Source organism: Rhinopithecus roxellana, chromosome 10, assembly GCF_007565055.1.
Source record: "Rhinopithecus roxellana isolate Shanxi Qingling chromosome 10, ASM756505v1, whole genome shotgun sequence".
Classification (NCBI taxonomy): domain Eukaryota; kingdom Metazoa; phylum Chordata; class Mammalia; order Primates; family Cercopithecidae; genus Rhinopithecus; species Rhinopithecus roxellana.
In genome coordinates this window covers 58,827,125-58,882,365 of record NC_044558.1, presented here as the reverse complement: position 1 = coordinate 58,882,365, position 55,241 = coordinate 58,827,125, and the positions used below count along the sequence as shown (strand labels likewise).

The 55,241-nt window shown below is 49.1% G+C and overlaps 3 protein-coding genes and 1 pseudogene across 3 annotated transcripts in view; 2 read left to right on the top strand and 2 right to left on the bottom strand.

Annotated features, from left to right (window-relative positions):
* The first annotated feature begins 5,528 nt into the window (after positions 1-5,528).
* On the top strand, positions 5,529-7,934 carry LOC104670675 (annotated as a pseudogene).
* Positions 7,935-25,556: 17,622 nt separating this feature from the next.
* LOC104670642 (keratin, type II cuticular Hb1) lies at positions 25,557-31,173 on the bottom strand. The gene is made up of 9 exons (XM_010373983.2): positions 30,742-31,173; positions 29,725-29,933; positions 28,861-28,921; positions 28,007-28,102; positions 27,630-27,794; positions 27,242-27,367; positions 26,749-26,969; positions 26,437-26,468; positions 25,557-26,137 (listed from the first exon to the last, which is right to left on the bottom strand). Exons 1-9 carry the CDS (start codon positions 31,108-31,110, stop codon positions 25,899-25,901), a joined length of 1,518 nt encoding a protein of 505 aa, XP_010372285.1. The 5' UTR covers positions 31,111-31,173; the 3' UTR covers positions 25,557-25,898.
* A 9,389-nt stretch (positions 31,174-40,562) lies between these two features.
* Positions 40,563-48,479, top strand: LOC104670643 (keratin, type II cuticular Hb6). Its single transcript, XM_030939411.1, has 9 exons — positions 40,563-41,615; positions 42,428-42,636; positions 43,440-43,500; positions 44,259-44,354; positions 44,567-44,731; positions 44,994-45,119; positions 45,392-45,612; positions 47,550-47,581; positions 47,720-48,479. The coding sequence occupies exons 1-9, from the start codon at positions 41,247-41,249 to the stop codon at positions 47,899-47,901; spliced, it is 1,461 nt and encodes a 486-aa protein (XP_030795271.1). The 5' UTR covers positions 40,563-41,246; the 3' UTR covers positions 47,902-48,479.
* A 5,485-nt stretch (positions 48,480-53,964) lies between these two features.
* Positions 53,965-55,241, bottom strand: part of LOC104670640 (keratin, type II cuticular Hb3) — a 6,922-nt gene continuing 5,645 nt past the window's right edge. The window contains exons 8-9 of the mRNA XM_010373981.1: positions 54,981-55,012; positions 53,965-54,482 (exon numbers count right to left, since the gene is read on the bottom strand). Of these exons, the coding sequence (XP_010372283.1) occupies positions 54,295-54,482; positions 54,981-55,012 (220 nt within the window). The 3' untranslated portion in view covers positions 53,965-54,294. The remainder of the gene's footprint in view (positions 54,483-54,980; positions 55,013-55,241) is intronic.

Here is a 55,241-nt window from a genome sequence, read left to right as displayed (position 1 = left end):
CACTTTGGTTTGGCCTGAAGAAGGTGAGGACTTGGAAGTGCTGAGATGAGAGAGGGAATGGTGTAAGCAAAGATACAAAGCAAGGGAGGCCAGAGGATGTGAAGGGAATAGTGCGTCATCTGCTTTGGCTGAAAAATAGGGGTTGGCAAGGGCAGGGGGAAGGAGGCTGGCTGAGGCCGCACGGTGGATATGGTAGATGGGCAGGGTGGGCTTAGAATATCAAGCGAAGTGCTGGAGGTTCTTGACCTGCAGAGGGTCATGCTCAGAGGTGTGTGAGTGAACGGGACATGGGGATAGTACACGGAGAGTGTATATGTGTAAAAGTGTGTGTGTGTGCACATGTGCGTGTGTGTTCTTCTGGTAACTTCGTTATGAAACATCTTGAACACCAGTGTGTCCATTTCAGAAATACATTTCTTCATTCTTTATGGTATAGTGATCAAAATTGTCTCTGGAATCAGACACACCTGGGCTCTGCCACTTACAATGTGAGTGAAAACTTGCACACAAACTCTCTGAGCCTCTGTTTCTTTTGTATCTAGAACTGAGGTAATAGAACTTGCCAGGGACGTGGCAAGGATCAGGTGAGGTATGTGTAAAGCACTAGCATGCTGCCTGCTGTATAGTAAGTGGCCTGTACATTCTAGTCACTGTTGGGTACTGTTGTTATTTCACTGCCCTGGTCACCATCCAGAGCCCCCCAGCCCCCTGCCCTGCTCTTTCAGGTCTGGGGGCTGTGGCTTCCTACACACTGATGCTCTCCTGGCTGGGGACCTCCACTCCCATGTCTCAGTTAGGCTCCTTGGGCCTGTCTGAAAGCTGATGGGAGAAGCTCTCTTGAGGAGTACCTCTGATAAAGAGGGAGCCTTTGCAAGAGACTGGAGAGCATGGCCCTGTGCTTCTGGTGGAGTTGAGGGAGACACTGTTGGGTGGGGGTGAGAAATCTTAAAGGCACATGGGAAGGAAGGGAGGTGGGTGGGCAGGCAGAGGGATCCAGATACTCGGAACCCTCAAACCAGATGCTTATACACATCCACCCATGCTGGGGTCTATCCCACAGACCCTGACCCAATGATAGATGAATAATGTGCACTGACGCAGATATTATGCTTGTCGGTTGGCTGAGAGTCCGGGTCGCTTACAGACTCCCTGGAGAGTGCTGTAAACAGTTGCGACCATGGCCTAGACTAGCCAGCGAGACTTGCATTTATTCAGTAAAGATTAATTGACAAAGGCTTGAGTCAACACCACTAGAGGGTGATTGACATTGTGGACCTCCCAAGTAGAAAGCCATTAAGCACCCTTGTAGATCAAAGGTTAGTCTTAGGACCACATGAGTAAATAAGCCAGTTAGATAAACTCCCCCACATTCCTTTGTATTTACTTTTAATCTATTTAATTTAAGGTAAAGGGACTAGACTGCCTTCAGCCAGATCGATGACTGAAGTTATGCCAACTCTCAGGCCTTCCAAGAGGCTTTGTTGCTATTATAACTAAAATTTTTCCCATCAGCCTGACTGAACCCCCACATACCTACTTCGTGGCTCCTGTGGCAAGAAGAGCTGGACAAAACTTTTTTGGTTGTGTGGTTGACTCTTCCATGTTTTGGTAGAGGTAGACACAATCTCCTACTGGCCATGCTAGGAGGCGGGTGTCACAGGCTGCCTTTAGGGCTCAACCCTGGGGCCCCGCCTGGGGAGAACCTGGAAGGCTCTTCCACTTGAAGGAGCCAGGACTCACTACCTGGAGTGAGGATGGCCTGTCCTTTTTCCCTGGTTGCAGTTCACCTGATGGCCCAAACTGAAAAACTGGGAGGTTGTGAGCTCAGCTAACCACCTGAAAGGAAGTGTCCCAACCTGGCATCCCCCCGGCTCCACAATTACCTCACAAAGTGTGGAGTTCACAGGTGTTGGTTGACTTTGACTCCTGGGCACTGTCAGCCCTCAGCTGTGGAAGAAATGCTGCCAACGTTTCAGAATTGCCTGAGTGTAGGATTTTCCAAAGTCCCGTATTGATGATGTTACCCCAGGAGGGAGGAGAAATGACTGTGAAATGTCCCATGCTCATAAAGGTGACAATATGGCCTCTCCACATGGGGAGGCAGACAGACCCAGGTGCCCAGGTTTGTAAAAGGTGCTAGCAGTGAGGGAGAGGTCAGAGTCCTTTTCTTCTTCCTCTGGCTTCTTGTCCACCAGCAGAGAGTCACCATGACTTGTAGACTATCTTGCCTAGGCTCCCGAGTGGAGTCTGCAAATCCAGGTCCTGTGCAACCACTCAGAGATATGGTTATGACCCAGCTCTCAGCTGCATCTTGCCCTGTGGGCCCTGGTCTGGTTGCTGCTGCATCACGGCCAGCGCCTGCTACCGTGGCCTCACCGGGGGCTTTGGCACTGGTTCCTGTGGACACAGATTCAGCTACGACTCTGGCAGCACATGTGGGCCCAGCACTGCCTGCATCACCATTGTGTTGGTCAATGAGAGCCTCCTCATGCCCCTCGACGTGGAAATTGCATAGTGCATAAAGCAGGAGGAGAAGAAGATCAAGTGCCTCAACAGCAGGTTTGCTGCCTTCCTCCACAAAGTGGGTGTCCTGGATCACACCCTTCCTGAACCCCCACCATGTGCACAGCCAGGACTGGGCACTGAGGAAAGAATCAGAGCCAGGCAAGTCTCTGCCTGCCTGAGTTCCCAGTCTGATGGAAGAGGCACACAGACAGACAGACAGACAGACAGACAGACAGACAGACACAGGAACCCAAGGCCCAGAAAGACTCTGACAGTTCAGATACAGAGAGCTTGTGGAAGAAAGATGCCAAATTTCAAAACTTCAACGAATTTAGTTTAAAGATCTTAGTTGGATTTTATATGCAATTTTAGAATTGGGTAGCCCTTAGAACTGATCAGAGGAACTCTGGCTGCACTGTGGTCCCACAATACTTATGGACATGGAAAACAAGTGAGGTACAGAAACAGCTGGATTGTTTACAGCTGGTGTTTGTGAACATTTGGCTGCCTGTGATTGACTGAAGCTTAGTTACCGTGATTGGCTGAGACTCAGCTATTTGTTACAAAGGATAATTCTGAAGTTAGGTTTGTAAGGGATAATTGGAAGGACAGCCGAGAAAGGAATAAGGCCAATAGAACCAAGTTCAGGCAAGCTGATTTACTGTCAGTCCTGCCAGGCTACCTCCTGACAAGAGCAGAGGAGGCAGTCCCACTTATAGGCTATTGCAAGGTTTTATAGGGCGCAGAACTGGGTTAGGGTGAAGGAAAAAGAAAACAGAGCAGGCGGTCCTTTGTGCCAGGTGTCTGACTGCTTCCTGTAGATGTTTTTCTTGCCAGTTCTGTTGTGTAAGGTAGACGTCTTGACCGCATCCTGGAACAGCTGGCTCTGATCAGACAGTTACAGGTGGGTTTGGGTTGGGGGGTTTTACTTTTGGCCTTTGGGGCTTAGGTCTGTGGGAGGGAGAAACAGTCCAGTTGGGTGGACCCTAACAAGGTTTCAGTTTGTTTGCCTACTAAGTCGGATTGCGGGTCATCATGTAAAAACTCAAAGGGAGACTTCTTCAGGTCAAATTTAGTTTAACAATTCTCCTACTTTTGGTCAGTCTCTCAATTTTCTAAAATAATATATATAGTTCCATGTAACCAGAAGTGTTGGCAATTGCACAGACTTCTCTCTGTTCAGCCTGTGGGTAATCTAGAGCAATTCTATTATCTAGTACAACTTTAGCGAGAATATTTGAAGTCTATTGTGCAATCATAGCCTTTGCAGTAGAATCTGCTAAGATTTAAGAGGTACATTTTAAATCATTCATGTTTACACCAAGCTATGGAAAAAGGGATCTAACATATCATGCTCATCCAGAAGGGTTAAAGTCTCCTGAGGATGTTCTCTTTAACCTATGATGTAGTTTAGAAAGAGCAGACCAGTGTTCTGTTTCTGACTGATTATGGAGCAACAAAGGTATCATTATAATTCCTAACCTAGGTTGGTCCATCATTTTCCATCCTTCAAGGCATGAGGGTTGCCCAAGCGTAAGGTTGGCTACAACTCCCCAAAAAGAGTATACCCCATGAGTGCACACAAGACCCTTTTTTCAGTTCTATTGTTCATGAATACATTACTACGAATGTATTCCTAATTCCAACTAGGAATGTTGGAATTAGCAGTTTCTGGCCAAGGATCTGAGGTAGAGTTATTATAGGTTAAAAGAGTGCTGGCCAGGCACGGTGGCTCACGCCTGTAATCTCAGCACTTTGGGAGGCTGAGGCGGGCGGATCATGAGGTCAGGAGTTTGAGACCAGCCTGACCAACATGGTGAAACCCTGTCTCTACTAAAAATACAAAAATTACCTAGATGTGGTGGCACGCACCTGTAATCCCAGGTACTCAGGAAGCTGAGGCAGGAGAATCGCTGGAATCTGGGAGGCAGAGGTTGCAGTGAGCTGAGGTTGTGCCACTGCACTCCAGCCTGGGCGACAGAGCAAGACTCCATCTCAGGAAAAAAAAAAGTGCTGTAGTACTCTGGCACATAAGTCAATTTGCAAGAAAATCTGTTTGGGCTTTTGGTACAAACTTGTCTTGTAATATACTCTTTAGTTTTGGTTCTTGAATCACATGACTGGGTTAAAGTAAAACAGGTCGTGAGAACTAATGAGTCTGGAAGTCTAATTCCATAATAGGGACCACTGCTGTAATACATCGTAGATTGATCCCTTATGAAATAGTTACTGGAAGGCCTATGCCCTAATAATAGAACCTCATTTATTTTCTACTCTCCTAAACTCTGACATAACTAAATGCTGCAAGGTTTTAATGCATTATGCCAAAGTATATTTTCCCCAGGTAAAGGAAGCTTTTCAAGATCTATCCACCGAGGACAATCAAACCCTTCACAACCTAGAACCCAGAGATCAGGTTATCTGGAGACTATATCTGAGAAAGACTGCCATGGAGCCCCATTGGAGGGGACCATACCAAGTTCTTCTTATCACCCACTCTTCAGCAAAACGTCAGGGCCTTGAACTTTGGGTTTACATCTCACAACTCAAAAGGGCCCATTCAGAGTCTTAGAACTGCACATCCATTGGAGACCTTAAGATAAAGCCAACAGGAGAAGTTTCTTCCCAGAAGCAGACAGTATTCTAGATGTGGACAGCTTTCCCAAGACCATGGATCAAGACTTCTCAGTCGCCATGCAACTATTACCTTCCTTAAATTTTTCCTTGCTTACACCTTCCTCATTCACTTGGCAGGATAATGTTGTAATTCGAATTTCACAATCAGTAGCTTCTGAGAGTAACTTTTTTTTTTTTTTTTTTTTTTTTTGAGACAGAATCTCTATTATCCAGGCTGGAGTGCAGTGGTGTGATCTTGGCTCACTGCAACCTCTGTCTCCCGGGTTCAAGCAATTCTCATGCCTCAGCCCCCCAAGTAGCTGGGATTACTGGCATGCACCACCACACTGGCTACTTTTTGTATTTTTTTGGTAGAGACGGGATTTCACCATGTTGGCCATGCTGGTCACAAACTCCTTACTTCAGATGATCTGCCTGCCTCAGCCTCCCAGAGTGATAAGATTATAGGAGCAGGCCACCATGCCCAACCTTCTGAGAGTAACTTGATGGAGTGTTGTATCTGTCATGTCAAACTCAAATCTTTACATGACCTACAAAGTCCACCTATTGGTCAACTTCAGCAACATCCCTAATGCAACTGTTTGTTCAAATTACAGCTATGTTCTCAACTTAAGTCACTGCCCCCACCTCCTGCAGGGGATCTCTATTCTCCAATCCCACATCTCAGACACTTCTGTGGCTGTCAAGCTGGACAACAGCCAGAACCTGAACATGGACTGCATCATTGCCGAGATCAAGGCACAGTATGACAACATTGTCACCCGCAGCTGGGCTGAGGCCGAGTCTTGGTACCACAGTTGCCTGCCAGATGTGGCACCTGCCTGCTAGATGTGGCAGTTGGGAGGGCAGAATGTGAGATACCTATTAGATAGATTTATTTTGTCTGGGGATTCTGATCCCTATGGATAGTAGGCCAATAGCTCTCATGTTGGAGTGGCGGGGCAGGACTGCCATGTGTGGTTGCACAGGCTGAGCCTGCAGCTGCACAGGCACAGCCTGCACAATCATCCCTAAAGGATGGGATATCCCACACTGAGTCTCATGAGCATCTCTGCTTCCCCCAGTTCGGGGAGGTGAAGGCCACAGTGATCAGGTACAGGGAGACTGTGGGCCACAGCAAGGCGGAGATCAAGGAGCTGAACCGCATGATCCAGAGGCTGATGGCCAAGGTGGAGAATGCCAAGTGCCAGGTATGGAGCATCTGTGCCCAAGGCCAGAGAGACTGATGGCCTAACCTTTGTCACCCAGCCTATGTGTGCCCTACCTGGATCTCAGCATTCATTCTCCAGTCCCTTTGTCCATGCAGAATCCCTGGTTGTGGTCAGTCAGGGAGTCCCAGGTGATGAAGGCAAGAGGCCCAGTTTCTGAGGTGCTCCCAGCTAAATGGCAGACTGGGCATATCCAGGTAATGGACAGAGAAACCATAACCTATCTTGTTCTCTTCTGGTCCCCCAGAACTCCAAGCTGGCGGTGACCCAGTCTGAGTAGCAGGGTGAGGTGGCCCTTAGCGACGACTGCTGCAAGCTGGCCAAGCTGGAGGGCACCCTGTAGAAGGTCAAGCAGGACATGGCCTGCCTGATCAGGGAGTACCAGGAGGTGATGAACTCCAAGCTGGGCCCCGATGTGAAGGCTGCCTCTTCTTGCCATCTTCTAGATGGTGAGGAGCAAAGGTGGGTGCAACCTGCACAGCTGGGCCCAGAGCTCATCTGCATAAACCCGCCCCACTTTTTAGCACCATCACTTACCCAGCCCTCACTACTACTTCTGTTTTCATCTTGGAACCCTTTTAGGACTTCTACCAGATTGAGCGCAGTCCAAGGAGTGGCGTCTTAGTTGAGGTCCACAGGCCGATTTCCAATAGGCTCCTTGCATGATCTATTAGGGACAATGGTTTGTCTGTAAATGTTCAAGAACTTGTTCTCTGAGATGAACAACGGCCTAATTTATAACACTTACTGATTTCAGAGTTGTATATACTTCTGTCATGGCTGATTTCAGGCTGTTGCTCTGACTTCATGTAGAATTGGCTAGAAATGTGCACAACAAGCTCTTGTGAGCTGGTGGGAACTGGTTCAAGATACCGTTGGTTGGGGCCAGGATGGAATGGTGCCTCACACTGAAAGACAAATAGGAAGATATTTGTCTCTTCTATTAGATGAAAAACCTGAGGCTTAGGGAGACTGTGGGGGTCGGGGAGTCAGCCTGGTACGGAGTTATTGGGACAGTTGGAGAATTCTTGTGTGTCCTGCTGCATTTTCACAGGCTCCCCTTCCCGGGGGGATCTGGGAGAGCCTGGCACTTGTGTTCTTTTGGAACAGGGTTGGGACGATGCTGGGACTTTGAGGGTGCTAGACCCAGGTCTTCCTTCCTCTCATCTTCTGGGAGAGGCTTGGGTGACCCCTTGCTTGACTGAGTTCAGAGCTGGTGACCACATGGCCTCTGGTGTCATTCTCAGGAATTAATGCCCAGTGCTAATGCTAACATTTTCTCTCCTGCACCAGGCTGTGTGATGGCATCCATGCTGTGAATATCTGTAATTCTGGCCCTGAAGGGAGACTCTGAGGTTTGCCAGTGGGAAGAATTTTTTAGCTCTGAGGGTGGAGATACCAAGGGAGAAGTGGTTCCATTCATTTACAGCTACACAGCTATAAAGAGGGAGCCAAACGACAAGTCTTGGGTGGAATCATTCTTTATGCCAGACTTGTCAGAGTGGCAGTCTTATTATCCTCACCATAGTGGAGGAGCCAGAATGCATCACCTCAAATTATATATCTTTAATATAAATATTTATCTTTTTTTTTTTTTTGAAACAGAGTCTCACTGTGTCACCCAGGCTAGAGTGCAGTGGTGTGATCATGGCTCACTGCAGCCTTGACCTCCTGGGCTCAAGCCATCCTCCCACCTCAGCCTCCTGAGTAGCTGGATCTATAGGTGTGTACAACCACACCTGGCTAATTTTTTTCTTTTTTTTCTCGTAGAGGTAGTGTATTAGTCCGTTCTCTTGCTGCTCTAAAGACATGCCTGAGAGTAGGTAATTTATAAAGGAAAAAGGTTTAATCAACTTATAGTTCATCATGGCTGGGGAGACCTCAGGAAACTTACAATCATGGCAGAAGGCGAAGGGGAAGCAAGGCAACTTCTTCACAAGGCAGCAGGAAGTAGAAGTGCCAGCAGGGGAGATGCCAGATGCTTATAAAACCATCAGATCTCATAAGAACTCACTCATCTTCATGAGAACCACGTGTGGGGTACTGCCCCAGTGATCCAATCACTTCTCACCAGGTGCCTCCCATGACACCTAGAGATTATAGAACTACAATTCAAGACGAGATTTGCTTGGGGACACAACAAAACCATATCAGATGGGGTTTCGTCATGTTGCCCAGGCTGGTCTTGAACTCCTGAGCTCAAGTGATCCACCTGCCTTGGCCTTCGAAAGTGTTGGGATTACAGGTGTGAGCCACTGTGCCTGGCCTGACATAAATATTTTATCAAGCTAAAAGCAATTAAGAAGATGCAGGGGAGCTCTCTGATTTCCCTGTGTTTGCCTGAAAGCAGAACAGAGAATTACAAAGACAAAGGTCTTTCTATCCTCTCCGCTTTTCTGCCTAAAGCCAAGATATAAATTCTCCTTACAAGCATTATGAGCTTAGAGGTGGCGCCAGAGGAATCTGGGTGGACTTTACTCCATTAGTTTACCCATAAATTTACCTTCTCACCTTTACTCATCTTTGGAAGCCTTAAACTGCTTTTCTTTGTCTTGTCATTTCTCTAAAATTGATTATTCCTTGTTGAAGATGAATATACAGTTGGCCCTCTGAATCTGTGGATTCAACCAACTGCAGGTTGAAAATATTTGGAAAAAAACTATACTGAACATGCACAGACTTTTTTTCTTTTCATGACTCTCTGAACAATACAATATAACAACTATTCATATAGCATTTACATTGTATTGGATATTACAAGTAATCTAGAGATGATTTAAAGTATATGGGATGATGTGTACAGGTTAAATGCAAATACTATGCCATTTTATATAAGGGACATGAACATCTTCAGATTTTGATATTTGCAGGCATCCTGGAACCAGTCCCCCATGAGGACTGATGAATGACTACATAAGCCACATAGCCTGTGTGTGCCCTACCTGGATCTCAGCATTCATTCTCCAGTCCCTTTGTCCATGTAGAGTCCCTGGTTGTTACTTTTCTCCTTCAATTATGTGTGCTGTTCATGTTGGTAAACTTGCTTGTTTTTCTCTTGTTAATCTGTCTGTTGTTGCAGGAGTCTGTCTCAACTACAAATTTATGTGGGTTGAAGAAAAATATAATTTCTCCCCTTTGGTAGGAAGCTCTTATTCTCTCACTGTCCAAACATACTTGTCCATGTTCAAGATGTCAGTCACTTTACTGGATTAAAACATTCATTTAATCTTCTTTAAATATATGTGGATTGAATGAGCTGTCATCAAATCCACATGTCGTAGATCCTGAGGTTGTCCTGATTTTTTTTTTCTTTTCTTTTGAGACAGGGTCTCAGCTGAGTATGGTGGCTCACCCTTATAATCCCAGAACTTTGGGAGGCCGAGGCAGGTGGATTGCTTGAGTCTAGGAGTTTAAGACCAGCCTGGGCAATATAGTAAGAGCTCACATTTATGGAAAGAAGGGATTGAGGCTGGGTGCAGTGGCTCACACCTGTAATCCCAGTACTTTGGGAGGCTGAGGCAGGTGGGTCACTTGAGGTCAGGAGTTTGAGACCAGCCTGGCCAACATGGTGAAACCCATCTCTACTAAAAATACAAAAAATTAGCCAGGCATGATGGTGCTTGCCTGTAATCCCAGCTACTTGGGAAGCTGGGGCATAAGAATTGTTTGAACCTGGGAGGTGGAGAGGTTGCAGTGAGCTGAGATCGTGCCACTGCACTCCAGCCTGGTTGACAGAGTGAGACTCCATCTCACACACACACACACACACACACACACACATAAAGGAAAGGAAGAAGGGATTGAGATTAAACCCCAAGACGGACTTACTCCTAGTCAGGGTGTCAGTCCCTGGCCCAGACTACAGGGAAGCAATGCCATCGTCACCCCTGGAGATGGAGGTGAGCAGAAGCCATCCTCCTGGCTACTCCCAACTGGTAGGAAGCCAGTGCTGATTGGAGGTGGGGCTTTTTGGGACCAGCTCCCATCCCTACCAAAGGGTTTAGCTTCTCATTGCTGTCCCTGTGTAGGTGTGAGCAGCTCCTTGGTGTGGTTGCATGTGGAGGCCTCTTGGCCAACTGCATCTGCGGTATCAGCTCCTGTGGGATGGGGCCTGTGTCAGCAGCTGCAGAAAGTGTTGGCAGAGCTTGAGGATGCACCCAGTGCAGCCTCTCACACTTGCAAGGGTCCCAGCTGGCCCTACTTGACCTTGTGCAGCCTGGTGGTGGGGCGCCACTGCTTGACCCACCCTGATCCATGTTCTCTGCTTCCCATTTCTTACTTCTTGTTGTGTGGGAATCCCTCTTCCTTGGCCCCTGCTGTCCCCAGGCTGAGAAAGGCTGTTGAGAGGAGTGGCACATAGCCCATGGGCATGTCCTGTTTGAGGATTCTGGCCCGACTGAACCCACGAAGAGAATAGCCTCTCACCAGCCATCTTCCAACCTTCCCCTTCCCTTGCTGTCTTCCTCTTCCCTTCCCTTCTCTGGTCTTCTTTTCCTCCTTGTTTCTTGCCACCTTTAGAAGGCTAAAATTTAATAGACTTTAATAGACTGACAATACCAAGTGTGAATCAGCTGAAACTTTCATGGAGCGTAAAATGATTTAGCTGCTTTGGAAAACAGTTTCTTATGGAGTTGAACATGCACTTATCAAATGATGCAGCAATTCCACTCCTGGGTATTTGCTCAAAAGAAATAAAAGCAGATCTATACGGAGACTTGTACATGAATTTTATAGAAGCTTTATTTATAATAGCCCCAAATTGGAAACAACCCAAATGTGTACTAGTAGATGAATGGATAAACAAATTGAGATACAGTCATACAATAAAATATTATTCAGCAACAAAAAATAATGAACTAGATTCATTCAGTGGTGATTAGATTGGAGCATACATCTGTCAAAATTTGTTGAACTATACTTTTAGAATGTGTGCGCTTTATTGAGATACAATTGTATGCAAATTATATCTCAATTAGGTTGATAAAACAATGATTTAAAATGCATAAGATATTTAGAAATAAATCTAACACATATGCGAAAGACTTACACCTAGAGAAATATAAACATTATACAAAATGTTATAGGAAAGAAAAGATAAAGAAGACATAATTAAATGAAGAGCTATACCATGTTCTTGGATAGGAAGCTTTACTATCATAAATATGTTAATTATCCTTAAACTGATCTACAGAGTTGATGCAACTACACTCAAATTCCAAACAAAAATTCACATAATTCTTGACAAGTCGATTCTAAAATTTATGGGGAAGAACAAAGGTCAAGAACAGCTAAGGAATGATGAAAAGAAATAGATACTCTCTCTTTCAGGGATTATAATGTATTATAGAGTTATAGTAATTGAGAAAGTATAGTACCCACACAAGAATAGACAAACTGGCCAATGGAACAAAATAGCCCAAAATTTATTTGTAAATAAATCAATGATTTTGTTGTACAATAGAAGAGGTATGGCAGATCAGTAGTGAAAAGGACTATGCATTGGTTAACCACATGTAAAAAATAAAATTAGGTCCCCGTTCTCTCTTATACACAAAATCAGTTTCAAATTAATTTAAATTACAAATGTCAAAAGCAAAACTTTAAGAGTTTCAGAAGAAAATATTGGAGAATATTTTTCTGACCTTGGTGTAGAGAAGGATTTTTAAACAAGGCACATAAAATACTCAACATAAAAGACTGATAAATTAGATTACATTAAAACTATCAACTTTATTTTTCAAAATAGGTGATAAAGTGAAAAGATAAGCTGTAAACTTGATAATATTTGTGATATATATAAGTGATATAATAGTAATACTCAGAAATATAAAGAACACATATAGTCCTTTAGAATAAGGCAAAAACCCAATAGAAAAATAAAGGCAAAAGAAAAGGAAATACACACGTAATAGACATTTAAAGAGATATTAAACTTTAACAGTAATCATGAAAATACAAAGTAACACCAAAAATGAGATTGAATTATTTAATTGTTGAAAATTAAGACACATTAAAGAGAATATGAATCTTTTTCACATTGCTGAGCAAAATGTGAATTGTTATAATAACTTTGGAAAATAATTTTATGTTATCTTAGAAAGTTAACACCTTTATAAGATTGTGACCATCTTATGAGTCAGAAGTTCTGTTTGTAGTTGTATACAAATCCTCACATATGTGCATCGGAGGACGTGTAGAAAAATCTTCATAGCACCACCTTTGTAAGAGAAAGAAACAAAACAAACAATAATAGAATTACCTAAAGTGTGGTATAGTCACACAATGGAATACTCTAAGCATGGAATACAAATACGATAACAGAGGAATACTAGCTACATAATGTTGAATAAAGAAAGACCCTGTGTGACACCCTTTTCATAAAAAAGTAACAAAAAACTGAAACAAATATATATTTAGGCTTATGCATGTATATGATAAAACTAAGAAAAAACAAGGGAATTTTATCAACTTTAGGGAAGTGGTTACCTCTGGGGTGGTTAGTAGAGGACAGGGTAGGGAAGGACCATGGAGCTAAATGTAAATTACTAGTAAGGTTTTAGTTTTGGGATCAGTAGGTGGGTTCATGAGTATTTCATTTTCATTCTATTTTAAATAATAAAGTAATATGCTAGTTATAAGAAATAAACTTAAAACATGAGGACATAAGTTGAAAGTAAAAGAATGTGTTAAGGTGATTGGTTAGATCAGATTGCCTTACACGTAGTAGAAGTAAATGATTTTTCCATGAAACTTATTTCAGCAGATGTGTGTATATTTGTATGTAGATAGTGATTCATGATACAACATATATTTCTTATTTAGAGTTGAGGTTAAAAAACAGTTTGACAACTAGTACCCCAAAGAGCCTTTTGCTGAGGTCCACCAGCACGTATGTACAAGCAAGTTCATGGCAGCATTGTTTGTTATAACAAAAACAAAAAACACATGTGCTGCCTATAGGAAAATGCATATATATATGTATATCTATATCTATCTATATAGTCATACTTTGGAATACTATATGGCACTGAGAAATAAAACTACATGCATCAAAAAGATGAATCTCAAAACTAGAATGTTGAGGAGGAAAAAGCAAGTCATAGAAATGTACAAGGTGTAATTCTGTTTATATAAAACTTAAAGGTAGGCAAAACTCAACACTAGTTTAGGGATACACACATATGACATAGTAATAAAGAAAAGCAAGAGAATGACCAACATAAAAACTCAGGACAGTGGTTGCTTTGGGGATCAGATGGGGTTAGAGATGAATAGAGATGGATCAGCAAAAATCCCGCAGGGGGCTTTGAAGGTACTGGTGGGTACACAAGGATTTGTTTTATTATTGTTGCTATTGAAATCAATAAATGTAGGTTTTGCATACTCTGTTGCATGTATGAGAAATTTATAAAACAAAAGGAAAATGCTGACAGCAGCTTGTGTTCTCTAGCCCCTACTCACTCCTACAGGTTAAAGTCATTGCCTTACCCAAGAGTTCCTACCAAGTCTTGGGACTGGCATCCCCAGTCCCAATTTCTTGCCCTCCTGTCAATCTTCTACACTGCTTCTAGACAATCACATCTCATGTCAGGCCACTCTCCTGCTCAAACACTCTCTGTGGCTCCCCAGTGCCCATCCATAAGCTTAAGCTCTTCAGCTCCACACATTTCCTTCATCTGAGGTAGCCTTCCCCTCCTCCACTTTCCTTTAAGTTCCACTTCAGTCCAGAAACTTCCATTTTCCCATCTGGGGTCACAGTATGGCCCCCTTCTACCCTATGCCCCTGAGGCCTCCTGGGCAGAATTCTGTGATTGTAATGAGATGAGGTCACAGAGCCCCCAGGAAGAAGAGGCCCTAGTCCTCAGTGGCAAGGATTCTGGTAACTCTTGGGTTGGAGCTGGGCTTTGGTGCTCAAGAGAGGCTTGGAGGAGACCACAGCTCTTTCTCTATGGTGAGACTCATACACATGGCTCCCTGGTCATACAGGGATGAGGTGTCTTGGACTCCACCCAGATCTGTTGGGCATACAGCTTTTGGGAACAGGAGCAGAAAAAGGGGGGCAGTGGGAAGACAGAAGAGATTGAGATGATGTTTTGAGGTCTGTCCCCTCACACTCCATCTGCCCTAGAAGAAAGTTTGCAGTGGGCTAGTGTGAACAGTTCTTGCTCTCTGGGTTGAGGGGGTGTGCATGAACTTGGTGGAGAGCAAAGAGCACGGGCTTAAAATGCAGTCTGACTCAACTGTTGGCTGGCAGGGTCACTCACTCCCCTCTTGCACGTGGTGGATGGAATGCGCCCCAGTTTGCCTGAGGAAAGACAATGGGAAAAGTCACATCCATTTGGCCAACTTCATGGGTGGTTGTGAGGCCCCAGTGAGATGGTGGAGTAAAAGCTTGTGAAAAGCATCAGACACTGTGCAAGTACGAGTTAGTGTTCCCTGGCTGTTTGTGTATTGAATGCACATGGAGGCGAGGTGCAAGAAGGGAAGGGGTCCCCTGACTTCATAGACAGCACTTCCCCTAACAGCCTTGGGGTTGGAGAAGAAGCTGGAATCTAGATCACTGTCCCTGGTTCTGATTAATGGCATTCAAGTTAAGGACATTTCTTCCTAATCCCAGATTTTAAAGTTGTTTTTTAAATTAGGAAATATTGAATTTCATTAATATTTTTGTACTAATTTAAATGGTTAGATGTGGTAAACTACAATAATCAGTTTCCTAGAGTTTAACTCTCCCTGTTCCTGGGATAAACCCTACGTGATCTCGGTCCCAAAGCTCCCCTCAACAGATCGCTGTCCTGCGTTGCTACCCTTCCTGCCTGCATTCAGGCTTCCTTTGGCATCTTCTGGCCCCATGGGCACCAGGCAAGCTCACTGTGTTCTTTCAACAACCTTTGGGGATAGGAAAAATGATCACTCCCGTTTCACAGATGGAGAAAGGGATGCCCAGAGAAGCTAGGTGACCACTGGTGACAGCAGGTGGATGGGCAGCCCTGTCTGCCCTCCTCACCTCCTGACCACAGCTCCCCTCTGCCGCCCACTCCACAGTGTGAGGAATTAAAGGCAACTGTGCAGAAACACATGCAGAGCATGAGGCCCAGCAGGGAGGATCTGAACAGGCTTAATCAGGCCATCCAGAGGATGACTGTGGAGATGGGCAGCGCTGAGAGTCAGCTGAGAGGTGGGAGTGGGGGGCAACAGAGTGGCGTGGCGGAATGGTGACCATTATTTATGACAACTGCCCCTCCCCACCTACCCTTTGGATTAGATGGCTACACTTTCTCTTAGTGAATGTCTAAGCACGCAGCAGTGCAGCTACATGCATATATCATGCTTACCTTTGTCTAGGACCCTGTGCATTTTATGTAAGTAATGAACATGTAGGTAAATCTGTATGAAGACATATGATTGTTTGTACATTATCTTTTTACTTGTGTATGTTCATTTTTATGTGTGTATTTTGTTTTCCTCACTTAGTATTAAATTTGAGCCCGTCTTCAGAAATTGCAAAATATTATCTAGAAACCCAGTTTTCCGGGTTCTCTTTCAAAATGTGAAGATCTGGCAATGTTAAATTATGATTCTCAAATGGTAACATTTGGCTAGAGGAGAAAGGCCTCTATCATCTCTCTCTTCTTCACATGCGGTATAGGCTTCCTGGTGTACCGCAGTCCCCATCACTCCCAATCCCATCCTTTGGGTGTGAGGCAGAGGGTCCCTTGCCATTTATCTCCACCCTGGCTGCATGTTATTATCCTTGCAGAAGAGAAAAAGTGCTAGGTCAATGTTGCTAACGTAGAGAAATGCAAGTCTGAAAATATAAAAGAGGTCCTGGTGATTTCAGGAAATGGGGGAGGGCGGATGTCTTTGTGGAACTGGGTACTTCTGATATATACTTAGCCTTCACCTTCTGATGCTTCCAGCCAGGCCTCTGCAGGCATTTGCAGTTGTGAGCCTTAGAAAGGAGCTGGTCCCCCAGGATGCTTTCTTTCTCCCATTCTCTCTTAGCCTCCTCTCTTACCTCACCCCTCCCCTAGCCCTCTCACACCCCCCCGGCTCAGGTCTTGCTCCATGGAGGGAAGGGCTTCTGTGTCTGGTCTTTTCTTGCTTTCTGCAGATGCGAGTGTCTCAGGCTCGGAAGGGTATTCATAGAGAGAGATCTCCCTTGTGCAGGAATGGGTGACTCTGAGAATGGATAAGCTGCTGAGGTTCCGAGGGAGCAGAGTGAGTGGGTGGGCCATTATGGTTCAGGCTCCCACCAGCCACAGCTGTTCTGGTTTCCCAAGCAGCAAATACACTTCACCAAGGTCTTAATATTTTTCCTCCTGGAGACTATAAACTCTAGGTTCCTGTGAGAAATGGATATTCTTCTCGCTAGTTTTCCTTAGGAAACAATAACCACAGCATTACATGCCAAAGAGCATTGGATGCTTCCTGGATCCTAGTTCATATTAGAAGTTTCTCCATACTAGATGGAAAAGGCTCTCTCTCAGCCATCCTACATGTCTGGTTTCAAATCTTCACCCTGAAAGTAGCTAGGTGGGCAGGTTCTTTTTATCTTGTCATACAGACACACAAACACGAGTTTTGGAACAGGTGTGCTCACTCTTTGAGACCTTGGACAATCTCCAATCCCTCATTGGCTCTGCAGCCTCAGAGAAAGGTCTGGATCCTTAAGGGGAAAGGAGTGAGGGCCAAGAATGTCCTTCTGTCCTTGGTCTGCCCTTCACCCCCCAGGCCCTGTGAACTAGGGGAAGCCAAGGACCCACCAGCTCTGCAGAAGGAGGGTGGCTCTGGCAGTGCTAAGGGCAAGCTGGCCTGGTTAGAGGCTGCACTGCAGCGAGCTAAGCAGGTTGTGACGCAGCAGCTGTGTGAGTACCGGGAGTTGATGATCCTCAAGCGGGGCCTGGACTTTGAGATTGCCTCCTACCACAAGCTGCTGGAGGGTGAGGAGAGAAGGTGACAGGTCAACTGGGAAGTGCTTCAGATGTGGCTGCGGTGAGGAGTGCAGGGGCAGGGGACAGCCACCACCCTCATCAGCCAGGGAAGGGTGCAGAGAGATGACCTGGGGGTCCAGGGACTTGTTCCTCTAGAGCTAGTTTTTCCTCACTATCTTACAGCCCTTTGAACAAAAAGTCCTAGCTGATGCGTACTTTTGGCACCTGGGACGGGGTGACCCATAGTCATTCACCCCAGTATCAGAGACCAGGGGCCGCTTTGTTCATGGAGACAGCTGCAGGGACCACGGCCTAGCCAGTGGCAATAAGGTCCCTGTGTGAAGTGCCTTCTTCTCAACTCTGCCCCTCTTCCCTGGGGAAGGTGGGGTTACATGACCAGGTGGTAGACATGGTGGGAGACAGTAGACAATGGTGGGAGACAAGGGCTGTCACCAGGCTGAGGGGAGGGAGGGGGAACTGATCTCCCATGCCTTAGGCATATTGCATTGATCACCTCCTTTACACCTCACAAAACCCTGGCGGGGAGGTCCTATTATCCTCATTTTACAGATGAGGACAGTACCTTTCAGAGAGGTTAAGTGACAGCTTTAGGGACACACAGGTAGAGTGATTCAGTGAGGCTTGAACGCTAGTCTTCAGATGATGGAGCTACCTGCTCTGGGGTCTCATTTAGAGGTTTCAAATGTCCCCATCACGGTCTCACCTTCCAAGATCAAGTCAGGCCAAAGAAAGTGTAGTTTTTTTTTCTTTTTTTTTTTTTTTTGGTCTTCTCTTTCCTCCAAAGAGTCATCAACAAAAGTGAGTTATATGAATTTAAGGCAGGAGTGATCAGAGCGCGCCAGGGAGCTTGCAGGGTAGAAGGACTGCTGTCTGGGAGGGTCAGGAGTGTGTGTCCTGGGGAATGCAGAATACGAAACCTAGTAGACGGATGGACTCACCTGCTTCCTCCTTCTTCCCGCAGGCTTGGTCTGGGATTTGGGGCAGGGAGCATCAGTAAGTAAACAGTAGGCTGGCGTGGTCGGATCTTATTACCTTATTCTCCTTATTCCCTCCTTCCCCATCCACACCTTGGCATGCCTCCTCTGAAGAAGGCAGAAGGGCTGTGTTTCTGTTCCTGTGTCTGTGACAGCTCCCTCTGTGCCTCTTCTTTTGTCGGGGGCTATTTCTTCTCTCGGGGGTGACTCCGTGTTTGCGTGTGTGGGGAACGGGGTCCTGTGGTCTGTTCTTTGGGGAAGGGTCTATGTACCTGTTCCTTTGGAGGAGTTTGTACATCTGTCTCCTGGTGGAGAGGAGGGTCTGTGTATCTATCCGCTTGAGGAGATGTCTGCAAGTCTGTCTTCTGGGGCTTGGGGTTGGGGTACGCAAGGGCTTTCCTCCCTCGGACAGTCGTCCTGCGTTTCGCAGGTCCCCACCCCGGGCTCCGCCCGCCTGCTCCAGCCCCGAGCTGGCTCCGGCGCCCTGAAGACCAGCGCCCCTGGCGGCGGCTACGCGCTCTGCGGCTTCCCTGGCTGTGGCTGTGTCGGGCGCTTCAGCTGCGGGGGCTCCCGCAGATGTTGAACCCTTCCGGCCTCGCTCCGGAGAAGACAAGGAACCCTCAGCTTCTGCCCTAAAGACTTAGCCCTCTTGTCTCAGATGCCCCCTCCCATAGAGCTGACCCCACATCATCTTTCCTTTTTGCCCCCCATACCGGGGCGTGAGGCGTTGGAGCACAGTTTATGGGACTATGACCATCCCCAGTGCAGATGGCCTGGATGCTGGTGCCGCTAGGTAGAGGTGGTTGGCCAGCTTACCTGGACCAAGAACCCTGCCCCCCTGAACTGCCCCCTCCCCTTCTTTCCAGGGACTTTTCTTCAATAAAAAGTTGTGCAGTGGTCTTAGCTGCCAGGCATTTAAACCTGGATTCTCCAGGCCATTCCCAGAGCGCAGACAAACCTGGCTATTATGGTGGAGGGGTCAGGGCAAGAACAATATCAGGATGCAACCTTCTCCCTTCCTGGTGTGCGGGTCTGTGTGACTTAAGTGTATGGTAATTCGATATTATAGAACCAGGATCTTTAGGATGGGGAGCCCGGAGTCCATGGGGAAAGCGAGAGAAAGGGTTCATTCATGCAGAAGGGTCTAGCCGGGGCCCATAGCTTCTGGTCAGCAGAGCTGAGAATTCCGTTCTCCATCCATCCATTCACTCTACACGTACTTACTGAATGGCCTCATAGTGCTTGGTGCAGGGGACAGGATGGTGAGGAAGACACTCTAGGATTCCTGGAGATGAGGTTCTGGGTAGGGAGGTGGGCCATAGATGAGGAAACCGAGCAGAAACAGAAAAGGGTGGGATGGGGATTGGGTCAGTGCCTTCTAGCTCCCTGATGGGGCACTTGAGGACAGGTGGCCCTTGCAGATGGGGGGCTGGAGAGATATGAACATAGCTGGGTGGCCCAAGCCTGGGTTCTGGTTTAACACACAATTGGGCCACCCAGTTCTGTTAATATGATCTGGTGGTGGGCAGGGGAACAACACACTGGGGTGGAGAAAAATGTGGGCTGTGAAATCAGATGGAGGCTTCGGCTGTGTCTCTACTTCAGATCTAGGGTGGAAGTTGGTCCAAGTTTTTACAAGGCATTGAACTTTGGGGGTCGGAAGATAGACCAGTCTGGGGAGTGGGGTGGCTAGATAAAGGCTGAGTTTCTGTGTTCTTTCCCTGCCACACAGGCCCAAGAGAAGCTTCTATACAGTGAGCCCACATTCCTTTCTATTGCATGAAATTACATCATCAATGCAACAATAGTTTCTGCTTTCTATGTCCCTGGGTGGGGCTAAAGTGCGTCATTGGCCAGAGGTCTGGGCTTTACCTTTTAAGGCACTCTAGTGCCAGAGTGTCTGCTGTGTTCTTCTGGGTGCCTGCCCGGAGGACAGGTATCCAAAAGGCCCTCTTCTTGTGTAAACAGAAAAGTCTCATGCAAGAGGAATGGGACTGAAACTTGGCTGCCAGGCTGCCACCCTCCTGAGGTGTAGGAGGCATGGCCCCACTGGGCTCACACATCAGTCCTGGTTGATAAATACTGACCTGCCAACACTCGCAAATGCACACAAGCTGCCTGAAGATCATTTCAAGATTCTTTAGTCCAGCTCTGTGCTCCTTGCATTTTGCAAGGGGATCATGATATTCTGCACTATTCAAGGCCAATTTTCTCCAGCTCCTGCTGTGATGATCATGTCAACAAGGGAACTTCATGGGAATTGTAGGCAGGATCTAGGATGTACATTCTGCAACCTGCGTCATTCAGGACTGGTTACTCACATTTTCCCTTTGCAAATACTGAACCTGGACTTGCCTGATGTCAATCCAGAAGATCCCCAGGGCTTTGGGGTCAGGTTTGAGTTTCTTCCTGGGCCAGGGCCATGTGGGTCACAAGCAGTGTTTGTGGTTTGGAGACTAATTCCCTGAGAGGCTCCCCTGGCCATGGGCCACATTCCAGCCTGGGGTGGGAGGAAACTGCCTAGTGCATTTATGGAGAGTCATTCTCCAGCCCATTTATAAGCTTTGTGAGTTGGGGTGGCTTTTGAAGGGAGGAGGGTTGTCCTCGGTTCAGTCATTGCTTCTCAGCAGGAGGGCACCATAAGGCATGAGTCCTCTGTTGGCTCTCCATGCCTGCCTCACACTCCATCGTACTTGAACATGTCAGATGCTAACTTAGCTGTGGTCATGTCTCTATCTGAGCCCCTGGAGGGCCGTGAAGGTCTCATCCATTCCCAGGGTCTGCCACAGAGTAGATGTGATGAGGTTGAGGCTCCATGGTCCTGGTTGGTGTGTCCTGTCCTGAGATGTATCGGGCCCTGTTTTTGACCATTAGCATGTTGCATTCTGCATAACCCCTTGGAAGTCTCTTGTGGAGTCTAAATGCAGTCCTTCCTGCTGTGATTTCAGCAGCAAGAGATCAACCAGACCAACCTGGAGTAAGGAAGGAAGGGCCTGGATCCTGTTCCCAGTCTTGTTCTTACCTTGATCAAACTCTTCACCTGTTTCTGGGCCTCAGTCCTGCCCTCCTCTAGATCTAAATTGTGAAGATTCATGTTTTCCTTCTTATTTAATTTTAAATTTATTTTTGTAGATATGAAGTCTTGTTCTATCACTCAGGCTAGAGTACAGTGGCATGATTATAGCTCACTGCAGTCTCGACCTCCTGGACTCAAGTGATTCTCAGTAGCTGGGACTACAGTCGCATGCCTCCATACTCTGCTAATTAAAAAAAAAATGTCTGTAGAGATGGGGTCTCACCTTGTTGCCCAGGCTGGTCTCAAACTCTTGGCCTCAAGTAATCCTCCTGCCTCAGCCTCCCAAAGTGCTGGGATTACAGGTGCGAGCCACTGTGCTTGGCTTTATTTTTCCTTATTTTCTTCCCTACTTAGTCCCTCTGAGCCAAAGGTTAGCTGCAAAATAGAATAGTAACTCTCAGAGGGTTGTTTGAGAAAAGATACTGCTGCATGTAAAGTGCTTAAAGCATAGAAAGTTATATAAGTGTAACTATTATTTCACTTACTGGAATTCTTTAGAAGATTTTTGAGCCTCCCGCCCCCTGCTTTTTTTTTTTGTGAGACGGAGTCTCGCTTTGTTGTCCAGGCTGGAGTGCGGTGGTGCTATCTCGGCTCACTGCAAGCTCTGCCTCCTGGGTTCACACTATTTTCCCACCTCAGCCTCCCAAATAGCTGGGACTATAGGCACCTGCCACCAAGCCTGGCTAATTTTGTTTTTGTATTTTTAGTAGAGATGAGGTTTCACCGTGTTAGCCAGGTCTCGATCTCCTGACCTTGTGATCCGCCCACCTCGGCCTCCCAAAGTGCTAGATTACAGGCGTGAGCCATGGTACCTGGCCAAGTTTTGAGCCCCTTTAAAGAAAGCTCTACAAAGTCTAAGGGTGGCTGACCTCCCTCTGCCCCACCTGGAGTGAGAGTGATGGTAGGGCAGGAGGACTAAGTAGGCAAGCCTAGGGGTTAGAGCAAGGGCTCCTTAGCCAGGGGGGACCTCCCTAGTTTGACTCCCAGCAGCATCGCCCATTACTACTCCCACTTTAGCCCCAATCCCCATTGGTGACCCCTACCTCACCAGCACACATGGGTCTACCCATGTACCCACATGCACTCACATCCACATGTACCCACAAATCTCCCCTTTTCAGCACATAGATGCACACATGTTCACATGTATAATCACATATTTAGAAACCCTCACCATCTCTCTCACACATGCGTTTCCACATAGGTGCCTGGAATGTGCATGTACCTGGATGCTATCATATTGCTCCATTCACAGTTACCTCTAGGCATTGAGCAACACAGAATGAATGAATACACAAACAACATGCGCATACACTGCACAGTTGCATGAAACCTGGAATCCCCATTTCCCTCTAGCCCCTAATCCTGTCCCACCTCTCCCAAAGAATAACACAGTTGGCTGAGCGCGGTGGCTCACGCCTGTAATCCCAGCACTTTGGGAGGCTGAGGCGGGCGGATCACTAGGTCAGGAGTTTGAGACCAGCCTGGCCAATAAGGTGAAACACCATCACTACTAAAAATACAAAAAGTAGCCAGGTGTGGTGGTGGGCACCTGTAGTCCCAGCTACTCGGGAGGCTGAGGCAGGAGAATCGCTTGAACTTGAAAGGTGGAGGTTGCAGTGAGCTGAGCCCATACCACTGCACTCCAGCCTGGGCGACAGGGCGAGACTCTGTCTCACAAAAAAAAAAGAAAAAAGAAAGAAAAAAAGAATAATAGAGCTTTAAATTGGTAAGGGATGTTAGCAGCCACCTAATCCAAGCATTTTCTTTCTTTTTTTTTTTTTTTGAGATAGTCTCGCTCTTGTTGCCCAGGCTGGAGTGCAATAGCACCATCTTGGCTCACTGCAACCTCTGCCTCCCGGGTTCAAGTGATTCTCCTGTCTCAGCCTCCCAAGTAGCTGGAATTACAGGCATGCACCACCAGGCCTGGCTAATTTTTTGTATTTTCAGTAGAGATGGGGTTTCTCCCTGTTGGTCAGGCTGGTCTTCAACTCCTGACTTCAGGTGATCCACCTGCCTCGGCCTCCCAAAGTGCTGGGATTACAGGCGTTAGCCATCGCCCCCAGCCCCAAACATTTTATTTCACTAGCAGATACACTAAGGCCCAGAGAGGGGAACTGACTTGCTAAAGGTCACACAGTGAGATGTTGCATTTTCTTCACCATTCTGCACCCAGGGAATTATGTGTTTGATTCCTTCCTGCCTTGCTCCTCTGCCTGAGCCTGTGCAGGAATGGGAACCTAGAGGGAGGTGAGGGTTGTAGGACTGGAGTAGGAAGGAAGAGAGAGAAGGTCAGAGCTAGAGGTAGGGTGAGGGAGTGAAATACGGCAGGTCACTGAGGCCCAGTTGGGCTGAAGTTGGGAGAGGTGAGAAGTCCATCAGGACTGGAGTTGCAGTTGGTTTCTGAACTAGGGAGGGATGGAGCTGGTGCTTGAGTCTCAGGTCTGGACTTCTGACAGGGGCTGCTGCTGCTGCTTCTCGTTTTTTTATTTTTTTGAAACATGATCTTGCTCTGTTGCCCACGCTGGAGGCGGTGGCTCAAACATGGCTCACTGTGCAGCCTCAACCTCCTGGGCTCAAGCTGTCCTGCTTCAGCCTCCTAAGTAGGTGGAACTATAGGTGCACACCACCTTTCCTAGCTCATGTTCTTATATTTTACAGAGACAGAGTCTCACTATATTGTGCGAGCTGATCTCTAACTCTGGGGCTCAAGCAACCTTTTCACCTTGGCCTCCTAAAGTGTTGGGATTATAGGTGTGAGCCACTGCACCTGGCCTAAGGCCAGCTTTTGAGCTGTGTGATGTCACAGCATAGAGGGCTGGTTGCAATGATTGATCACAAATTCTGGAACTTTCCAGGATTCTGTCCTGCTCAGAATTCCATCAGGGGTGGCTGAGAGACCTTGGTTTGATTCTAGCCTTTACAAGAGACTTTGTTTTTTTTCAGTCCACTCACTTCTGGTCTCTTAATATTCTTAATCATTTCTAGTGCCCAGAAGGGTAGGGGTGGGAGACTCCCATTTCTGCTGCATTTTCTGGGCCTTGGACTGGAAGTGTAGAGATTCACCCTGGCCTAAAGATATATGTTCAGGGAGTCACCTTGGCCCATAGTGGGGCTGAGCTGTCATCTTCCCCTTCCCCTACCTCATCAGTGTCAAGAGAATACTTCCATGCATGAAGGAGCTGAATGGCCCTGGTAACCACGGAGATTTCTCTCTGTACTTGCAATCTCTGATCACAGATATAAGTATAATAAGAGGTTGGCCATAAGAGGCCCTGATCCCTAGAGGGACTTCTACTTTACATTCTGCAAAAGAATAACACTAATGATAAAAAATAGAGTGATAATTTTGTGGCATACACTATGTAAGCCTTTTACATATATGAAATCCTTCAATCCACTCATCAAATTATGAGGTAGTTGCCCTTTCTATCATCCTCATTTTAGAGGTGTGGAAGCAGGCACAGAGAGGGTAAATACATTGCCCAGCCCCACTCAACTAGGAAGGACCAGGGCCCAGCTTGGGGCCCAGGCAGTCTGGCTGGAGTCTGTGTCCCCTCTCTATGCCACATCATCTTGCTATGTGCTGTTTTCTGTCTTTGAGGAAATGTATTAGCTATGGCAGGTCTCCAAAACCCCAGAGTGACTCCGTTTAAAAGAAAAAGAAAGCCAACGTCAAAGACTTTTTGAACCTTTAAATCATATTCATGTGTTCACTCCTTAAAGAATTCCAATAAATTACTCAGGCATGAGTCTTCCCTGTCAAAGCAATGGGTGATGTTGCCTCAAGCTTTGAGTGATTGGTGAATCTGGTTTTCATGATCCATCAGTTTCCAGATATGCACGAGATGTTTTCTGGGAGACAGCTGCAGTTTAGTGAAATGAGCACTAGCGACACACACAGGGCTTAAACTCCAGATGAACCACCCAACTAAGTGGGGGACCCTGCCGCAAATACTGAGTGCCTCTGAACTCTGGCTTCTTCATCTGCAAGGTGTATCATTAGGGTTGTGTGGATAAAGTTACATCAAATAGGGGCCTAGCACAACTCCTGGCTAAATCTGAACCTTCTCTGAGGCAAGGGATAGAGAACTGTACTGGAGACCCTTGGCCTGGGCCTTTCGCTGCTTCATGTGACTTTGGGGACCCTCCCTAACTCCGACCCCTGAGGAGGGCAATAGAGATGCAGACAAGACCCAGGTTGGCTACATTAATTTATTGAAACACAGATCAAGGGCAGAGGAAGAAGGGGAGAGGCAGGAAGGCAGTGGCCATGGGCAAGGTTCTGGTCCTGGCCCTTCCTGCTCCTGAGGCCCCTTCCTGTGGGTGCCAGGGGACTTCTTTCTAGGGTAGCCTTTCCCATTGTGGAGTGGCAGAGCCCAGAAGTGGGGGATCACACAGAGAAATGCGAAGCCAGGGGTGGGAGGGGTCTTTCAAAGTGCAGGAGAAGTAGCTGAGCACTTGCTCCAGGCGCCTGGACTGGATGGGCCGAGCAAGGCAGGGCAGGAAAAATGCCTGGGGCCTGGGACTTGAGTTGGGGTGCCTAACATTTCCGGCAGCTGCTGCCGCAAGACCCCACACCCAAGGAACTGATACCACTGGAGCCCATGCCGCAGGAACCCACTCCGCAGGTGGTGTTCAACTGGCCACAGGGTGCACACAAGCCGGTGCTCACCGCCACGTTCCCATTGCACGGAGCGCTGCAGACACTGCCAGTCACTGGCCGGGAGCCTGACACGCAGAGGTCCCCGCACACGACCCCGCCCCGGGAGCTGCTGACACCTGTGAACCCCGAAGGCTGAATCAAAATTCTGGAGAGCAAGCCATCCTGCCTCCCTGACCACCGCCCCTGCCCAAGATCTGAGCTCTGGTATGAAAAGTCAGAAGCATCTTTAGTGCACAATTGTAGGTCCATCTAGTCCAAGAGATGGGGTCTTTCAGGTGTCTGACCCCAAATCCCTCCTGTTGTGATGCCAACCCACTCTTTTACATTCAATCTCAGTGACACTCCTTTTTTCCAAACTCTGCCCTCCATCACAGGGAGGTAGTAAATCTGTCCACACCGGACCCCAAATACTCACAGACATTCACAGCCCCAACACCTTCACATAGCCTGAGGGCAAAAGAGAAAAAGCAACATTAGTAACTGCCCCAGAGTGGCTGAAAAAACTCCCCAGGTCGGAGTAGCGTCCACAATTGGTCAATTAAGAACGGAGTCTGAGAGAAAACCTTGCCTCAGACAAACTCACACATCAGCCCTCCCCACAACGGAAGTGAATAATAATAATTTTTTTTTTCCCCCAGAGCCCTGGCCTTTGCTCAGCCAAGGCCAAGGGTAGGCTTGTGCCAGGGATGGGGAAGGGTGGCTCTGGGCCAGGCTTGGTTGGGCCCACCTCTGCTCCTCGCCCTCCAGCAGGCGCCTGTAGGTGGCGATCTCGATGTCCAGGCCCAGCTTGGAGTTCATCACCTCCTGGTACTCCCTGATCAGGCAGGCCATGTCCTGCTTGGCCTTCTGCAGGGCGCCCTCCAGCTCGGCCAGCTTGCAGCGCGCGTCGCTGAGGGCCGCCTCACCCTGCTGCTCAGACTGGGCCACCGCGGCCTCCAGCTTGGAGTTCTGAAGACAACAGAGAGAACAAGGTAGATCAGAATCCCTGGGTCTCTCTGATGCTTACCTGGATGACACCATGCTCCCACCAAGCTGGGAGCACCCCAGAACAGAGCCTCTCGCCTTCATCACCTGGGACTCACTGAGAGACCACAACCAGGGACTCTACATGGACAAAGGGGCTGGAGAATGAATGCTGAGATCCAGATAGGGCACACATAGGCTATGTGACAATGGTTAGGCCCTCGGTCTCTCTGACCTTGGGCACAGATGCCCCATACCTGGCACTTGGCGTTCTCCACCTCGGCCGTCAGCCTCTGGATCATGCGGTTCAGCTCGTTGATCTCCTCCTTGGTGCGGCGCAGGGTCTCCCCATGCCTGATCACCGTGGCCTTCATCTCCTCACACTGGGGGAAGTAGAGATGCTCATGAGGCTCAGGGTGGGACTTCCCATCCATTCAGGGCACCATGGATGATTGTGCAGGTTGTACAGTGCTCAGCCTGTGCAACCACACATGGCAGTCCTGCCCTGCCACCCTAACCTCAGAGTGGCAGCCATCTCTTCTCATCCCCAGGGACCAGCATCCCCAGAAAAGGAAGCCTATTTAATAGATACCTCACATCCCTCCCACTGCCATGTCTAGCAGGCAGGTGTCCTGTGCCACTCACCTTGCTGCGGTACCAGGACTCGGCCTCGGCCCGGCTGCGGGTGACAATGTCGTCGTACTGTGCCTTGATCTCAGCGACGATGCAGTCCATGTTCAGGTCCCGGCTGTTGTCCAGCTTGACAACCACAGAGGTGTCTGAGATATGGGACTGGAGAATGCGGATCTCCTGCAGGAGGTGGGGGCAGTGACTTTAGTTGAGAACACAGCCCCACCCACCATGTCCTGACTCCACCTTCTCAGGCTTTCTCTGGTCCCCAGCCCTGCCCCCTCACACAGCCTCAGGGACTGCAGCCTCTACCCACATCCTGTCCAATACTCCCACCCCCAACTCTCCTCTCTGCTGGCTGCCAGGTCTCTGCCTGGCCCCTGGGCCCGCACCTCCTCATACAGCCGCCTCAGGAAGTCGATCTCCTGGATCAGGGCCTCCACGTTGGCCTCCAGGTCTGACTTGCGGAGGTAGGCGCAGTCCACATCCTGCAAAGGTGGGGAGTGTTGGAGCTCAGAGGACCCTGGCAATGTAGCCCCCAGACTCGTCTCTCTGCCCATCCATTCCATGCAGCCAGGGGAAAGCAGTCCCCAGTGTCCCATTCCCATGCCTCTCCTTCCCTTCTGCCCTTCCTGGGATGAGCTGGCATCCTCTGCCCCTTTGAGGACAAATCCTGTTTGCTTTGGGCATGACTCACCAGCCTTTCACCCCTCCTTGCCCTCCTGTCTCTCCCTTCTCCCCCCTCCTGCTCCAGGAAGCCTGCCCAGACTGACCCCCTGCTCTCACACCTTGACCCTTTCCTGTCCTTCAGTAGTGCTCCAAGAACCCAGTTCCTGCTCCTGGTTCTGCTCCATCCTCTCTTAGACCCTAGGATTGTGTCTGTGCCGCAAGGTCAGACTCCCCAAAATGCTAGACAGACTGCACTGTCTCTCAGCAGAGACATTGTATCTGCTATGGCTCCAGGGGACTCAGCAACAGACCACAACCTCTGGAGCAGAGCAGGACACACAGAGGACAGTGCAGCCATCCCCTCGCCCAAGGCAGGTGCTGGTAGATGTTCCAAGGTCATTGCCCTTTGACAAGACCCTGGATACTCCATCCAGTGACCTGCACCTGGGCAGTCCTATCCTGCTGTGGAAAGGTCATTGTGCTCCACACTGAGGTTGAGACCCCCTGTGTCTCCCCAGGAAGAGCCTGTCATTCTGAGATCCCACAGATCTGTGCTTCTCAATCCTGTGTCACTTGCCTTCTTCAGAGCCACAAACTCGTTCTCAGCTGTTGCTCTCAGAGAAACCTCCTCCTCATACCTGAGGCAGAGCAGAGGGCAGAGAGGGGAGGTCAGGGCAAGGCAGGTCTTTGCAGAGCCCCCATCACATCACACTTCATCACAGCCATGGGGACAGTACTAGAAACACCCCCACACAGCCCGGGCCTGGCAAGCTAGCTGAGTCCTTTCCGGTTGGATGTGGGATGTCTCTGGGATTCTCTCTCCACTTTGAACTGGGGAGGAAGAGGGCTCACCTGGTACCTCCCAGTCCTGTTCCCAAAGGGTCTCTGAGGTCCCCCAGGAGGCAAATAGGACTCAGCCCCCAACCCCATCCTGGGAGTAAACAGCATATCCTCCTGGGGCCTGTAGCCCCAGCCTCCTTCACTGGTATGAATCCCAGCTCAGGTGTGGGGACTCCTGGACCCGCAGACCCTCAGAACTTAGAACCGAAGGCAGTGGGAACACCCAGAGCCCCAGACCTGTCACTCGTGAGAGACCCTGGGCTCACATCTGACAGGTGCTACAGGTGTCGGGGCTGAGGGTCAGGAGAGAAGGCCTGGACCCTGCAGAGGCTTCCTCCCCACCGAGCGCAGGGGAGAGCTGCTGGGTGATGTGGCTCAGGGAAGAGAAGGCTGGAGTGGGATAGAGACAGGTAGTGGGAGTCACAGCCCTCCTCTTACACAGGTGTCTGGGCAAAGATTCCACAAATGAAAAGACCCCGCCACCCTCGGTCAACCTAGTGGTCATGGCCACTCACCCTACATGGGAGTTCGTATTGTCTAATCCAGTGTATTTAACCTAAACCCCATTCCTGTGCCCAGCATCCCTCCTGCTGTCACTCACTTCTTCTTGTAGCCCTCCAGCACCTCCTGCACGTGGTTGAGCTCTGAGGCCAGCCTCCCACTGTCAGCCTCCACGCACTCGGCCTCCCGCCGCAGAGTCTCGATGTAGCCCTCAAACAGGGGCTCCAGGTTGCTCTGGCAACACTCGCGGTTCTGGAAGAACTGCAGCTTTGTCTCCAGCAGCTTGTTCTGCTGCTCCAGGAAGCGCACCTGCCATTCAGGGCGGGAAGGAGGGACAGATGGTTTCTGGTGCCCCCAAAGACAGCTCTGGGGACCTGGTGGAGGAGGGATAGTTTAAAGGAAATCCCCAAATCTGGAACTTATCTGAGATTGAGTAGAGGTGGGCTGTGGGAGACAGACAATTTCTGGATTTCCTGGTCATGATCTATGTCTAGATTTCCCACTCAGGAATGGAGCAAGGGCTGGGTGGTGTCAGTGCCTGCTCTCTGGGGAGCTGAGTGACCCCAAGCAGATGAACACAAGTGGAGGCTCCGCTCCTCACTCTGAAGCCAGGTGAGGCAGCATCCCTCACAGGCAGAGTACCCAGGTTCAGATCACAGATGGGATTTCTGGGGATGGTGCCAAGGAGAGGGTGTCTAAATTGAATCATCATCTGGAAGGGAGCTCAGCTGTCCCAGCTCTTCCCCTATGTCATCCGGAAGTCAGTGCACCCTACTTTCTCACCCTGGGGCTGCCCAAACCCCTCTGAGTTCAGCAGCAGTGGTCACATGTCCCCCACCCCCAAATCCCTGATGTCTAGCTTGTGCCCCAAGAGCAGCCTGGCCACACTTTTCCTCCACAAGCTCCCCCTATCTGAACTGTCAGCTGAGTCTGCATCTTGAGTGCCTGTGTGTGTGTGTGTGTGTGTGTGTGTGTGTGTGTGTGCCTGAGTGCCTCTCCCATCAGACTGGGATCTCAGGCAGGCAGAGGTCTTTCTGACTCTGACTCCATCCTCAGTGCCCAGCCCTGGCTGTGTAGGTAGTGGGAGTTCAGGAAGGGTGTGATCCAGGACACCCACCTTGTCGATGAAGGCCGCGAACCTGCTGTTGAGGGATTTGATCTGCTCCTTCTCCTCCTGCTTCACGCACTGCGCGTTGGGGTCGATCTCCAGGTTGAGGGGTGTGAGGAGGCTCTCGTTGACCGACACGGTGGTGATGCATGGGGGGCTGGGCCCACACACGCCCCCAGAGCGGTAGCCGAAGCTGCGTCCGCAGGAGCCAGCCCTATAGCCTCCGCACACGCTGTGGCTGCCAAAGCCCCCAGTGAGGCCGCGGTAGCAGGAGATGCCACGGTAGGGGGCAGCGGTGATGCAGCAGCGGCCAGGCCGGGGCCCGCAGGCCGAGATGCAGCTGAAGGCACGGCCACCAAATCCTGATCCGCAGGTCATGGTTCTCCTGGAGGTTTGGGTTGCAGAGGACAGGTAAGGGGACCTGGAGTCCTGATGGAAACTCCAATGTGCTCCTCAGGGCACCGCAGCCCTATTTATGCGCAGATTCTGAAGAGGCTTGGCTGTGAAGACGGTGTTGGGGCAATTTGTGCTTTATGGGCTTGGGTGGTTAGCCGGGTCCAACGCCTGTCTAGAATGTGCTTTAATGGTGGAGTGGCCTGCACCCTCTTCTTTGTAAAGGATGTCAGCCTTGGGCTTTAGGGGGAGTCAGCATGTTTCATCTTCAAAGTGTCTTGCCAGCAGGGCATTCCTTCATCTGCAGGTATCGGGGAGGGAAGGGGACGGCAGAGGAGAGGACGAGAAGGAGGAGCAGGGCCTGGCGAGGGGAGGAGAAGGGAGGCCAGGTGCTGGGAGAAACTGGGAGGAGGAGACCTGTGTGTTAAGTGTGATGTGGGGAGAGGGGTTTCAGGAAAGGCTGAGGCATTCATAAATACCATCCCTCATTTCCATCCCAGCTGTGGCTCAAGTGCTCCTGAAACACAAATCTGGATTTCCCCGTCTCCAGATTTTTCAGTTGGCCGCTGAAAACCATCTCACTTTCCTACCATGGGAACAGTCAGCAGATTATGAAATATTTGTCTTTTATCTTTCTTATGATGAGAGCTTTGAAACATTGAGAAAAATTGGAATAATACAACATGCATGTATTGATGCTCCACCTAGTTACCCCGATTCAACAGTTAACATTATACCATATTTGCTTTCACAGTTGCCCAATTATCTGAGTGGCAGAAAGCATGGCATGTAACCCTTAAATACATTAGTAGGAATTTCTTAAGAATAAGTACTATTTTCTTATGCAGGAAAACTAACAATAATTCCAAAGCACCACTTACTATTCATCTCAGATTTAATTTTCCTAACTGTCCTAAGAATTTTAAAACTAGATTTTACATAATTTAATTTGTGGCTCTTGCCCTTATATTTTCTATAAACTAGAAATTAAATCTTGAGCTGGGATGTCCAATTTGGTAGAATATAGGCAGATGTGGCTACTTTAAGTTCGTAAAAATTAAATAAGTTAAAAATCTAGTTATTCAGTTGCACAGTCCACATTTTGAGACCTCAGCAGCTACCTGTAAGTGGTGTCTACCTTATTAAACAGTGCAAATAAAGAACACTTCTTTATTATTTATTTTTATTTTATTTATTGGTTATTTTCACATAAAATTTTGTTGGACAGCACTGGGCTAGAGGCTGGATTAGGTTTAAATTAAACATCGTTGGGTAGAATACCTCATAAAAGATGCTGTATAACTCTTATTATGTCACCCTAGGAAGCACGAAATATCAGATTGGTGATGCTAAATTGAATCACAGCTGGACGTGGTGGCTCACATCTGTAATCCCAGCACTTTGGGAGGCCAAGGCGGGTGGATCACCTGAGGTCAGGAGTTCAAGACCAGCCGCAGTGGAGGAGTTTAAGACCAGAGATGGTGAAACCCCGTCTCTACTACAAATACAAAAATTAGCCCAGTATGGTGGCACGTGCTTGTATTCCCAGCTACTTGGGAGGCTGAGGCAGGAGAATCTCTTGAACCCGGGAGATGGAGGTTGGATCACTTGAGTACATTTCCCCCTGTATTTGGAAAAACTGTGTAGAGAATTAGAATTAGAAAGAACTGTGTAGAGAAACATAGATCCTGGTTTGATAAGAATATGTTTCTTTTCCATTGGTCACTTACTATGTGATCATCATTATATATCATAAGTGATCTCTAATTCTCACATCAATCATATGAAGTATGTACCATTATCCCCATTTTACAGATGAGGAAACCAAGGGTCAGGGAGGTTAAATAACTTGCCCAAAGTCTCCCAGCCGGTAAGTGATGGAGCCAGGAGTTGCAATGCCTTCTTACCTATAAGCTGTGACAACCCCTTGACTTCCTAATCCTTGGATAAGTTCAAGAGAGTAGTGAAAGTTGTTTAGAGGGGAATATCTGTGAATTTAGGGTGTGGGAGAGTCTATCTAAGGAAGACAGGCAGAGTCAGAGTGGGTTGGGATGGTTAGAACCATGAGGGGCCCTTTAGGGACATGTGGCACATGGTGATGTGAGGCTATTTGGGGGCTGGGAAGGAGTATGAGTTAGATGTGCAGTACCCCGTGGTTAAGAATTGAAGGACGGGATGGAAAACATCAGTTTTAGTTATTTGCATACCTCTGGTACATGACAATACTTTGATAGATTGTACTATGTTCTACTTACCCAATGAACCACCTCCACTCCAATAGAACAGGTCCTAGAAAAATTAGCTCATAAAGTACAGAGGTTTGCATTAAATTGAGGAGAAGAAAAGGGAAGTGAAATGACCTGGCTTGTAGCCCCCTGGAGCTGCTGTTCTTCAAGGGCAAAGGCAGAAAGAGTAGCCTTAGGGAATGAGAACAGGTAGGAATGATGGGAAAAGAGAGGAGAGGAAAAAAACAGAAGAGAGTAGGGCTCAGGGTATCTGTGCAAAACATTCAGAGTGTGGCCTTGTGACAGGACAAATGTGGGAGGTCACAGACTGTGTTGAGCTATCTGGTCACCCTAGAGAAGAGTATGGCACTGCTATCCCTTTGTGAGTTCAGGGCAGCTGGGCCAGCACTTTGAAGCTCTTTGTACCCTCATCTGCAATTCTGGGCACTGCCCACAATTGCGTAATGATGTCCCCAGCAAACCAGCGGTTGGATGTCCTGAGGAGCACTTTGAGTCAAAGTACATCTCATCCACACTTCACCTTTTCTACCAGTATAACTCCTTATAAAAATGACATGTATAAACACAAGCTAATTACTAATGGCTGGTCCTTACTAAGCAATTTTAAAGATGTAAGAAGCAATTTAAAACAAGTTATGAAAAATTCAAACGTTGACACCATTTCATTGAGCTTCAGGAATTAATTGCTGCTAATTTCTGAAGACCTAAAAAGACTTGTTTTCTTCAGCGTAAAAAAACCTTGTCATGGGGAAGGGAGGAGGGGAGGGAAGATGGCAGAGAGGAGGGGAGGGAAGATGGCAGAATCTCCACTCTATGGTCTTGGCTCTGGCAAGGTAAAGAGGAAAGATTTAACTTTATGGAGGTAACAATTATTTTTATTGTGAAATATTTCAACACAAAAGAATGTATAGGTGGTTAGATCTGTACCAATACCTACAGCTTACAGGAAAAAATAGAACATGTGTATATTTCAGGAGCTTCCTATGCACCTTGTTCTGATTGTACCCTACTCCTTCCTGGCCTAGGGTGACTCCTCTCCTGCATTCTGTGTTTAATTATTCCCTTGCTTTTCTTACATTTTAGAACCAATGTACTCATCTTGCAATGACATATTGTTTCTTTCTCCAGCTTTTGAACTTCACATAAATGGACTCATGTTGCATGGATCCTTGTGCACCTGGTTTCTTTCATTAAATGTTGCTTCCTGTAGCTGTCCTGTGATCATTTTCACTGTGGATTTCACTCATTGCATGGCTATACCACAGTTTATTTGCCTTTCTACCACAATAACCGCACGGTTGTTTTCAGAGTTCTGTAGATTGAGCAGAGCTGCTATGAACATCCTTTTCCATGTCTTCTGGTATATTTATGCAAGAGTTTTTCTGGGGTATGTGGCTATTTTTTAAAAAGTTATATAAGTAGTAAGTGTTTCATGTAGAAAACTATTTTATGACTATTCTTCCAAACTTAATAATAACATCTTTTGATGTTCATCTTACACCATGCTAGATTCTATTTTAAGAGTCCAACATGCATTAACTCATTTAATTTTTACAGTTACCCTTTGAGGTTGGTGTTATTATTCTCATTTTATAGATGAGGACATTGAGGTATGGGGAGGTTAAGGCTCAGGTTGTGTGTTAGTAGAAGAGCTTGCACCCAGAGCCTGTGTGTCCGATCCCAAAGGAAGGGATGCGTTTGTCCCATTGCACTCCCTTCTGTACTCCATCAACCTTCAGTAATAAGTATCACACAGTAGCTGGTGTTTGTACATAACATACAAACACAAATACTCATCTTGCCCCATGCCCTCTGCAGGGCCCTGGAGGTTGCTGTCAGGGTTCATGGCCAGAGGGTATAGGAGAGCTCACCCTTGTTCTTGGCAAGCTTCCAGTATTAAGAGAAAAGCTGGACACATACCCAGATCATGAACAAAAATGCAAACCCTGCAACACATCAATGTGTACAAAAGTTTTCTTTGTGGATATATTCCAAGGGCTTGGTACATAGTAGGTGCTCAATAAATATTTGTTGAATGAATGAAAAGAATACCAGCTGCATATTAAGTGCTGAGGAATGAAGCCATCAAAGCTTGGTGGTTTATTGTGCAAAGCTTTGTGGTAGGATAGGGTGGGGACACAAGAAGCAGATGATGTGGTCATTCCTGGGGATGGGGGTGGAGACAGGTGACCTTCCTTGCTGGGGCCTGAAGGAAGAATGAAGTGAGTGAGATGTGTCCTTAACCCAAGCAAAGTCCTTGGCTTGGGTTATAAGGGGGTGGTAGGGAAAGTCGGTCAATGAGAGCAAGGATCTTGAAGGCCTTGGAGCAGACTAGAGACCAGGGGCCAGACTGGAGAAGGAAAGAGAAAAGCGAATCAGAGGAGATTTCTAGGAAAAGAGGCAGAAAGAAATACTTGGTCTTAGACTATTATTCTCAAGGGCAACTTAGAAGAAGAGAAGGAGAGTGCTGCATGGGTGGAGAAGAAAATGAGGGAGAGATCTTGGGAGATAATCAGGAAGAGGAGGAAACTGGAGGACAGTGGAGGAAAAGTGGGAGAAGATTTGGGGAGTATGGTGGAGGGGTCACTCCAGGGATGAAAGAGCAGAGGAGGAGGTGGATGGGGGAAGCAGCACAGCACCAAGGGGAAGTGTGTGTAGACCCACTGGAAGAGGTAGGCACCATAGCTCCAGATTTATAGTAATGAACCCTCACAGGGCAGGGACATGGGGCGAGGGAGATGCGGGTACTCAGCTGGTTAGTGGGATGAACGTCACCAGGATGGAGCTTTTGAGTCAGGCTCCAGTCCCACCCAGGCATCCCACAGGAGCCTTCTGGCCCTTTTCCAGTGGGACTCCTCTCTGGTGAGTTCTGATGTATAATTGGCCAGTGTCCTGGGCTCTCTTGGCTGAGAAGGCAGGGCTCTGACTTGGGCCTCTCCCCAATCACCCACCCAACTGGCCTGGGGTCAACTCCATTATCAACATCTCAACAGCCCAGGTGTTGTGTAAGCAGTCTCCCCACTAACCCTCAACTTCCTTCACTGGACCCTGGCCTGCATCTGCTTTCTATGAGTAGAAAGCATGAGCCAGCTGCAAGGTTAGTAAGGGCATGGCCCTCTGGACACCTGTAAATCCGGCATGCAGATGCTCTAGATGTAGAGTTCAAAGGCTGCCTTCCAGCCCACAGCTGTGTAGCAGAGTCTCAGGGATGACACTGTCCCTGCTTATGAGGGCTATGCCTCAACTGGCTTTCTCCCTCTGTCTCCACTGTCATAGCATCTCAAGATCCTCTCCACTCCTGCAAGGGCCCACAGGATCACCTGTTGTCCACCCACTAGCCCTGTCTCATTGTCTCTCACTGTCTGAAATGCCTGCATGCACACCTTCTCATCAACACTGTCTTGCCCGCCTTTTGCCTAAAGCTTGTCCTCACCCTTTCCAGGAAGCCTTTCTTGCCTTTCCCATCAGACTAGCTGCAATTGCACATTGTCCCAGAAAGGACACTGTCAGCAGTCATTGCATTCCTCAGTATCTGACAGTATGTCTGAAAAATAACCTTCTTTAGACTTCTGGCCTTCCTCATGAATTTGAATATGCTGTACCAGACTGGGAGCTCCAGAACCCATGTCTCCTTTCTCCTCTTAGTGCCTCCTTCCCTCCAAAATTAAGACAGGATTAAGCATAGAGTTAGGAAATATCAGTCACAAAATCCCTGAGTCCCCCAGCTGGAAAATGTTACCTACTCTAAGCGATCAACTATCTTGAGGAGTCTGCCTTATAATACCCTCCAGGGAGCAGAATGAACTGAAGGGAGCACTGAACAAGAACTTCATAATGTTAAAACCACCTAATTTGCCCATTCTTTACAGGTGCCCCTGAAATAAAGGTCCACTTGGGGTAAAAGAAGAGACTCTGATCTCCAGATCTGAAGGTCTTTTGTTCACCTTATCTCCACAAAAATGGTGGCCACTGCAGAATAAGAAGTGTCTTTCTTTTACATAAAGCCTCCCTAAATGGAAGAGATAATGCAAGCTCCTTTAGAAAATAATGACTACTTGTCTCCTTCTGGGAAGTTCTTCCTCAACTCCAACTTCCATTTGTCCATCTGCAAAGAAAGCTTGCCTTCTCTTGTTCTCCTTGGAGCACCATTGTACTTGGATGAATTATCAAGGCCATATCTCCCATCCTCAACCCCATGAAATCCTCTGGCTACTGACCAATCAGGAGGTTTTAGGATCAGGTGAAAATAAAGATGAGTGAGTGTGCCATCATTTGACTTATGACTGAGGATTTCTGATGGTCTGTTAAGTCCAAATAATAAATACACACTTATGAATTATTCACAGATTCAGAATTTTCAGATTATCCAAGCCTCTCTTCTCATCCAGTAGTATGGTTGCCCAAGGATTGGTGATGTGTTCCTTTGCAAAGAGAAGAGATTCTCATTGGACCTTCTCTGAGGCAATCAGGCTGGAGCAGAGATGGAAGGAGGGGCATTTGTTTTGGTGTTCTTTTCGAGGACAAACGGAGTAACCATGGCCAAAGGTCTAAGATCCTCTGCCCCTTGGACTGGCTCCCATTGTAGAATACAGTAGATAACATTTATTGAGCATTTTCTATGTGCTGTTAAACATTGTCCATGCATTGTTTCATTTAACCCTTCTACAAGTTCTTTAAGATAGGCAGAGTTAATGGAAACTGGACACAGATGGCTTAGGCATGTGGGTGAGTATATCCCATCAATGCTGTGGATATGTCAGCAGCAGCAGCAGCAGCAACAACAACAACAACTAATATGATTACACACTTAGAGTGTGCCAGGCTTAGTTCTAAGTGATTTACATGGATTAGCTCTTTTAATCTTTACAACAACTTTATGAGGTGGGCACTATTATTTTCTTCATTTTAGAAACCACGAAATGAGGTACATGGAGGTCTAGTAATTGCCTGAGTTTACACAGCTAGAGAGTGGCAGAGCTAGAATTCGAAACGAGGCAGTTTAGAATCTGAGTCTGTGTGCTTAACTAATATGCCATGTATTCAAACTTTTTATTTATTTATTTTTATGTTTTCTTTATATGGGTACATAATAGTTATACATATTTATGGGCTACATAAGATATTTTGAGATAAGCATAAAATGTGTAATGATCAAATCAGAGTACTTGGAATATCCATCACCTCAAACATTTATTATTTCTTTGTGTTGGGAACGTTCCAAACCTACTCCTTTAGTTATTTTGAAATACACAATAAATGATTAACTATAGTCATTCTATTGTGCTACTGAACACTAAATCTCATTTCTGTTATCTAACTTATTTTTGTATTCATTTACTAACACCTCTTTATCTTCCCCTCCCAATTACCCCTCCCGGCCTCTGGTAACCATCATTCTACTCTCTCTCTGATGAGATCAATTTTTTTAGCTCTCACATATGTGTAAGAACATCTGAAATTTGTCTTTCTGTGCCTGAATTATTTTCCCTAACAAAATTTCCTCCAGTTCCATTCATGTTGTTGCACATGGCAGGATTTCATTCCTTTTTATGGTTGAATAATATTCCATAGTGTATCTGTAACACATTTTCTTTATTCATCCATTGATGGACGCTTAGCTTGATTCCAAATCTTGACTATAAAGAATAGCACTGCAATAAACATGGGAGTGCAGATATCTCTTTGATATATGAATTTTCTTTCTTTTGGAAGTTTACCTAGTAGTGGGACTGCTGGATCATCTGGTGGTTCTATTTTTAGCTTTTGGAGAACCCTCCATACTGTTTTCCATAGTGACTGTAGTAATTTACATCCCACCAGCAGCGTACAAGTGTTCCTCTTTCTCCACATCCTTGCCAGCATCCATTTTTTTTTTTTTATAAAAGCCATTTTACCTGGGTTAAGATGATAATCTTATTGTGGTATTGATTTGTATTTCTTCGATGATACATTGAGCATTTTTAATATACCTGTTGGTATATGTCTTCTTTTGAGAAATGTCTATTCAGATCTTTTGCCCATTTTAAAATTGGATTATTTGGTTTACTTGCTATTGAGTTGTTTGAGTTCCTTATATATTGCAGCTACTAATTCCTTGTCAGTTGAATAGTTTGCAAATATTTCTTCCATTCTGTAGGTCATTTCTTCACCTTGTCGATTGTTTCCTTTGGTGTGCAGAAGTTCTTTTAGCTCGATGTGATCCCATTTGTTCATTTTTTGCTTTGGTTGCCTTTGCTTTTGAGGTCTCAATCGAGAAATCTTTGTCCAGGTCAATGTCTTAAGCATTTCCTCAATGTTTTCTTCTAGTAGTTTCATAGTCTCAGGTCTTACATTTAAGTCTTTAATCCATTTTAATTTGGTTTTTGTATACAGTGAGAAATGGATATTTCAACTTTTCAGCTGCAACTGTAGTAAGGAATAATTTTACATAGTAACTGGGTATGCACATACATATACATATGCCATACAACTGAAATAAAAAGGGCATGTAACAAGTTATTCTGGTGACATATGGTGCAATTTACTATTTTCTGGTCTACTCTGCTCTATTTGATTTTCTCATAATCCATTTCATTAAAATAAAATTCTGGTTGGTTCAATTAGTGGGTCAGAACATGAATTCTGAGTAAACACTGCCGCTGAGCCCACCACCTCCTAATGATTGTAATGAAGCCCTTCTGCTCTGTGCTCTGGAGTCCACTGAGCATGTACACATCTCTGTAACTCTAAGGCAGTAGTAGGAGGGAAAGCCTTAACCTATTTCCCAGGAGAGTCAAGTGCCTTCCCCCAGATTGCACAGGGGTGCTCAGGGCAGAGCCTTGGTTCCTACCCAGCCCTCGTGAGTTCAAGACCCACACTACTTATACTGGATGGATGGCACACACAAATATAGATTTGTTCTCTGGCACCTGCCAAGGGTACTGACAAACTTCCATGCAGGAGTTTCAAGGAGTATAGTGTGGAAAGCAGCAGGGACTCAGGGGATGATGGCAGGGGCTGGATGCTCTCCTCATGTGGCTCTACATGATCTCATATTCTGAGCCAGACACTATACAGATTCATAACAGGGTAAGGGTTAGGGTTAGGGTTAGGGTTAGGGTTAGGGTGTGTGTGTGAGTGTGTGTGTTAAAGAGAGAAGGGGGTTGTGAGTAGGAAGGCCAACATGCGAGTGCATTGTGTGTGAGTGTGTGTGTGTGTGTGTGCACCAGAGAGTGGGAGAGAGAGAAAAACATGTTGATAGGTATAGATAAGGGATTTGGGAGTAGGCATGGAGGAATTGGGTTCCTGAGAAGGTGACTAAGTTAGAGATTCTGTAAACGTGGGACTTTTGGGGTTCAGAAACAAGCATCTGGTTCAGAGAAACCACCAAACGTCCCCCAAGTTCCACATCATGAGATTTCCCCTCCCAACATTCCTGGCTAGTACTATCAGCACCACAGACAGCAGCATCGACAATGTCAAACCCTGCAGGACAGAAAGAGCAGCAGCCCCGCCCCTTCCCTTCCATTCCAACCTGAGTCACAGCCCACTCCTTCGTGCAACGTCAGTTTCCTCAACTGTGTATTGGGAGGTTGAGGTGGGTGTGGCGGACGTGAGTTGGTCCTTTGAAGAGGAAAACTGCAGTTTAGGGCAAAGGATCATAAACATCTGGCTGCTTTTGGGCACCAATTAAGCACTTTAAGTGGGGAGCGACAGCAGCTACACAACTCAAGCCCATAAAGCCTTCTAATTGCTCCGACCCACGTGGTCACAGTCTCCCTACTTATATAAAAGGCCTACAGAGGTGCAAGCAGTGAACGCCGGACACCCCGAACACTGTACTCTCCATTCGGACGTCTCCATCCTCAGAACCTCCTCTCTTCCCCAAAAAGCACCATGACTTGCGGATCTTACTGTGGTGGCCGCGCCTTCAGCTGCATCTCGGCCTGCGGGCCCCGGCCTGGCCGCTGCTGCATCACCGCTGCCCCCTACCGTGGCATCTCCTGCTACCGCGGCCTCACTGGGGGCTTTGGCAGCCACAGCCTGTGCGGAGGCTATAGGGCCGGCTCCTGCGGACGCAGCTTCGGCTACCGCTCTGGGGGCGTGTGTGGGCCCAGCCCCCCATGCATCACCACCGTGTCGGTCAACGAGAGCCTCCTCACACCCCTCAACCTGGAGATCGACCCCAACGCGCAGTGCGTGAAGCAGGAGGAGAAGGAGCAGATCAAATCCCTCAACAGCAGGTTCGCGGCCTTCATCGACAAGGTGGGTGTCCTGGATCACACCCTTCCTGAACTCCCACTACCTACACAGCCAGGGCTGGGCACTGAGGATGGAGTCAGAGTCAGAAAGACCTCTGCCTGCCTGAGATCCCCGTCTGATGGGAGAGGCACTCAGGCACACACACACACACACACACACACACACACACACACACACAGGCACTCAAGACGCAGACTCAGCTGACAGTTCAGATAGGGGGAGCTTGTGGAGGAAAAGTGTGGCCAGGCTGCTCTTGGGGCACAAGCTAGACATCAGGGATTTGGGGGTGGGGGACATGTGACCACTGCTGCTGAACTCAGAGGGGTTTGGGCAGCCCCAGGGTGAGAAAGTAGGGTGCACTGACTTCCGGATGACATAGGGGAAGAGCTGGGACAGCTGAGCTCCCTTCCAGATGATGATTCAATTTAGACACCCTCTCCTTGGCACCATCCCCAGAAATCCCATCTGTGATCTGAACCTGGGTACTCTGCCTGTGAGGGGTGCTGCCTCACCTGGCTTCAGAGTGAGGAGCGGAGCCTCCACTTGTGTTCATCTGCTTGGGGTCACTCAGCTCCCCAGAGAGCAGGCACTGACACCACCCAGCCCTTGCTCCATTCCTGAGTGGGAAATCTAGACATAGATCATGACCAGGAAATCCAGAAATTGTCTGTCTCCCACAGCCCACCTCTACTCAATCTCAGATAAGCTCCAGATTTGGGGATTTCCTTTAAACTATCCCTCCTCCACCAGGTCCCCAGAGCTGTCTTTGGGGGCACCAGAAACCATCTGTCCCTCCTTCCCGCCCTGAATGGCAGGTGCGCTTCCTGGAGCAGCAGAACAAGCTGCTGGAGACAAAGCTGCAGTTCTTCCAGAACCGCGAGTGTTGCCAGAGCAACCTGGAGCCCCTGTTTGAGGGTTACATCGAGACTCTGCGGCGGGAGGCCGAGTGCGTGGAGGCTGACAGTGGGAGGCTGGCCTCAGAGCTCAACCACGTGCAGGAGGTGCTGGAGGGCTACAAGAAGAAGTGAGTGACAGCAGGAGGGATGCTGGGCACAGGAATGGGGTTTAGGTTAAATACACTGGATTAGACAATACGAACTCCCATGTAGGGTGAGTGGCCATGACCACTAGGTTGACCGAGGGTGGCGGGGTCTTTTCATTTGTGGAATCTTTGCCCAGACACCTGTGTAAGAGGAGGGCTGTGACTCCCACTACCTGTCTCTATCCCACTCCAGCCTTCTCTTCCCTGAGCCACATCACCCAGCAGCTCTCCCCTGCGCTCGGTGGGGAGGAAGCCTCTGCAGGGTCCAGGCCTTCTCTCCTGACCCTCAGCCCCGACACCTGTAGCACCTGTCAGATGTGAGCCCAGGGTCTCTCACGAGTGACAGGTCTGGGGCTCTGGGTGTTCCCACTGCCTTCGGTTCTAAGTTCTGAGGGTCTGCGGGTCCAGGAGTCCCCACACCTGAGCTGGGATTCATACCAGTGAAGGAGGCTGGGGCTACAGGCCCCAGGAGGATATGCTGTTTACTCCCAGGATGGGGTTGGGGGCTGAGTCCTATTTGCCTCCTGGGGGACCTCAGAGACCCTTTGGGAACAGGACTGGGAGGTACCAGGTGAGCCCTCTTCCTCCCCAGTTCAAAGTGGAGAGAGAATCCCAGAGACATCCCACATCCAACCGGAAAGGACTCAGCTAGCTTGCCAGGCCCGGGCTGTGTGGGGGTGTTTCTAGTACTGTCCCCATGGCTGTGATGAAGTGTGATGTGATGGGGGCTCTGCAAAGACCTGCCTTGCCCTGACCTCCCCTCTCTGCCCTCTGCTCTGCCTCAGGTATGAGGAGGAGGTTTCTCTGAGAGCAACAGCTGAGAACGAGTTTGTGGCTCTGAAGAAGGCAAGTGACACAGGATTGAGAAGCACAGATCTGTGGGATCTCAGAATGACAGGCTCTTCCTGGGGAGACACAGGGGGTCTCAACCTCAGTGTGGAGCACAATGACCTTTCCACAGCAGGATAGGACTGCCCAGGTGCAGGTCACTGGATGGAGTATCCAGGGTCTTGTCAAAGGGCAATGACCTTGGAACATCTACCAGCACCTGCCTTGGGCGAGGGGATGGCTGCACTGTCCTCTGTGTGTCCTGCTCTGCTCCAGAGGTTGTGGTCTGTTGCTGAGTCCCCTGGAGCCATAGCAGATACAATGTCTCTGCTGAGAGACAGTGCAGTCTGTCTAGCATTTTGGGGAGTCTGACCTTGCGGCACAGACACAATCCTAGGGTCTAAGAGAGGATGGAGCAGAACCAGGAGCAGGAACTGGGTTCTTGGAGCACTACTGAAGGACAGGAAAGGGTCAAGGTGTGAGAGCAGGGGGTCAGTCTGGGCAGGCTTCCTGGAGCAGGAGGGGGGAGAAGGGAGAGACAGGAGGGCAAGGAGGGGTGAAAGGCTGGTGAGTCATGCCCAAAGCAAACAGGATTTGTCCTCAAAGGGGCAGAGGATGCCAGCTCATCCCAGGAAGGGCAGAAGGGAAGGAGAGGCATGGGAATGGGACACTGGGGACTGCTTTCCCCTGGCTGCATGGAATGGATGGGCAGAGAGACGAGTCTGGGGGCTACATTGCCAGGGTCCTCTGAGCTCCAACACTCCCCACCTTTGCAGGATGTGGACTGCGCCTACCTCCGCAAGTCAGACCTGGAGGCCAACGTGGAGGCCCTGATCCAGGAGATCGACTTCCTGAGGCGGCTGTATGAGGAGGTGCGGGCCCAGGGGCCAGGCAGAGACCTGGCAGCCAGCAGAGAGGAGAGTTGGGGGTGGGAGTATTGGACAGGATGTGGGTAGAGGCTGCAGTCCCTGAGGCTGTGTGAGGGGGCAGGGCTGGGGACCAGAGAAAGCCTGAGAAGGTGGAGTCAGGACATGGTGGGTGGGGCTGTGTTCTCAACTAAAGTCACTGCCCCCACCTCCTGCAGGAGATCCGCATTCTCCAGTCCCATATCTCAGACACCTCTGTGGTTGTCAAGCTGGACAACAGCCGGGACCTGAACATGGACTGCATCGTCGCTGAGATCAAGGCACAGTACGACGACATTGTCACCCGCAGCCGGGCCGAGGCCGAGTCCTGGTACCGCAGCAAGGTGAGTGGCACAGGACACCTGCCTGCTAGACATGGCAGTGGGAGGGATGTGAGGTATCTATTAAATAGGCTTCCTTTTCTGGGGATGCTGGTCCCTGGGGATGAGAAGAGATGGCTGCCACTCTGAGGTTAGGGTGGCAGGGCAGGACTGCCATGTGTGGTTGCACAGGCTGAGCACTGTACAACCTGCACAATCATCCATGGTGCCCTGAATGGATGGGAAGTCCCACCCTGAGCCTCATGAGCATCTCTACTTCCCCCAGTGTGAGGAGATGAAGGCCACGGTGATCAGGCATGGGGAGACCCTGCGCCGCACCAAGGAGGAGATCAACGAGCTGAACCGCATGATCCAGAGGCTGACGGCCGAGGTGGAGAACGCCAAGTGCCAGGTATGGGGCATCTGTGCCCAAGGTCAGAGAGACCGAGGGCCTAACCATTGTCACATAGCCTATGTGTGCCCTATCTGGATCTCAGCATTCATTCTCCAGCCCCTTTGTCCATGTAGAGTCCCTGGTTGTGGTCTCTCAGTGAGTCCCAGGTGATGAAGGCGAGAGGCTCTGTTCTGGGGTGCTCCCAGCTTGGTGGGAGCATGGTGTCATCCAGGTAAGCATCAGAGAGACCCAGGGATTCTGATCTACCTTGTTCTCTCTGTTGTCTTCAGAACTCCAAGCTGGAGGCCGCGGTGGCCCAGTCTGAGCAGCAGGGTGAGGCGGCCCTCAGCGACGCGCGCTGCAAGCTGGCCGAGCTGGAGGGCGCCCTGCAGAAGGCCAAGCAGGACATGGCCTGCCTGATCAGGGAGTACCAGGAGGTGATGAACTCCAAGCTGGGCCTGGACATTGAGATCGCCACCTACAGGCGCCTGCTGGAGGGCGAGGAGCAGAGGTGGGTCCCATAGACCTTTCCCTTTCCCAGCCCTGCCAGGGTTCTCAGCGTGCCCTGTCTTCACACTCCTGGCAGCACTCAAGTTTTGTTTCTTAGCCTCCCCACCCTGCAACCAGATAGGTAATTTGTGTAAGTCCTTTAAGTATGATCTAGCCCTGCTTGAGTCTCTCATGTTCACCTAGGCACTGATCTGAAATTGCGGTCTTGTTAATCTCAGTTGAGATCCAGTAATCTGGTAGCAGATATTCCTGTTACTGAGAAGCCTAGTTAAGGCTTGGGGCCAGCTTGCCTGGGTAATGCTCCTTCCCTTCCAGCTGTAGCCGCATGTGCCTCTCAGGATTTCTTCTGTTTTTCCTAGTCTGGCCCTGGCCCCAGCTCCAGACCTGGGAGTTCAGATGCATCCCATAAGGACAGCTTCAGATAGATGACAGCATCAACTCACATTTTTCTATTATAATGGCAATGAACATCCCAAAGGGGTCTTCGATTGCAGCAAGTGGGAATGAGTTAGACACAGAGCGAGGACTTACCCGTTGGGGCAGTTTTGCCTTGCTCTCAGGATTTTTGCTTGCTTGCTTGCTTCAGAGGTGGGGGGAGTGGAGAAGACCCACTGGTCACTCAGCCTTCCTATGGCTGAAGGCCAGCTATACAGCTCCTGCTCCCAGAAGGACAATGCTCCCAGAATGTGAGCGCATTCTTTGCCCTTCGTTTCTTTCCCCTAGTTAGTCAGTTGGTTTCACCCCAAGCTCTTTTTTTTCTTTTTGTGGACAGTCAGGCCCTTGGCCCTGGGGAGAGGAGGGTGAAGATTGGGGATGCCGAGGGAGCATCTTGTGTATTTGGGAAATGGGGAACACAGGTTTGGGACCTAGAAATTAAAGTGACCACATGATGAGATTTCCAGCAAACTCGAGTTGTTCCATTGGAAAGCTCAGAGGCAGGGGTCTGGCTGGGCCCGGGGAATTTCATAAGTGAAGAATTCTGGGAGGAGGAGTTTTCCAAGTCTGCATTTGGAAGTTGGAGAGACACATGGAGATGGCATTGGAATCTGAGCGGCCAACTCCTCCATCACACAGGGCTCTTGGAATGAACGCAGGAGTTTTGGTGTGCGTTGCCTAGGGAACCTGGACATGGGATGATTTGATGGTGGCTGTGGCTTCTCTTATCTGAAGCTGATTTCACCAATCCTTGGCCAGTGTGCTTTCAGGGGAACTCCATTTTCTTCCCTTAGGGGAAGCTATGTGGGAGGGAAATGTGGGCTGGGTGGAAATGAGTGTTTGGGGTGAGAGCCCTGCCTTGTCATTGGACATGTCCTCCCTCTGGGCCTCAGCCTTTCCATCTGCTGGATGAGACGACAGTGGTGGGCAGTCTCGGAGCCTATTCTAAAATCCCATTAGTTTACCCAACAGTTTTGTATTGAGCCAGGCATTGTTTTTAGGTGGTGGGGAAAGGAATAGACAAAAAAGTCTATCCCCCTGACGCCTATAATCTAATGACACCAATCAGACTGGATTTCACAAGTTAAATCTGCTTCCCTCAAATGCACCTGCAATTCAGTCACAGCCAACTTCCAGGCAGTGGCAGCTAATAGCTCTTAAGGGCTATGAGCCAGGCTCTAAGCACTGGATGCCTCTTATTTGATTCATTCCTCATAAGAGATCTACGAAGTAGATTTTCCTGATGAGGAAGCCTAGGCTGAGGCTGGCTGAAGTTGGGGTTGCACAGCTCAGGAGCGGTGGAGAGCGAGGCACTTACAGGCCTTCTGTCTCCAGACCCTCACAGTGACCCGGGGCTATGCTGGCTCCTGGCTGAGAGCATTTCTTGCCCCCTCCCTTTGGCTAGTGCCCAGATGGAGGGCCACAGATGTATCCCCTCCACCTCAGTCGCGGGGGCCCAGCGCCTTTTCTGAGGCACTGACCTCTGCCCTTCTCTCCCCGCAGGCTGTGTGAGGGCGTTGGCTCGGTGAATGTCTGTAAGTAGTGGGGTCCGTCCCCTCCTCCCGCAGGGCGGGTCTAGGAGCCTCTGGGGAAAGGGCGCGTGGGATCACAGCAAGCCACCCACTCAGGCTGCGGCTGCGCCTGAGGCAGGCCTCCGTCTCTTTTCCCTGCAGGCGTCAGCAGCTCCCGCGGTGGCGTCGTCTGTGGCGATCTCTGTGCCTCCACTACTGCCCCTGTTGTCTCCACCAGAGTCAGCAGCGTCCCCAGCAACAGCAACGTGGTGGTGGGCACCACTAACGCTTGCGCCCCCTCCATCGGGATGGGCGCCTGCGGCGGCAGCTGTAAGAGGTGCTAGGAGACTGCGGCCTCCGCCAGCGCCTGTAGCCATCATTCTCCACCCAGACAGTCCTCGGGCCGCCGGAACGGGCCGCCCTGGCCGGCCTCCCAAGAGCCGCCGCCAGCTGCGTGCACTCTAAGTGCCCTCCCCACCGCTCCGCTCTGGGAGCCATCCCTGGTCGCAGGAGTCCGGGGAGGCCCGGCCAGCGCCGTGGTCTCTCTCTCTCTCTAGCCTTTCCTGGTAGTCAATTTGTTGTCCGGAGGATTCATCCTTTTCTTCTGCCTACCTTCTGTTTTTTTGCTGTATGCATTGGTCTTGCCTGACCTCTTCCCCAAAGCTTGGAGGAACGGGGGAGACCCGGGAATGTCCCTGTCTGCACGACCTGGGACTCTGCCCATGCGCTTCTGCCTGTGGAATGGAGACGCTGACCCTGGATGGTGGTTCTGTGACTCTGCCAGGGACAGGCCCACGTGTGGGGAGAACAACATCCTTAGGGAGATGCCCTCAAGAGCTTCTGAAAAACTAATGACTCTGCTGCCTTCTCCTTTGTCTTTGTTTCACTCTGTGTTTCCAATAAACTCATTGTAGCGCATCAAGCCTAGTGTCTCAGAGTCTTGAAAATGCCAGGACCCTCCCGTGGTAGGGGCTCCCTGCCAGAATGCCTCAGGACCTGTTTATCCACTATTTTTCAGTAGCTGAAAATGACCACCGTAGGTGCCGCCCATCTGTCCTTGAGCAGCCCAGGCCTTGGGGAAAATGAGAGAAGACTCAGGGAGCCAGGGAGTCTTATGGGATCATGGGTTTCTCTAGACCAGGATTTCTCAACTTCAGCACTATTGACAGTGTGTAGGCTGGGTCATTCTTTGTTTTAGGGCTGTTGCATGCATTTGGTAGGATGTTTAGTAGCATCTCTGGCCTCAATCAGCTAGATGCCAAGGGTCCTCCACCACCCTCTTGTGACAACTAAAAATGTCTCTAGATGTGGCCATATGTTTTCTAGGGGTTCTCAACCAGGGTGATCACCCGCTGCCTCCACCCCAAGGCCTTCCTGGAGGGGAAAGTTCATGGGGAAAAAGACAGGTGAGAATGGAAGGAAGGTATTTGAGAGAAAGGAAGTATGTGAGAGAAGCACTGTGCGGGGAGAAAGAGCCTTGGGTTGAGAGTCAGGAGAACTGGGCTTCTCATTCCGAGCCTCAGTGGCCATTTGCCACATGTGTGACTTTGGGCAAATTGCTTCCAGCCCCTAATCTTCAGCTGCCTTGGCTGTGGAATGGAGAGATTGGACAGTATTCCTAAGATCCTTCTAGCTCCCTACGTGGGATTGTGTTTGAAAGGGCTATGTTAATGCCCTTTGAGTGCCAGTTCAGTCGTTTACTAGTCTGTAACTGTAGGCAAATCACTAAGCCTCACTGAGCTTTAAGTTCCTTCAAATTTAGAGTGGGATGATGATATCTACTGGGAACGTAGGAAGGTGTTTCAGATATCTATTACACATAACAAGTCACCCAAATGGAGAGGCTTAAAACAGCAATACTTCGTCATGCCTCAGGCTTCTGTGGGCTTACTAAGCAGTTCTACTTTACATAATGCTGTTTGGAGGGTTAGAATGTCTGAAAGGCCCAATATGGCCAAAATCTCACATGGCTGGACTTGGTGCTGGCCACCAGCTGGGAGTTCAGCTGACGTGGTTGGCCACGGTGTATCAGTCAGGGTCCAATCAGAAAATAATAATTTGAACAGAGAAAGTTTAACATAAAGCATTATTAACCATAACAGAGATTGCCCAGTAAAAAGCAAGAACTCTAAAGACCATAAGAGCTGCAGCCATAAGGAGCAGCCCCTAGCCCCAGGCCTTTTCTTCGGCATCCAGAGATGGCTATCCTGCTTTCACTAATTGTCTCCTTGAGCACATTTAGGCTCTGCCTGATGCCTGGGCCCAAAGTCAATGTCACAGGTTTTGAGTTTTGTTTCAGCAGCATCTCTCTGCCAGGTACCAACTTGCCTTCCACTTATTGCTATGTAACAACACATCCCCAAATTTAGTGGCTTAAAACAACAATATTTTTCATAGTTGTATGAATTGCCCGGGTAAGTCTTCTGCTTCATATCATTGACTGGGGCTCTGGCCCTGCTGAAAGGTCCAGGATGGCTTCACTTGTACGGTTGGCATTTGGAGCTAGCTCTGGTCAAGAGTTCAGGAGCTGATGGCCGGGGCCTCTGTTCTTCCCCATGTGCTCCAATCCCTTTAAGGCCTCCTGGGCACGGAAGCTGCAGAAGGTGCTTTCCATCAGATTCTATTGGTCAAAGCAGTCATGCGGCCAGCCCAGGATCAAGGGGAGGAAAAACAGACTCCACCTTTGATATGAGCAGTGCCATGCACAGAGAGGGAGGAGCTGTTGGGGGCTCATCTCTGAAGACAGCTACCACAGGAAGATTAAGTAACACAACACAAATACGTTTGGGGTATAGTGTGGCATATAACAGATACTAAATAATTAGTGTTTATGACTGCTCTTGTTGTTATTACTATCATCATGACATCATAACAGTGCAGCATTCCTAGCCTCTGAATAGCAGGGGCAGAGTGGGCTGGTAGGAGATACTGGGAGCTGGAGGTTTGGCATCCTAGCTTTTGTCAGCAGGAGTGTGTGGCCAAGCTCCTTCAGCTTTTGGAGCCTCTGGTAGTTTACCCACTTGATAAAGGCAGGTGATAGCAGCAGCCCACTGAGTGAATGAGAGCTTCAGCTGGTGTGCAGAGAAGGGTGGATGTCACAGCACTGTTACTCTGGGTACTGGCACTACCACACTGGCCCTATCTCAGGCTTGTCAGCACAGAGGGATCCACCATCCAGTTAGCTCACATTCCTCAGCAGCCAGCAGGAAGCTTCCGGAGAAGAGGCAGCTGGCTCTCTGTGAAGCATGGAAGGCCTCATGAATTGGCCCATAGCATCTACCTCTGCAAGAGGATGGGAAAAGTGCCTGGAAGGAAGGAGGAATGAGAAACATCTTTGGGTGAAGAACGTTTTCATGGAGTGGAGTTGGAGCTGGGGTAGGAGGGGCCGTGGAGGAGGATGTAGAAACGATGTGCTCATTTTCAGCTTTTAGAGGCATTGGAGAGCAGCCCCCACTCTCCTTGGCGGCCTTCCTGACGCATCAGAGCTCCTGGATGGCCCCATGCTCCATTTCCAGCTCCATCTCTATCTCTCACATACTATTCTCCATGTCTGGAGCACGTCTCTCCTCCTGGTTAACTCCTTACTTCAGTTCACTTCTTGCTTTCTTTTCTTTCTTTTTTTTTTTTTCTGAGACAGAGTCTCGCTCTGTCACCCAGGCTGGAGTGCAGTGGCCGGATCTCAGCTCACTGCAAGCTCCGCCTCCCGGGTTCGCGCCATTCTCCTGCCTCAGCCTCCCAAGTAGCTGGGACTACAGGCGCCCGCCACCTCGCCCGGCTAGTTTTTTGTATTTTTTAGTAGAGACGGGGTTTCACCGTGTTAGCCAGGATGGTCTCGATCTCCTGACCTCGTGATCCGCCCATCTCGGCCTCCCAAAGTGCTGGGATTGCAGGCTTGAGCCACCGCGCCCGGCCTCTTGCTTTCAAATGTAAGCTTTGCAGGGACAAGCATCTTTAACTATTTTCTTTGCTTATAGGAACCCAAGCTTGTGTAACAATACCTGCTACACAGCAGGAGCTCAATAATGATTTGTTGTTGGAATAATGAGCTCCTGATTTTCCTTTAGGTTTCAGCTTCAATATTACCTCCTTTAGGAAATAATCAGCTTTGCCTGCTTAACAATCCTCTGGCTGTGATTCTCTTTTTCTCCCAGCACCAAGGCTCAGGGTTCTTCATAGCCACTCCCTCCTTGGTGGAGAGGTGGCAGTGGTGGTGGAGAAGATGGGGATCAAGGACTCAAGAACAGACTCTCCAACAATCTTGTCTAGCCCCTTGAGCTGGTTGGATGGAAGGGAGATGAGTCACCACCAGAGGCATGGAGCCTCTGGGATCCCCCAGGTGGCACCTCCATGAGTTCCCGAGGCTGGCAGTCCTTACAGTATCCTCCTTAACCCCCGAGAAGGGAGTGTTAAGCCCCAGAGCAGAAATCAGAGCCCCTTTCCAAGAAAGGCAGAACTGAAAAGGCCCCTGGAAAGCCTCTTGTCCAACCCCTCACTTGACAGGTGTTCAGGGCATCTTGAGTCAGTGTAGGGGAGAAAGGTGGGGGGCAATGAGGAATAGGAAGCTGTGACAGGCACTGAGCGATCAGTCAGAGCTAGACATACAGGGGATGGTACACTGTGTTTAAGTCTGGACTTTGTTCCGGGGACAGTGGTGACCCACTGAAAGGGCAGCCTTGTGTTTGATGAAGGTCTCTTTGGCTGCTGTGAGGTGGGGCATGGAAGAGAGAAGAACAGGATTCTAGGCAAAATGGTGGTGGCTGGGTGTGCTGGCAGCAGTAGGGAGAGAGGAAAGAGGGGCATGGAGAGGTATTTAGGAGGCAGTAAAAGAAGTCCTTGGGGCTTAATGAATATTGAGGGTACAGGCACGGATAAATCATAGGTTCTGGTTTGGGCAACTGTGTTGATGATCTTGGTAAGAGAGACTGGAGGAGATTCCAGTTGAGAGGGTGGGAAGCAATGAGTTAAGCTGAAAGGTGTGCTGAGTTGGAAGCATCTCTAAAACTGACAAGTGAAGTTGTCTTGTAGGAATTGGAGCTGGTGGGTTTAAGCCGAGGAGGGAGGGTAGAAGGAGAATCATCAGGGCTCTGAAGTCCAGATGGGGGATTTTAACCAGGGAGGACATTAACTGTGGGTGGTAGCGGAAGGTGAGAGACTGATGTGACTGCCTAGGGAGAGTGCAGAGAGGTGGGAAAAGGCCCTGGGGTAGTTGGATGTTTGAGGCAAGGTGCAGGGTGAGGTGTAAGTCAGTGAGCAGAACTGCCTGGGAGGAGCTGAGAGCCTGGCCTGGGAGACAAGGAGGTGAAAGGCCTGGGGCTCAGGAATTGGGAAGTGGGAGGGAGAGAAGGCACTGGGCAGCCCCTGGAGCTTGGGTGAAGGCTAAAGGACCCTGGGGGGGCTGGAGATTCCAGGGGGAGCAATGGAAGGGGGTGGGTCCTCCAAGGACATCCTGGTGAGATGGGTGGGAAAGGCCAGGGGCTGGGTGAAGGGGAGGAATGAAGAGGGCCAGCAAGGAAGGCAATGCACAACACTGGAGGTGGGCTGCAGCCTTGCGAGGACTGTTCCAGCTCTGATTCCTTGAGGGTGGGGTGAGGGGCTTCTCAAAGTCTTCCAGAGCTCTCCAGAGCTTTCCAAGTGGAGGACAGGAGAGATTGGGCCAAGCAGCAGGCAGAAGAGCCTCTTAGCCTTGGGGTTGAAGCTGTGAGGTATCTCAGATGAGGGCAGCGAGTGGGGCAGTTGAGGGAGTGAGTAGATGGTGTCCTCATGTCAGCTGTGGAGAAGGCTGCCAGGTTCTGAGGAGGTGTGTGCACGGGGGAAGGGTGGGCCAGGGGCAAGTTCCAAGGCTCTCACCTTTCCCTGTTTGGTGGGCAGCGTGAGGAGGATGTGGCAATGGGGTGGGGTCCAGACTGAAAAAAGGTGGCCCCCGAGGGTGGCTGCTGGCACTTTTGGCAGTTGCTGCTATGGTATCTATGTGGTAGGATGGCTGGGGGGCAGAGTGAAGATATGCTAGGAAAAGAAAGTGGGGACTGTGTATGCAAGAAGGGGGCAAAACTCAAACACGCACACAAGCACGCATACACGTGCACACATATAAACATGCGCATGCGCATGCACGTGCACTACCTTCCAGCTGATCCTCTGGCCTCCTCGGTCACCTGCAGAGCCAGTTGGAAGAGCAAAACCCCACACCATACAGACTGATAGATGTGACAGGTAGAAGGTGCTGTGAGCACAGTCGGCACTGCCTGGTCGGGAGATGACAGAACCATCTGGGGATGAGGCCCTATCAGTGTCCAGACTGAGAACTGGCCAGAACGACTCTAGTCTTCAGGCCATATCATCAGGCTGGGGTGCTCACCAGTTGGTGGGTGTGGGTGGGCCCCAGGAAAGCAAGACATTACGGCAAGAAAGCAGGTCCCCAAGTTTATTGGAAAAGGGGAGACAAGAGGCCAGAGAGGCAGGGGGAACAGTCTCACAGTGCTCCTTCCAGGAAAGGAAGGCCCTTCTCCCCGGGAGGGGCAGAAGGCTGAGACAGGGGAAGGAATGGGTCTATTCCCCAGCGGCAGGCCCCTTTCCAGTGGGATGAGAGGTAGGGAGGAGCCGCTGGCAGGAATGAGCTGATGGTGTATTCTCAGAACACAAGGGGAAAAGCCAGCGATGTGCTGCTGTTCTCAGTTGAGGGTTGGGCAGTGGCACATCTGGCAGGCGGAAGGGGCTCCCCTGGCTCTCTTTTGGGCCACTTAGCACCTCCCCTGGCCGCATGAGCCCCCTCCGCAGGTGGTGTTCAGCTGGCCACAGGGCTTGCACAAGCCGGTGCTCACCACCAGGTTCCCGTTGCAGGGGGCGCTGCAGACGCTGCCTGTCACCGGCCGGGAGCCAGACACACAGAGGTCCCCGCACACAACCCCACCCCGGGAGCTGCTGACACCTGTGGGAACAAGGGCAGGGTCAAGAGACCCCTGCTGGTGGCTGTCACATCCAACCACCTTCCTTTGGTCTGTCTGATGTGTCGGCCATCCAGGGAAGGATGCGAGGAACCTCCAGTTCTATTCTGAAGGTGTGGAGGGAACCCTAGCCTGGGAGCCAGCAGACCGGGGTTCTGGTCCTGGTTCTGCCTTGTGACCTTGGGGAGTCCCTTCCTCTATCTGGGCCTCAGCTTTCTCACCTATACAGGGTGAAGGTTATGAGTGACATCTGAGGTCCCTTCTTGCAGTGACATCTTATTATTTTTCCCCTCCCTAACACATCGATGCTGTGAGGTTCTTTCTGCCAGCTAACCTTAGTCTCTCTTGTCGCATGACCAATCTATCCTCTTTACTGGGGGAATTATTGGAAACACTCCCCCCGAAGTCTCTGCATATACTCGTAGTCAAGAAGTCCTTTGTCCCCAGTCTACATTTTCCTTTTCAGGGTTCAAGATACTTACAGACATTCACAGCTTCAACACCTTCACACAGCCTGAGTGGGGAAAAAGTAAGGAAGGGGAAGATGAAAGAAGTCAGAATGAGGTCATCGAATCTCCCCTAGGTGCCAACATGGGTCATCTCAGGGCTATTTCTGACCTACATTTATGCCCTTGTGCAACTTAGAAAAAGTTGCCTTTCTGGCAGAAGCAATGTCAGGTCACACTATTTAGCAAGCAGAGTATGGTTGGATTTCAGCTCTCATTTGTCTGTCAGCTGTCATT

What these genes read in the sequence shown, in the direction of transcription:
- LOC104670642 (XM_010373983.2), bottom strand. Translation starts at nt 31,110, where the DNA reads ATGACCTGCGGATCAGGATTTGGTGGCCGTGCCTTCAGCTGCATCTCG. An exon ending in TCGCGGCCTTCATCGACAAG is followed by an intron (nt 29,934 to 30,741) that starts GTGGGTGTCCTG and finishes CCTGAATGGCAG; the next exon opens with GTGCGCTTCCTGGAGCAGCA. An exon ending in CTGGAGGGCGAGGAGCAGAG is followed by an intron (nt 26,469 to 26,748) that starts GTGGGCCCAACC and finishes TTTTGCCCTCAG; the next exon opens with GCTATGTGAAGGTGTTGGGG.
- LOC104670643 (XM_030939411.1), top strand. Translation starts at nt 41,247, where the DNA reads ATGACTTGCGGATCTTACTGTGGTGGCCGCGCCTTCAGCTGCATCTCG. An exon ending in CTGGAGGGCGAGGAGCAGAG is followed by an intron (nt 45,613 to 47,549) that starts GTGGGTCCCATA and finishes CTCTCCCCGCAG; the next exon opens with GCTGTGTGAGGGCGTTGGCT. An exon ending in CGTTGGCTCGGTGAATGTCT is followed by an intron (nt 47,582 to 47,719) that starts GTAAGTAGTGGG and finishes TTTTCCCTGCAG; the next exon opens with GCGTCAGCAGCTCCCGCGGT.